This window comes from Leuresthes tenuis, unplaced genomic scaffold, assembly GCF_036924035.1.
Source record: "Leuresthes tenuis unplaced genomic scaffold, fLeuTen1.0.hap1 SCAF_19, whole genome shotgun sequence".
Taxonomy (NCBI): domain Eukaryota; kingdom Metazoa; phylum Chordata; class Actinopteri; order Atheriniformes; family Atherinopsidae; genus Leuresthes; species Leuresthes tenuis.
In genome coordinates, this window is record NW_027325373.1 from 28,492,818 (window position 1) to 28,559,288 (window position 66,471).

The window sequence follows — 66,471 nt, forward strand, 5'->3', positions numbered from 1 at the left end:
AAGACCGATGACTCCACAGATGGGAAATCAGTTTGCAATCTGACAAATTGTTGCATTTTGATATGCATTTAGACAAAAATCATTCATCAGATAAGAAGAATTTCTGCTCGTTTTTCTAAAAGCTAACTGAAGGTTTGTGGCCTTAAGTTAAGTTTTAATTTAGGGAGAAATAATGACCATGTTCATATATTTTTATGCAATCTAAAACAATGGTTATAAAAGATAATAAACGTTCGATAGCTCAGGGTTTTCTGTGAAGAAATTAGTTTAAACTGAAAAAAATATCAACAAGCTTGACACCAAATTAAGAACCGCGCTGAACATTTCAGGCAACAAATTTCAGGAAATTCTGGAGTTCTACCAGATTAAACGAACGTCTCAAATTTATGCTTAGCTTACGTTATTATCTTCTGCTAAAAGTGTGCAGAGTCAGCACAAACCCAGGAGAATAACTTCAGCACATTACACAATAAGTGTGTAGATGTGTCTCCATCATGGTGATCAAAGACAGTCCTGAAAATACTCCCCTGGAAGCCCTGCTTCACGTCTCCATATCAGACTCAGAAAGCCACACAGATCTGTGTAGAAATATATTTTCTCAGAGAAACGCTACACAGTCGTTACAGTCTGTTGTGCTCAGGACAAAAACAGATCAAAGCATCAGAAGTGATCAATAACACAGCTTTTACACGCATTACATGAACTTCACATTCAGTGTCCATAGATGCACTTGCATATAATTTATGTTCAGTCATGCAAAACACTCACAGACGGCAGCTTACACGGACATGCAGGAGGTCACATCTCAAAATGTTCCACGTATAAACAGTTTAAAGTGAAAGAACAGGAAGGATAACGGTTCCCCAAAAATCGGAGAAAAACAAGAACCTAGGATCAAACTGGAAGACAAGAAGGTCCAATGAGAGTAACACATTTAATCTCTGACAGAGAATCCTCTGTGGAAGATCTAAATAAGGAAGCAGCAGGAGGCGTTATAAGAGCAGCTTCACTGTCTCTTTCTGTAAAAGTGGTTAAAATTTACTTCATAGGCCAGTTATCAACTCCTTAAAAATATCTGAGTAACGTTTTACTGCAGGCACGTTTTTAGATCGATGTTCAGCAGCATCAGAGGAGCTCTTTATTGAAAGTTATTAATCTCCTTTGGTCACTTGAATCCTCCATTAAACTCAATAGAAAAAACAGGCCTTTTTGTTATGAGACAAGTATCATCGCTGCTATCAGCTCAGGGGCAGAAATGGACCAAATCTCTGAGAATTTATAATTAAATCATGGCTGAGCTGCCCCAAAGCAAGAAGCTGATGTTGAGCCCTGAAATAAACTCTTTTATTATACAACAACGTAATTTTGATTTCTCAGAAACTGACTTCAGACCTGAAATTATCAGTTCATTGATCAGTTTTTTTTATTTAAATCCAGAAATAAAGGACAGAATATTTTAAAAAAGTGAAATGTATCGTCACAGGCTGCTCACAGTCATCCTCCTGTGCACATATTTATCCACATGAATCAGTTTGTATGACCGGATAAATATAATTGAGCATTAGTTTGAAAGTTATGGCTACAAGGAATCATCTCGTTTCTCTCATAAAGGATGGCCCGGTGTGTCCTCTGCTAAAGGAGATAAATAAGGAAGCATTGGAGCTTCTTTTCTTAGCATCTGGGGAACTTTAAACAGCTCCGATTATGATGCTGCTCAGAAAAGGTTCCTGTTCAATCAGACCCTTAGTTTAGCTCCTGGTTCCTGCAGTGGGAATGAAAAAGGGACAATAATCCAACAGATTGTTATCTGGCAAAGGCAAAGTCCCTACAGTAAAAACACAGCTTCGGAAACACATTTGATCAGGTTTAAGTATGAAATTACTGAGCAAAGTTTAGGGAACATTATTTTCTGTTGACAGATTTAAGAAAATACTAAAGTACACACCTCATACTGTTAGTCCAGGGAGCTGGAAGCAAAAAAAACTGACACCATACAGCTAAACTGGCAGATGATAAATTCCCTTTTTATTAAAGAACTATTATTTTCTAGAAAGCAACTAACAGCTTTTAAAGGGAGTTAAAAGGTTTATTGATTAGTTCATTAATTGTTGGTCAGAAAATCAACTTGAAGCACAAATATTCTCAGTTTTCTAATATGAGAAAAGTTACATATTTGGATGTTTTACTGTTGTTTAGACAAATCAACTTGAATTTGTTCAAATAGTATTTTCAAAATGTTTCTGAATCATGTTTCATTCTTCAAAGGCCACTTTTTTTATTTTACTGCTCCATCTTGTTTTAAGACACAAGCATTTACCTTTTTTTTAGTTCAATATGTGCTCTGCTAAAATGCCAACAGATATTCTTAACACTCCAAAAACACTAAATCTGTTTGTTTTCTTCAAACTTATAGTTCAAGGCCTCAAGTAACAAACATGTTAATCAGTTTTTACAGTTATTCATAACTTGAAAAGATAAATATCAAAGATATCAATCAAAAAAGTAACTGTTAGCCTCAGTCAGACAGCCTGTGATGAACTAAAACAACCTTAATTGGATTTTCTGGGAGTTAAATGTGGAAAATTGTCGAAACAGTTTGATAAAAGACCATTTTTGACCATCAAATGATCAAAATACACACCAAAATAACTTAAATCATACAAATGGATTTTTCAAGTTAAATGAAAAGGTAAATGACGCATTTACAATTAGATGAGGGGCCATTATACTTCAGGATATGAATAAAATAATATCAATAAAACTTTATAAAATGTATAAAGTTGGCTGAAGTTCCCTTTTTACTTTGGTTTGAATTGAAATAGCAAGACTTGACTCCCTGACTGGCTGAATGCCTTTCATCTACCAAAACATAAAGGTCAGATTGTAAACATAGCATGCAGTTAGGGTGGATTTTACCAAGCAGGAAGTGTTATTTACTGAGTGCACACGGTCACTACATGGAATAACCACGACAGTAAAAACATGCAGCTCTGTGTTTAAAAGAATCTGAGACACTGACAAAACATCCAGCTCCAAACAGCACAGAGCTGTCCAGAAAAATACAAAATGTAACCAGGAGATGCAGCAGCAGCACACAGTCATTACATGCAGACTGTTTGAAACAAACAACACACCAACATTCATCACATTCATTATCAACACGGCAGACTTCTGTTTGCTTGGAGAGCCATGAGCAGAAATAAAAGGGATTCAAAAACAGTCCATTTTCAGGTTTAGAAAATAATTCTGTGCGTTTCCTAAATAACATAAAGAATAACTCAACATTTACAGCTCCTCATAATAATCAAAATGTTCAAGGAATATAGTATATAAATAAGAAAGTTTACATTGTTCACAGTTAAATGTTTACAGCTAGCTCTGGTTTGTCCTCCTGCGTTTGTTGGGGCTTTGTCCAGGATCGACTTTCAGCTCATGATACTGCATCTGTCCGCCAACACAAACAGGAAACAGAAAAGATTTAATGCTTCTCAGAAACTTCCATTCCTTCCTTTTCACACAGAACATTTACCTGTACAGAGAAAGGTAGATTTAAGTCACCCAGGTATGTAAAAACCAGACACGTGCATGTGATATGACTGTCGGGATTCAAGGTTTTATTCAAGGTTAAAGACTCAATGCAACAAAACCAAAGGTGCTGGCGAGACAGCAACTCAAACAGAACAAAGGAAAGAACCACAAGAAGGACAACAGTTACAGCAACATCAGTTATTCACTGGGTGACCGGACAGCTGGAAGTACTGGGAGGGTTGAGGTGGGTGACTATCAGGAGACAAGTGTGAATAAGACCAGGGAACAAAACCAAGACGACACAAGACATCTAGGGGTAATGACAAGGAACAGAAATATGACCGAATCAAACACTGATTGCATAAAGCTCAAAGAAAATACCAAACAGGAACACAGAACAGAGATTAAACCAAGGAGCTGAGAAATAACTAAACCAGAGCAAAGTCTAAGAAACCAAAGCACAGGACACCGACTCTCCTTTCTGTGAGCATGTCTGCCCAAAGGGGGCGTTCGGGGCCATTTGGATGGGTGGATGAACTTTCCCTTGATCCCCAAAAGAAAAGGGGCACCTTACTTTTCCAAACGAAGGAAGGTGAAAAAGGGATTCCAACCATCCAGGTGGCAGGCTTGAATAATGGTTTGGTGTGAGGTTGTCTTGACGGAGCTCTAACTCAGCTAACAAGGAGCAATCAGAGGGGAGGAGACATCAGCCGCCATCAGCCACCACCCCCACCTTCAACCTTGTACTTGTGGAAGAATGTTCACCAAGGAGGATTTATTTCTGCTTGGGAATACTGGTGTGTGTGCTCACATCACGTGCGCATGCCTGGTTTTATACGCGTGGATTTAGAGCCTCAGGCTGCTTCAGTACACACAGGACAGGCAAAGACTTTGAACGTGTGTCTTTAGTCTTTCTGTGTGTCCCTGTTTCATTCGTTGCTTTCCACTCTAAGACCAGAAAGATACTGACCTTTTAACCTGGCATTCATGTTCAGTAGTCTGAAACTGTTCAAATACTTGACTGAGTACTACATAAGTACTATACCTCTGTAGTACTCAGCTCTTACAAGCAGATTCCACAAGAGGAAACTCCAGCAACCTCCAACTTTACAGAACTTCCAGATTTCAAAGATCTAAATGATTAACATGGAAACAATAAAGGAGGTTAATACTCTAATAATGACTTTTGGTTATATACATGTGATATTCAAAAGACTCATAATGTCCTTGAAATGATAGAGACTATAAGTTCCCTCATGTCACATTGCATTATGGGTAGAAGTGAGTCAAATGTTTGGAAGCTGGAATAGCTCTGGCTGCTATGTTGGCATTATATGACTTCAATTCATGTTAAATATGACAAATGTCTTTGCTCCTCCTGTTTTCTAGGAAAGATGTAAAGACTTCATTTACATCCTTGTTTCCTTTCAATAAGACACTTAAAACATCTGATAATCATTGAGGATTTAGAAACAATGAAAACAGTATTTAGAGCATATCTTAGAAGGAGAAGTTAATTAAAGCAGAGGTCTTCTTACTCCGAGTTCCTTTTAAGATCAAGGCAGAAAAGCCACAGCTCTGTTTTTGAATGGTAGATATTATTCACTTCCCAAAGTTAAAGAGGTTAATTCTCTGGTCACATTTATCCCTACGCTGACCTTACTGATCACCTGCATCTTCGCAACCAAACAGATGCAGGACACATGACGCAGCTAGAAACATGCAGGTGTGTTTCTAGATGAAGACAGAAGATAAAACAAAGGTTTCCTTCTTACGAGTATCTGTTCTCAGGCCAGACCAAACCGGTTCTAGCCTGTACCAGGTAGTTTTAAACTATCCCCAAACTAGTTTTTCACCATTGTTTTGGGCCAAAACCTACTGCATTTTTTAACTTTACATTAACCCACTCAGTGTCGTACATTTTCATAACACGTGTGAGTTAGTTAAAAGCAGTATTTTACTTCATAATAACAATGACACGAGTAACTTACTTCAGAAGGTTGTGGAGTACACACTATCTATTTACTTCAGAGTAATACAGAGTACACACTATAACGAGATATCTAGTGATCTCTTCTACAACCGTCGACCTGCTGCAATGAGGACTTTCAGCCTTGAAGCTCAACTGCTGGACCAGAAACATGACACACTTCACATGCTATTTCCATTCATCTGAAGTTTCGAGGCATGCATTCCTTTCAGCATAACCAAGTTACTCACCACTTTAACATCAGACGGCACTCTGGACAGGAAGTCAAGAAGCTCGTTGTTGTCGATCATGTACGGATCACGAAGCTTCTTAGTGAACTTATTGATACCTGCAAAACAAAAGGTCAGAGTTCAACTATGACACGCTTCATGCTAAGTCTGCAACAGACCTCATATGGTGTATCTATCCGTCTATCTCCAACCACTATTCCAAAAAAGTAGGGACACTGTGTAAAATGTAAATACAAACAGAATGCAGTGATTTACAAATCTCTTAAACTAATAGCTTATCTACAACAAAACATATAAAACATATCAAATGTTGTAGATGAGACATTTTACTATTACATGAAAAATATCAGCTTATCTTAATTCTGATGGTAAATAAATATTAGGACAGCTCCACGTTTCCCACTGTGTAGCATCCCTCTTCTTTTAACAACATCTGTAAACATCTGGACCATTAGGAGAGGAATGTTGTGTCATTCCTGTCTGATGGAGGATTCTAACTGCTCAGCAGTCCTGGGTCTTCTTTGTTGTATTTGAAATGTTTTCAGGTGGTGAAAGGTCTGGACTGCAGGCAGGTCAGTCCAGCAGCCGGACTCTTCTGCTACGAAGCCATGCTGTTGGAGTAGATGCAGGATGTGGTTCAACTTTGTCCTGCTGAAATATGCAAGGCCTTCCCTGAAGAAGATGTCGTCTGGATGGGAGCAGATGTTGCTCTGAAACCTGTATATACCTTTCAGCATTGATGGAGCCTTGATGGCACAGTCAGCTGTGTTAACAGATAGTGATTTCTGGAGGTATTTCTTAGCCCATGCAGTGATTTCCAGGACAGAATCAGGTCTGTTTTTAATGCATGAAATGTCTCACTGTCAACATCTGATATATCTAATGTTCTACGGAATAAAATGGTTTATGGTATTTGTAAATTACTGTCCTCCATTTTTATTTACATTTTGCACAGCATCCTGACTTTTTTAGATATTTTTTTGGATCCATTTATCTGTGAGTCTTTGTCGCCATCTTGTGGTGTGAAATCAGGACTCACCCCACGCAAGCACCAGGTATCGCAGAGGTATGAGGTAGAGAAGAAGTGTGGCCAAACATAAGGCAGTGACCGCCAGCCAGCTTAGAAAAGGCACTGTCCAGTTAAAGGTGCTGCAGCACAAACACAGAAGAGAAACACATTCAAAATACTGAGGACAGAGGACATGTTAGGACACGTGTCCACTCTTAGTGTCCTACTTCATTAAAATGGAGGATAAAGATCAGTTTCTCTATTGAGCAAATTAAAGCAAAACTAGCACCAGAATTAAACTTTGGCCTTTTTGTGAATGTACGCAAGTCATACATTCCTTTTAAAAGCATAATCATGATGGAAGCGCCATTTGTGAGATCAAGCATATATGTTTTTGGGGTGCAATTTCCTTTTCAATGGGACATTATAGGCACTCTCAAGTGTTGCGTCAAACTCGCTACTTTTAAAACACTCGGAGGCTCGACACAACACAAAACTTTCCCCGTATGTATGTATGTATGTATGACCTGGGTCTCTACATGCGAACCCAAACGTAGGTGACATTTTTGGTAGGTAACATTAAAATAAAGGTTTTAAACAACTCACTTCTCGCTGTCGGAGTTTCTGCTCTCCGCCATCTTTGTAGTCCAAAACAGTCGCTTGCCGAATGGACGGACTCTTCCGGCTTTTTGATTTTAGTATTGTTTCTTATATGAATCTCAATTGTCAAATACAAGGATAATATTGTTTTTCACTAATGACAAACCAATTATTTGAATAGATAATGCTATGAAAGGCTAAGTTGTCATGCGTTTCATTGCAATAACAACTTCATGGGCTTTCCTCCATCGGAGTCCATTCATTCAATCTCCAAGAGCAGTTAAAGTTTATTAACTCCAGTCTAGTTTTGATGCTTTCAGAACTTAATGCCACTCAAACAGGGTTTAATTATTAAGAAAACTGCTTTAATCTGTGATATGGTGATGATTTCAGGCAGCTGATTCTTCAGGTTCTCTGCCTGTCAACAACTGCCTGTTAAATAAAGTGGAAAGAGAGTGGGACATCAAAACTGGTGCCTGATCATGATACCCACTTCTTTATCCTCTCTCCAAACGACGCCACCTCATCCAAAGCATTCTGCACACTGATGAACACGTCCTGGATGGCGTACAGTTTATCCATGAAGCCTTTGTGCTCAGAGTCCTGACGGAAGCAAGAAGGAATGTCACATCAGTGGGAAGGTTTGTGTCAGATCAACGTCATCTCTGGATTTCAGAAACCTGTCCTAATAAACCCATATCATGAAAAATCATCTGGTCCTCACCAAGAAGAGAACAGACTACCTGTACAGTGCATGTTGTGGTAGCAGGTAGATATTACACATTTTTACTGAGGGTGGATGGGATCCTTCATGATACAGCTGGCTTTCCTGTAAAGTTGGTCAATGCATGTCTCATTTATGGGCGGTAATGTGGTTCCAACCACCCTTTTCCTCTCATAACCACATCCTGTCCTTTGCTGTGCAGCTAACAAACCACATGTTGTAGCAATGGGACAGGAGGCTGCAGATGGTGGTCGGGTTAAAGTTGATAGCAGGTGTTTCTTGTTTCTTGATTCAGCTTCGTGAGAAAGTATAGTCTCTGCTGAGCTTTTCCCACCTGATGTGAGCTGTGTGAGAACAGGTGAGATCAAAGATATAAACCTCATGTTTAAACCTACTGATCTTCACTGATGCAAAAGGCTGAGAGCTCCATCTGCTTTGATTCCTGAATTATATTATAGTTTCTTTGATTTTAGTGATGGTTGCTATGGGAACACTGTTTTACCACATGATGGATTTGAGTTATCAGTCCTACGATTAAAGTATCATCTGCTAATTTTATAATGGTGTCAGGCGTGCTCTTTAAATTAGTTCAATCCAGCCTCAGAGTAGAAGCAACACGTGACATTATTTATGGCACAAATACTGAAACAAAACACAGAAGCGGTGTGTGAAAAACTAAGAGAACCCCATGAACCAACAGCTTGTAGCAGCACCTTCAGCAGCAGTGAGTTAAAAACTAAGTGAACCCCTGATCTAGCTGAACCTAGCTGCAGTGATGGTTTCCTGTGGGACGTTCTCAGTCTCTCTCATGGTTCTGGAGGAATCTCGGCCACTCTTCTGTCCAGCGGTGCTTCAGCTCATTGAGGTTTGCAGCATTGGTTTCTGCACAGCTCTCTTAAGGTCCCACCACAGCATTTCAGTCAGGCTGAGGTCTGGACTCTGACTGGACCATTGCAACACCTTGATTCTGTTCTTTTTCACACATTCTGCTGTAGATCTGCTGCTGTGTTTGGGATCTTTGTCCTGCTGATGAGCCAGTTTCAGCCCAGCTTTAGCTGTGGGACAGATGGCCTCACATTTGACTCTAGAATACTTTGGTATCCAGAGGAGTTCATGGTGGACTCAATGACTGCAAGGTGCCCAGGTCCTGTGGCTGCAGAACCAGCCCAGATCATCAGCCCTCCACCACCGTGCTTGACAGCTGGTATGAGGTGTTTGTGCTGATATGCTGTGTTTGGTTTCCTCCAAACGTGCTGCTGTGCATTAGGACCAAACATCTCCACTTTGCTCTGGTCTGTCCAAAGGACATTGTTCCAGAAGTCTTGAGCTTTGTTCAGATGCAGCTTTGCAAACCTAAGCTGTGCTGCCATGTTCTTTTTAGAGAGAAGAGGCTTTCTCCTGCAGCCCTTCCAAACAAGCCATCCTTGTTCAGCCTTTTTCTAACTGTGCTGTCATGACCTTTAACCTTTAACATGCTAACTGAGGCCTGTAGAGTCTGAGATGTAGCTCTGGGCTTTTTCACCTTGGGGTGACCTTTAACCTTTAGCATGCTAACTGAGGCCTGTAGAGTCTGAGATGTAGCTCTGGGCTTCTTCACCTTGGGGTGACCTTTAACCTTTAACATGCTAACTGAGGCCTGTAGAGTCTGAGATGTAGCTCTGGGCGTTTTCACCTTGGGGTGACCTTTAACCTTTAACATGCTAACTGAGGCCTGTAGAGTCTGAGATGTAGCTCTGGGCTTCTTCACCTTGGGGTGAACTTGCTGGGACGTCCACTCCTGGGAAGATTGACAGCTGTCCTGAATGTTTTCCACTTGTGAATAATCTTTCTCTCTGTAGAATGATGGACTCCAGATAGTTTGGAAATGGCCTTATAACCCTTCCCAGACTGATGGGCAGCAACAGCTGCTTCTCTGAGATCATTGCTGATGTCTTTCCTCCTTGGCATCGTGTTAACACACACCTGAAAACTGACAGAACTTCTGCTTTTATAGAGCTGCTCACACTGACTGATGATCAGTTAATCAGAGCATTGATCAGCAGCTCCTGGCTGCTACTTACCTTCTTAATTCCTGTGGAAGCAGTAAGGGTTCACTTAGTTTTTCACAGACTACTTCTGTGTTTTGTCTCAGTTTTTATTCCATAAATAATGACAGTATAATATGTCATGTGTTCACCTGAGGTTGTTTTTAATTCAGGGGCGTCCCTGTCTATCTTCAAGAAGCTCCTGAAAACCCAGCTCTTCATAGAGCACCTCCTATCCCAGCACTTACCTTGTACTTACCTACCCCCTCTATCTCTGCACTTTACCTTTCTGCACTTCCTTCTATGTCTGCACCCTATCTCTACTCTGTCCCCTCCGACAGAGTCGGACTATTGGGTTTCTTCTATGTAGTTTATTGTTAGCTTTTTATATAGCTGTTATATCTTCATTTGTAAGTCGTTTTGGATAAAAGCGTCTGATAAATACAGAAACAGAAACAGAAACATACTTAATTTGAAGACTTGGTGTGGATCAGATGATTTTTATAACGTTCTGATATGTAAAACTTTAAAACCGAAAGAGGGTGAACCTTCTCTTTTCTGTTTCCTGCAGCAATACCTTTTCTTCCTTTTCATCTTCTTCATCCTCCCATTCAAACGTGGCCTCCATGGACTGAAGTAGAGAAGAAAACAATGACCATGAAACTCTCTGAAAAACACATTCACACAAATAAAAAGTCTTATTTTCTCACCATGTCGTCCATTTCTCTGCTCGAAGAGAAGAAATAGTTCCACACCAAGAGCAACAACAAGGCCAGCGGCAGCATGTAGAGCTCAAAGTTCCACACCACCACCACAAACAGCTGACAAGAGCAGAACCGTCACAACAGGCACTAAAACACAACAATGTGTGTGTGTTTGTGAGATTTTCATACCACAAAAGAGATGATGCTCCTCTGCGCCGACTCCCACTCAAAGCAGCTGTTGATGTAAGTGCCATAACTGAAGAGGACCATGATGCAACGCTTCACCCGGTTAAAGTTCTGCTGCAGCAGCTGAGAGACACAAAGTTCTGCAATGTTCTTACTGTCCACGACAAATCAGTGTGTGAATGTATGTCAAAGGGTTGTTCATTTACAACAAACACACACATGCCTGTCAAGTTTTTATCATCTTCTGACCAGGCTTCCCGATCAATCATCACTCCCTGAATAAGATTATGTTCCATTAAGCTGTTAAGATGATGCTTTCATTCAAAGCAACTTTTAAGGATTTTCAATCTATTTAAGTGACAGAGTACAAGCAGAGCAGTGCCGTCTGTATAGAGTAAAGCAGATGTGAAAGTAAGTCTGAGTTAAGGGCTGAACATGGATCTCTGTTTAACCATCTGTAGGGGTTCGCTGTACATGCTGGGAGATAACCATGGTCTGTACCGGTCAGATATGATCCGATTTCTCTAATGTGGCAAAGAGACAGATGCCGCATGGTCAGAGGAGGAGAACTGGTCATCAGAACTGGTCACTGAGGTTTCCTACAGTTTTTTGGGCAGATATTTGAAGAGTTGACCTTTATGTTGATAATGTTTTGGATGCAATGACCAAAAGCTCTGTCTTACAAAAGTTTAGTTTAAGGTTGTGTTCCTTCAGTCATATGAAATCATGGGGTCATTGGGTGAGAATGATGTCTCTTCTGCAAAGCACTGATACAAGAAGACAAGTGGATGCAAGTGGGTGACCAGGCTGAAGAAGGTGTGGTGATGTTTGTTCTTAACACGACACTTTAAGGCCTGAGATCCCCAAGAGCTGAAGGTTTAACATTTTCTTTTTTCTTAAGAAATAAAAAGTTTGACCCTCAGGATTTAGGAGCCCGTTTTAAACACTGACTGAGGTCAGAATGAGCTAAAAAAAAACAATCATGTTTGAAAACTGCCTATTCAATAACCTTAGATATAGTAGAGGAGGTTTCTGCAACAGAGGTAAAGAATGAAAAGCTGAAAAAAACAGATTCCACTTCTGTTGTACTGACTGTTGTTAAGTAGAAAAAGGTGCTTATAAAAGTCTACGTGTTTAACAGGTTAAAGCAGCCATGGATGATAAAAACAAACCTGCTTAGAGACTTTTGGTTCTTCCTCAATGTATTTCTGTTCTGCAGGGACCACAGTCCTTAAAGCAGCTTTAACCTGAAAATAAACACAAAGAGGACAGAGGACGTCACAACTGTGGACTGTTTGTTCTGAAGATAAGCACATCCATCACTCTGTAATATTTCATGCTCTCATCCATCATGAGCACAAAGTCCCAGAAGAACAAGGTGTTCTGCAGCTGATGCAAACATCATGGAGTCATCAGGGTTTGACGGGGCTGCTTTCAGCACAGTGTCACACTCACCGTGTTGTAGATAACTTCAATCTCAAGGTAGATGGCTCCTTTGGTCGGGCCTGTCAGCTCCTTGTTCTTCAGCAGGTACGCCCTCTGCTCGCCGTTACGCACCTGGCAGACAGGAAGGTTTGATTTATTCATTTTAAGGATATTGTGTCAACTTGAGAAAAAAGGGCAGAATATGTCTCACTTAACAAAGCAAACTCATGTAAGCTGTACTTTCATGTTTGTGTTGGGTCATATATAATTCTAAAGAAAGTGGTAACTGGGGCTAAATTTTATGGGTCATTTGTAAAGTGACAGATGACATTGTGATGACGACATCTTTGTCCAGTTTTCAGTGAATCTCATGTCTTACTCAGAGCACAGAGGCCTTCTCTTTCATTCTGTGGAGTTATGGGGTGTTAATAACCACTTAAAACAGGACTGGATACTTTCTAAAATCCTTTTTATAAAAATGAACAATCTGATCTATTTCATTCTGCTTTCCAATTATTCCCTCCTTCCCAATTTGTCAAACCTTCCACATCAATTGACCCTTCTCTAAGCCCCTCCCACAATCGTCTTTGGTCCAATCCTACGTTAGCAACCGTAACTATGCACAATAGGCCAGTCAAGCTTTCTGTAGAAAGCAATATGCCGAAGCGGTGTGAATACGGGACATGCAAGTCCTTCCCCAGCCCAAGACGCAACAAGAAAGATGCCGGGAGTGGATAAAGCAGTGTGGAAAACAACACAAACAGCGGAAACCCTCCAAAATCAATACGAGCGCCTACGTTTGTATACCTCTGGTCAACTTCTGCAGCGTGTGGATACTTCCGGTTTTCAAAATAAAACCTGGCTATTAAATGTATTAAGCGTTTTTTTTTTTTTTTTTTTTTTAAAAAGAGAAAGTAAGAGTTTTGTCTCATTAAACAAGTATGACCCTGCACTGATTTTGAGCCAATATGTCACATAACCTGGAAGGAATGCTCATATTTACATGATGAAATGTATTAAGAATGAATAAGAAACATATGACAAGTGTTAAAATGCTATAAAAAGAGGTGTGTCTCATACAGCAAGGGTGTTTCTACTGTCCTACATTCATTTTGAGCCAATAGGTCACATGGCCTGGAAATTATTATAGCTATAATGCTCATATTTACATTATGAAATGTATTAAAAATTCATATAAAATATGAGAAGTGATAAAATGCTATAAAAAGAGGTGTGTCTCATACAGCAAGTGTAGATCTACTGTCCTTCGCTGATTCTGAGTCAATAGGTCACATGACCTGGAAGCTGTTGAGCTTCAATGCTCATATTTACATTGTGAAATGTAAAAAAAAATATATATATAAAAGTACTCTAGTACCAGGGGCACAAGCTGAGCCTCAGAAAAGACGGGATAAGGACACATTGGGCCGAGTGGGCCAAAGGCCCCTTCTCCCGTCCGATGAACTCTTTTGCAGACAACGAAACTACCTTCCGCCCGATATCAGAAGGCGAGTATTTGGAGAACAGAACTGTGGCTGGAAAGCACGGAGTTTCTCAAAACCTGAAATCAAGCAGCCGCGTGATGGCGGTCCTGCCCGGCATAAAGCCTAGGGCGCCCCCGTTCAGCCAGCTGGCCACAGCAGCGTCCAGCCCTGTGGAGGGGCTACCTGCTTGATCCTGCCAGTAGCACATGCTTGTCTCAAAGATTAAGCCATGCAAGTCTAAGTACACACGGCCGGTCCAGTGAAACTGCGAATGGCTCATTACATCAGTTTAGTGATGTGTCGTACGCGAACGATTCGTTCGATATTAACTAATCTTTTATATGACTCGGGAGTAACGAGTAGTCTCAGTGAGTGATTTGTTCATTTTCACGCAGCACCCTTCCTCCCCATATGACAGGCGGCTGCTGCATAAACTCAGTCAGCATGACAGGAAACAGAAATGATTAATTAATTTCCATGCAGTACCCTCTGTCGCCACATGGCAGGCGGCAGCTGCATAAGCTCAGTCAGCAGGACAGGAAACAGTTTTGATTCGTTCACGAGTCAACTCCTCGGGTTATGGCTCCTCGCACAGGAAACAGTTTTGATTCGTTCACGAGTCAACTCCTCGGGTTACGGCTCCTCGCACAGGAAACAGTTTTGATTCGTTCACGACTCAACTGCTGGCGGCGAAAAACACTGTGAGATCGGGATGTAGCCTAGCGACAGGATGTCAATAAATGATGTGGAAAGGAAGCTCAAAGAAGGTCTTTACAGCACAAAGACAAAGCAAGGCAAGTGTGATATTTGGAGAAGTTTCTCAATTGTCCGTGAATCTCTTTATTAATAGCCTATAAAATGACGTGTTTTCTCCTGCAGGTGTATTTTGTCAGCTCAGCTGAAGCAAACTATGTTTCCTTCAGTGTTAAGTGTTTAGAACTGTGGCCATTTTGTGCAACGACCACAGTAGGGCTACAGCGCCACCTGCTGGAAAAATGAACGAAATGATTCGTTCAAAGATTCATTCAATTTACTGTTTGAGAGTAAATGATCCGATTCAGCCAAAAGAGTCGAACTTCCCAACACTACATCAGTTATGGATCCTTTGATCGCTCTACCGTTAACTGTGGCAACTCCAGAGCTAATACATGCAAACGAGCGCTGACCTCTTCGCTACTGAGGGAATCCTTGTTAGTTTCTCTTCCTCCGCTTAGTAATATGCATAAATTCAGCGGGTCGTCTCGTCTGATCTGAGGTCGAAGTCGAATGGGGCCTCCCCGCTTCCGGAGAGGCAGAGGGAGGTTTGGCGTGGTTCCCACCACCACTTCAGATGAGGTGGGCCGAGGCTCACGGAGCTCTGGGTTGAGGTAGGATTCCCCAGCACGGTGGGGGGCGATGCCTGGAGAGAGCGTCCCCACGTCGAGGAGAACGCTGATGTGTGGAGTGGTTTTAGCGTCTCCATCCTGTACAACTGTGGAGTTATTGATCTTTGTTTACAGCGTCTCCTCCTGTGTCCCTGCGCATATAGATCAATGTTATCCGTCCCGCTCACAGGACGGCTTATTTTTGTACAAATCGGGGTTTTGGTTCTTGTCGCTCATAGTCTCTGCTATTACGATGGGACAGAGGCATCATTTGTGTTGACAACGTTTGGCTTCAGACTTATTGGTCCCGGAAGTCCGAATCTGTGAATATCTTCCCAACTTTACTTAAGTACAGAACGATAGTGAAAGCTAACATAACATTTAATTAGAATTTAAAGAATATATATCGAGATACCCTGCTGTACAAGAACATTGTTGTTCTTGTATGTGCTGGTATTTTATTCGAAGTGTCAACACATGTGGTGCCTGGCGCTTATATTGAGAGCGGTGTACTTTTCCCTCTATTTTGAGTTCCTCTTCATTTGAACTTCACCAACATTTAGTCTGGTGAATGTATCTTTTAAACGCATATTGGAGACCTTTTTGTCTGCTTCTCTGTGACACCTTTGAAGAATTTTGACAGAAATTTTCAGATAATTCTTGAGGAATATACCGGCAAAAACTCTCGAGGAGGGAAAGCTTGACTGGCATAGCAACAGTAACCAAGGGAGGCGGGGCTTAGCAAAGGCTCAATTGGGCCTTATGTTTCGGTCCAATGGTCTTCGTGCTTCCTTTCTCACCCAACCAATCAGTAACTTTCCTCAATTAAACAGTTCTTTTTATCATCTTGAATCCAGGGTCTTTCCTATCAGCTTAGATGAAGCACAGGAGGCTAACTGCCAAACATTATTCCACTTCTTTGCACAACAAGCTTTCATTACGATTATTTGTCTCAACCTTTAATTTTATCTGTCCTTACTGAACTCACATTTAACAGAGGAATGGCCACTTTTCCCAGAAAGTCAGCGCTTCTGTCTCTGTCCTCGTCAAACACCGTCACCTCCAGCAACGAGTGGATGTCTTTCACATTACTGAAGAGAGAAAACATGAGGTAAGTGGTGCCCAACACAGCTGCAGCCTCTTCACTCTCTAAATGCTTCAGGCAAACCTTTCTGTCTTTTAACATCTATGCCGCATCTCAGATCATATCATGATGAGGAGCCTTTAAGAGCCACTCCATGAACAAAATCTGAGTGAGTCACCAGAAACAAGGTCAAACTGTCACCTTATTCTCTAACAGAGGATTTACTGCAGAACTGTTCCATGCATTTTACAGCATTCATTACAAAATAATAGGCTGTTCAATTTGTAATATATTATCTTAGAAAACCACAGGAAGACCAAACTGGGAGCTCGTACAGCATCGATCTGCACTCTGCTCTTTATTTAGAGGAGGAAAACCTAAAAGTTTGCTGAATCAATACTGCAGTATGAAGGCAGAACACAGGAGCTTTGATTACAACACACACAGAGTGCCCACGTCACACCTGTACTGTGCTCCCTGTTCACCGGAGGATTGATTTTAACATGTTGCTGTTTGATGTTAAAATGCTTTATTCTTCAAAATTTTTATATAATTCTTAATATGATGGAAAATAACATAAGAACAGCTTAATTACCGGTTACTGTAGCTGTAGGAAAAGTAGAATATTTACCTCTGAAATATAGTGGAGTCGAAGCAGAATGTGTCCTGTAACTAAAATATTCAACTGAAGCTGAATTGTATGTTATTACAGAACTTAAATGAATGTTTTTCCCTTTCACTTAATTTTATACGACTGAATAAAAGGAAAGCTTTATTCTAGAAGACAAAATTTGTATTTTCATTTGTATTTATTCATTTGTTGAGTATAAATCTATTCATTTTCTCCATTTAAACGACTTATCCTTTTTCTTGGTTTTGTTTCTCCAGTTTTTTTTCTTTGTTGCCTTTCTAATCTTTCGGGTGTTTTTGCTGTTTCTATCCTGCTTTTGCCATTTATAAAAAGTAAAATACAATCATCTGGTGCTGAACCTGCATCCACATCTAAGTCTCTTCCTCATACGTACACTCAACATGAGAAACGAATGCCTGAACACAAGAGTGTTGTGTTGTGGCCTACAGTCGCAAGACTATACAGTTAAAGAAATGATATAAAACAGAGATAAATACAAATGAAATATGCAGGAAAAGGATGCACTAAATAAGTTAATGTTCTGTTTTTATTGAATTAACTTTTTATTGAATTCTTTACTTTGTCATTTCTTTCTTAAAATGATTCTTTCGCAGATTTCTTCTTTTTTTGCGACATGCTCATAATTTCATATGCACGCAGCTTTGGTGTCTCATTATTTACCTGCACTTCACTTTCACTAAGCTTTAATATTCATTCTTGTCCTTCTTCTGTGTTCTGAAATCTGAACATTAAACTGTACTTTTGTTTTCCCGACCTAAAACAACCTAAGAGTGAGCATGTCTGAACAGGTGAGTCAGGTGACACTTTACAGCCACTCAGTCAGGTGAATGGAAGACTAAAGTACGAGGAAGCTGTTAAATTGTGTTAAAGCAACACAATTTCTCAAAGAGAAAATCCCAGACATGTCGACTCACAAGGTGAAGACTTTGTTCCACTCTGGACTGAGGTTCTTGTGAACAGTATGTGTCTGCAGTCTGTCGTTATTCAACTCCAGAACACAGAAAGGGTCACTTTTACCTGAGAGAATGACAGGTTAGTGTGAGTGGAAGCTTCACAGATGATTCACAATGAAACACAACAAGTTTACAGTACATAACAAGGCTACGATTAGCAAGAGAAGGCAAGAAATCTGATATTATTACCAGTTACGTCTGCAGCCATGAGTCCTTCCGCTCTCAGCACCTTTACCTGCAAGATGCCGATGTCTTTCAGGTTAAAGAATGACTTCCTCACTCCCTGTCGCACAGAAATCAACACATTAATGGATGTAGTCTTAAAAGCTTGTAGATATTCCATCTGAATCAACGTTACAGCGCTACTTACATAACGTTTGAGGATCTCCCTGCGCTCTTGCGGGTCGTCCAGCGGTGTGACGGACAGATCAGCGATGGAGACGGCGGTTGAGGCGGTCAGTGTGACCAGCAACACCACGAGGCCCCGGCACTCCTCCAGCGGCAGCTCCAGGTGATGAGTCTGCTCCTTCGCCAGAGTGGAGAGGTCCAACTGACAGCTGAAGGATCATAGGGAGGTCAGTTCGCATTTAAAAGGGATCAAAATCAAGCATTTAGTCCACATAATTCTGGAACAACTCGCAATTTACCAAGAAAATGTGTTTTAGGAATATTTTACTGGAATAACAAAGAAATTAAACTTCTTTACTCTTTTTCATAAATACACAACAATATGAAATATACTATGTTGAAGCAAAAATATTTCATATAATATAGATCATGTTTCTCCAGTTTTAGCTTCTCTTCATTGGCTCCCTGTTAAATTCAGAATAGAATTTAAGATTCTTCTCCTCACATATAAAGCTCTTAATGACCGAGCTCCATCATATCTTAAAGATCTCATTGTAAGATATTTTCCTAACAGAGCACTTTGCTCCCAAACTGCAGGTTTACTTGTTGTTCCCAGAGTTTCTAAAAGTAGAATGGGAGGTAGAGCCTTCAGTTATCAGGCAGCATCATTATGTGGGGATGTTTTTCTGAGAAAGACTCGTCGGGATAGAGGGTAGGATGGGACCTCAGGCAGGGACAAAGGTTTTCATGTCAACAAGGAGTGACACAGTAGCTCAGCCAGAGTCCAGGCCTAAACAAAGCAGAGAATCTCTGAAGAGTGATGAAAATGTTGCCACTCAAACCGGTGGGGCTTTAAACCAAGGGGAACGGGAGAAGCTTTCGAAGGAAAGGCTGCAGCATGATTGTGAAACTGCTGCTGAGTCGTTTATCTAATTCAAGGGTCTGAACTTCATCAGTCTTACAGTTTTAATAATGTCAAACACCAACTGACCGCCCAATGAAGTCGTCCCTCCTCCCGGTGTCTTTGTCCCACACTGTGATCTCCAGCACGCCCCCCGTCTCTTCGTACAGGTGCAGGTCAAACTGTTCCCTCCACTGAGGACTCAGCGTCTTTGGCACTGTCTACACAAACACACAAGTCTTCATTTAGTGACGCTCGTCTCCAAACAGAAACTCGTCTCCTCAGACAGACGCCGCAGCTCGCGCACCTTGCTCTTGTACTTCTGCGGTCCCAGTCTGAACTTGACGTATGGGTCGCTCAAACCGTTGGGGTCCATGGGTGTGAGGTTCCGACCTTCGATCAGCGCAATGCTGACGATCCCTTGCCAGAGCTGCGACTTCCGATGCACTTCAGAGAGACGCATGGACTGCTGTTGCTGATCCACACACACATTTACACAAGCTCAAATATATCCAACACACACATAAAGCAGGACTCTGTTCTTCATCTGAGGAAATTTCTGCTTCTGAGAGGTTAGTAACAATGTTGCATAAACACTGAACACAATTATACAAGTTAAATGTAAGTTCTGTAAATGGTATCAGGCCAAAAATATATACATAAATATATATATATTCTAAAAAAGGGACGTCAACTCAACCTCTTTTTTGTCCAATTATCAAATCTACTTTTATCCAAAGAAAAGACAGCAACACTTTAGATTAACTCTAATTAATAAGTGCTTCTTATAAAATTCAAAGTGGACTTCTTTGTAACTGAAATGAGAGCAGCAACAACACCTGAGAATAATGTCAATACGAAGCATGTTTGAAGTGAAAATAAGTGGAAACGCTGGCCTGAAAATACAGACACGATGAAGCGAGCAGCCACAGGAAGCTGATGAATGTGTGGGGACAGATAATGGAAAGCTGCGACTTCAAACACAGAACAGACGACATGGATGATGATGATGATGATGATGGTGGTGGTTTACCTTGGTGGATCGTTTCCAGGACCTCCTGAGCAGCATGGTCTGAATATACATTAAAACACATTAAAAACTTCTCCATATTTTAAAGCTATATTTGAAATGAAAAACTACTATTTAAAGCCACTAGAGGAGGCTACAGGACAACAGCACTACTGCAAGTGACGAAGAGGAAGGTTTCTCACGCTCCATAAATAGATTCCAGCTTTGAAATCTGCATTATTTCAGCCTTACGTGTGAGCTTTGAAATAGTCTCTTTCTTCAGTTTTTCTTCTATTTGTTTCTCACACTCTCATTCCTCTTGTCATCCTTTATTTCGTTGTCATCTTCTCTGACCAGAGATTGTGTCTTGGCCGATTATTCATTTCTATCCTGAATAAAACATGAATGAGACAGACTGTCCTCTGATTACCAACAACATCAGTAACTGAACCGAATCTCTGATTCCAACCTCACAAATTGAAACAAATCCAAAAATTCTTAATCTGCAGTGTTTAAATGTTCCTCTCTACTCCCTGAGGCTATTGGCTGAGCAGACTGTTATAAACTGGTTGTGTACTTTTCTAATTTATGTGTGTTTTTGTGCTTTATTAAGTCGCTCCAGGCAAATGAATTTCTGCATTTTCCCAGTGTTATTATACTACAAAGAAAGAGGTTAATATGGTCTATTCAAGCGTACATTCAGCTGTTTTATGCTTATCTCAGCAGTGTAGCGAACTCAAGTGTGGAGTTTAATACAAACTTAAGACTTTAAATGACTCCAACATTCTTTTGTGGGATGGTCAGTGTGGAAATACCAGATGGGGGATTTCTACACCAAGGAAGAGAAACTTACACTAACCTTTGGCCTATGAAAGCATTTTGGGGCAGTTTCTCAGCCCCTCTTTCCACAGACCTGTGCCATAAACTTAGATGGATGCATTAATGACTTAGTGCTAACTAAGCTGAACAAACAACGGACCCTCTTTAGGAGAATATTGGAGAAAACCAGCCAGGACGCTTCCAACCTTATCTGGACAAAGTCAACGAACGGTGACATTTGCCCTGACTCTGATCCATACCAGAGACAGATGCCTCATGGAACTCTTAAAATGGCCTCACTCAGATTCACTTTCAACGTGGAATTGACTGCACATGTCAAAGTACCTGACTCCTCCCTGTCCACGCCACTTCTTAAATAGGCAAATCATATTTAAATGAGCCCTGCACCTGCGATTCCTCTCTCTGCACGATCAGAAAATAAAGAAAAAAGAATGAGTAAGACGGGAAAAAGAATAACTTAATGGAAAGCGAGATGGAGGTGCTACTTTCTGAAGTGGAGGCGCACAAAAATGTGCTCTTTGGCACGCTGTCCTACGACATAAGCAGCAAACGTAAGAGGAGTGGGTGGGAGAGCGTGAGCGAGGCCTTTAATCCTGTGGGGTCTGAGAAGCGCACACAAGCAGAGATGAAAAAGAAGTGGTCCCATATTAAGGAGGATGTGAAGCGTAGACTGGCTGCCCACCGCCGAAGTGTGGCCAAAACAGGCGGGGGAGGCTGTTTGAACAGAGTCGGCACAGCTATGGGTGACACTGCTCTCTCAGGGGTGGTGGGTGTGGGAGTGTGGGTGACTCTGATTACCCCCAAGGTAAATACCTGTATTTGTGTAACTCACAACAAACGTGTTCACACAGTAACCAGAGCAGAAGTGCGCCAGGGAAAAGGTGAGGCTGATTAAGACATTTCACGACGTTGTCCCAGTAGAGTGCCTGTGTAGAAATCCCTCCGTTAGCTCTCCTATAGCTGCAAGTAGCCACATAACAGCAGCTATGAGCTAACAGAGCTATAGCACACGTTCATTCATTCATTCTTCTTAAAGTATTGGTGAAATAAAGACAGATGATGCCTTATTTAGAGGCTGCATCCTCTAAGCCCCGTTCACTCCGTTATATGGATCTCCAGTTATCTAAATATCTTCCGAAGGACGCCGACTTTCACCAAACTGTTCTCGGTGAGTAGATGAACGTATTTCATGCCAGAAATAAGGTCCAGGTTTAAAAATACCGGAGTTCCCCTTTAACAGGACAAAAGCGTGTCAAGTAAGATCCGCCTGTTCTTACATTTCAGACGGTATGCGGTGGGTGTCGAGAGAATTCACTTTTAAAATGATAAATTAATCCAAGCTGTCAGACTTTAACTTCAAATAGCAACAAACCTAGACTATTTGAATGATTCTGGTATCCATCCATCCCCTCCCCTTAGTTCTTTTCAATTCACTAAGTGTTTCTTATATAATCATCCATATTCAAAGCATTTCTCCTGTTGTCTTAAGGTTCATGTCTTTGGTCATATCATTTTAATAAATGGTTCATATATATACATATATAAAATCAACCGGTTTTGTCTATGTTTTCTTTACGTATTTGTAAGTCCAACCAAACAAGAATTAACGAGTAGCAAATTTATGAGACTGGAATTAATTAATTATTGATTAATAATTAATTATTCATTTAACATACCAGAATCTTAAGATTCTGTCTTTTTCCTTCGATTGAAGGTGGTGCCCAAAAACTAGGTTAAATAAGGCTTATTCAGATAGTGAGAACTTTCAGATAAATCCTTGTATCTTCTCACTTCACGCTACATGTGTCACTATAGCAGTGAACTTAGAATGTTTGCCCCATATCTGTGAAATGGTGATTCATCCTGTAAGATAGAACGTTGTACCTTAAATAAAAGACAGATCATCTGTAGGAAAAACCAGCTGCCTTTGGCTCCTCCCAGTGCTTCTTGTTCACATGAATCCACCATGTCTGAGTAAAACCAGCTAATCAGAGCCAATTCTACAGTTGTTCTGAGCTCAAACACAGCAGAGAGGGAAGGAAGGCGCGCACAAGCTAGATTTGATTGATTTTAAAGTGAATGCATCTTTCGTTATGTTGACATATGGTGCTAACATGGATTCTGAGTGATACAATCACAAGTGGACAGCAGTTAGTTCACACCTGGTGTTAAAATGCACCCTGACTGAATATTTGTAACCAAATCTCAGTCTCCTGCTCAGCAGGTCCTCTAATGAACACATTCAGTAACTGAACTACAGACTTTAACATGTTTCAGATTCTCCTGAGTCACATTTATTTTTTTTATTTACAACCTATAACATTTCAGTTACATAACAGATGCTATACAAGAGAGAGAAGAAGAAGGAGAAGAAAATGAACTCAAATTTTGACAGCTCATCAGCTGTATCTGTTGGAAAGCTAAGATTCTTGTGGTTTGCTTGATATAAAACATAAGGATGCGGTGACCAACGAGGTACAATGTCCCAACAATCCAGGTCAGTACAGCTTTTAGCCCAAAAAGCATTATTTTTCCTCAGATTTCTGAATACAAAGTTTGAATAAACTTAAGAAAAATATGCTGGAGGAAATGATGCTGCTTGTGTGAAGAACACATTCTGTTCACACTCAGTGGTTCCACAACATGATGAGATTAACAAAGCATGTCATACCCCGGTACCATAGGTGGCGCTGTACCCATTTCAGCTACCGCTAATAGAGCCACTTCCTGTTGACGTCTTCACCACCAACAGCAACAACAAGCAAGATGAAGCTACGTCCCTCTACATTTCGTTTGTGATGAGCACAACGGCGCATCCAACAACAGTAATATGTCTCCTTTGACTTCCAGGTCACAACGCCGGGAAAAAATCTCGACCATGCGCAGAACGCGAAATCCAATTCACCACGTGCGTCACCGTCTCCAAGCATGTTTATTGTCACCATCAACAGAGTTAACTCGGGGTCTTAATCCGACTGCGAGTAACACAATTTCGGTCCAATTTTTTGTCAGACTGAGGTGTATTAATGAACTTAATAAGTCAGTCTTATTGTAATTTAGCCATTAATCCGATTCTTTACAGTGCCATGTAACCCCACTGAGTGAGAAGATTTATCCACATTCTTACAACGTTCTCAATCCATCCAAAGTGCTTCCACATCTGTATTCATGTCGTCCACGTGTGTTTGGATTAACAAAGATGCATCTTAACATGAAATGTGTTCAGCATGCAGATGTGATCAGTTCCTGCCCTCTGAACGGCTCCTCGCTTTACCTGAACCCAACCCAGAATTAGTAAGTACATTTTATTCATATAAGAACTTTTCAAAAACATATGCCAAAAAGTGCTTCTTAGAAGAGAAAAAAAAGTAATAAAAAATAGTTTATGATCCATTTAAAGTAAAAATGTCCACTTTTCTCTCACATCTTCAGTCAAAAGGAAAAAGAACCTGAAAAGCACCAACAAACCCTGATCAGAGGAGCTCAGAGTCCTGTGGTTCTGATCGGACTGCGGCAGATCTCTGACAGATGAAAGAGCATGGCCATGCAAGGCTCTGAATGTGAGAACAAGAACTCTGAACTGGATTCTGAACCTGACCCCCATCCACTGTAAAGAAACCAGAACTGGCAGCTGCATTCTGGACCATTTGTAAGCGGTTCAGGGAAGTTCTGCCCAGACAATAAAAAGAGGATTACATGTGGACCTTGTGGCTGACTGATTGGAACTGATAACAGAGGTTTTGGCTGGTTAAAAATCTGGTTAATCAAAGATTAACTGAATCTTCCCTATAATCCAAGAAAAACAAACCCAGAAGAGTGACTGAAAGCTCTGGATGTGCAGACAGAAACCAGAAAAACTAACTAAAGAGACTCCATCAGTCTTTTTAAACATGCTGAGAACCAGTCAAACCGTCTAAAAGACTTAAATGGGACCAGACGGATATCACAAATGTGATATAACCAAAAAAGGATCCTTTTTGGGATTGTGGAGGATAGATTTATACCAGAGACAACAAGAGATGCAGCTCAGTTTTCAGCATTGTGGAAATTGCAGGATGAGCGTTTTTCTGATTTAACTGAGTAAAAATTCAGTTATTCTTTAATTCTGTACAGATGTTAAGTTAAAGCTGAGAAACCAGAACAGGTGAGATTCTTATAATTCAAGGTGACCTTTATTTCATTCATAAGAGCCCCTAAAGGATGTTGAGGCCAGAAATAAGAAGAAAACTCTCAGTAACTAACCAAAATCTTACAGAAAAGACTATAAAACTAAAGTGGACGTGGGCAGAGTAGGCAGAGGACCAAGATGCCTGAAAACAATGCAGATTAGAAGTCTGAGAAGGAAAAATCTTGTGAGCAGATAAAGAGGTGAAGCAGGATGAAGCAGGGGAGGGTCGGTCAGCTACAGGAAGTTACTACAATCACTAACACACTCACTTTGCTCACATAAGGTTTCCACTGATATGTCCTAACCACGCCTCGCTGCAGAAAGCAAAAATCCATTTTACTGAGGTGGAAAGTGACTAAATATATCAAATCTGAGGTATTATATTAGAATATTCAAATGAACTTTCTATCACATTTATTTGACAGCTTTATCATTGACTTCCTAATCAATTACTGGCTGAAGATGTGTTTTCTGAGGAACGCAACATCAAAGGTCAAAGGAATAAAAACAGTTTGTCTTAAGCGAAAATTTTCATTCAGGGTTCAGATTCAATATCTTGGAAAATATTTATCAATATATAATATCTGATATCCAAACTAACTTCTCGTTAACTTGAGATTTTTTTATTAAATTGAAGAAAAAAAAGTTTCACAAATGGAATCTGTGACTTAAATAATTTAATTTCTCATTGACAGAAACAAATAGAAAATGTACATTTATGCATGAATAATAAAAGCCAAATTCTAATTAATTCTGGGGTGTTATCTCATTTGAATGTTCTAGTAGATTTTCTTGGTTAAAATCATTGTATATAATCGTTCTGTATGTTTGTTTTAATCATCACATGTGTGAGATTATATTGCTTTTAAACCTGAAATAACATTCTGTGTTAACTGGTTACCAAACCTCATAAGTATATAATATAATCACAGTAAATATGTTTTCTTTAATTCATTTGAAATTTTCCATCCTGTTTATCATTCAGACCTGAGGGACTCCAGCTTTCAAAAACAGATAACTTCCAAGAAGAACAGCTGATTAGTGAATCAACAGAAAATAAACTGTTCGTCCTGTGAGGCAAAATCAATCAAACAATTAAAATCAACAAAGACAATGAAAATAATCATTAACTCCCATGTCTGACTCTCCTTGATGTAATACCACTTTAACTCTGCTATTTTGTGAAGTCAAAGACATAAAGCAAGAAAGAGGGATGAAGACAGAGGGATTAATATAGAGAGTTGAAGATAGAAGGATGAAGATAGAGGGATGAACACTTACTGTTGATTCTCGGTGTTCCTCGATGGGGCTGCTTTTAGGTGTCAGGGTGACAGCCAACTCCAGAGAACCTAGGTCCTGATCTGGGTGCTGAGGGTCCCTCAGCACCAGAGTCACAGGAATCGTTCTGTAACATGAAAATAAGCTGCTGTTAATCATGTGCTTTTAAAGTTGTTTGTATTGTGTATTGTACACAACTACGAGTATTTATACTTTGTATTATCATCTTTCGCATATGAATCTAATTCCTAAAATGTTGGGATGTTGTGTAAAAGGTAAATACAAATCTCATAAACCAATTTTATTCACAACAGAACACAGAAAACATAAAATGTTAAAAGTGAGACATTTTACTATTCCAATAAAAATATTAGCTCATTTTTAATCTGATGGCAGCAACATGTCTGGAAAAAGTTGGGACCTGGGCAACAAAAGGAGGGTGGTTGCAGCCAATCAGGTCAGTTACATGGTTGGGTATAAAAAGAGCACTTTAGAGAGGCAGAGTCTCTCAGAAGTAAAGTTTGACTGAGGTTCAGCAATCTGTAACAAAGTGTGTCTCTAAAATCTATAGCAATGTCAGAATTACTTTCCTCTATGTAAAATGATGAAGACTTTGAATATTCCATCATTCTGTGTTATGTTGTAAATAAAATTGGTTTATGGGATTAATTTACAAATCATAGCATTCTGTGTATTTTCACACTAACATCCTAACTCTTTTGGAATTGAAGTTACATTGCTCACGTTTTTACGATGTATTTGTTTGTTACTTTAAAATGTTAATTTCTTGTGGCTTTTCTGAACTTCCAATTTACTTTAAGAGGACATCTGGGGTACATTGTGTCATTTCCTCCCAGAGTCTTTTCCTTAGCAGCTTTACAGCAGTTTACTGATGTTCCACAAAAAGAATATTAGATTTATCACCTGATGTGTTCTTATTAAGTTGTTTCACTGCAGCTAAATTATGCCCATCGTATTTAAATAACATATATAAGATGTCATGTAAAAGATGACTGTTCTTATGGTCGTGAATCTAAAAAAAGGAAATAAAATGCCACATTTGAAAGATATTGTTAAAAGAGGCTACTCAGATTCACCCTCACGTGTCCATACTTATCAACATGAATCAGTTTTTACAACCGAATGAAAAGAACTAAGTGTTGCTTTCAGTGGGACTGAAATTTAGATCAGTGTATTAGCATGCTAACATTTGAAACTGAAGCTAATGGAAATGTCAAGAGACAAGCTGTAAGGTTGATGTCTTCGTCAAAGATGTTCACCAAAATGAGACACAAAAAATACACATGGAGACATAAAATGACCCCAAAGAGAGTTTGAAAAAGAGATGACACACAGCAACAAAGAGACACAAAACAACTGCAAAGAGACACAACATGACCACAAACAGACATGCAGCAGAGACAAAAGGATCAGAAAGAGACGATAAACAACTACAAAGAGACAAAAAACAACTACAAAGAGACAAAAAACAACTACAAAGAGACAAAAAACAACTACAAAGAAACACAATGTGACCACAAACAGACATGCAGCAGACACAAAAGGTTCAGAAAGAGACGATAAACAACTACAAAGAGACAAAAAACAACTACAAAGAGACACAACATGACCACAAACAGACATGCAGCAGACACAAAAGGTTCAGAAAGAGACGATAAACAACTACAAAGAGACAAAAAACAACTACAAAGAAACATAACATGACCCCAAACAGACATGCAGCAGACCAAAAAGGTTCAGAAAGAGACGATAAACAACTGCAAAGAGACAAAAAACAACTACAAATAGACAAAAAACAACTACAAAGAGACACAACGTGACCACAAAGAGACATGCAGCAGACACAAAAGGTTCAGAAAGAGACGATAAACAACTACAAAGAGACGATAAACAACTACAAAGAGACAAAAAATAACTACAAAGAGACACAACATGACCACAAACAGACATGCAGCAGACACAAAAGGTTCAGAAAGAGACGATAAACAACTGCAAAGAGACAAAAAACAACTACAAATAGACAAAAAACAACTACAAAGAGACACAACGTGACCACAAAGAGACATGCAGCAGACACAAAAGGTTCAGAAAGAGACGATAAACAACTGCAAAGAGACAAAAAATAACTACAAAGAGACACAACATGACCACAAACAGACATGCAGCAGACACAAAAGGTTCAGAAAGAGACAATAAGCAACTGCAAAGAGACAAAAAACAACTACAAAGAGACATAACATGACCACAAACAGACATGCAGCAGACACAAAAGGTTCAGAAAGAGACGATAAACAACTACAAAGAGACGATAAACAACTACAAAGAGACAAAAAATAACTACAAAGAGACACAACATGACCACAAACAGACATGCAGCAGACACAAAAGGTTCAGAAAGAGACGATAAACAACTGCAAAGAGACAAAAAACAACTACAAAGAGACACAACATAACCACAAACAGACATGCAGCAGACACAAAAGGTTCAGAAAGAGACGATAAACAACTACAAAGAGACAAAAAACAACTACAAAGAGACACAACATGACCACAAACAGACATGCAGCAGACACAAAAGGTTCAGAAAGAGACGATAAACAACTACAAAGAGACGATAAACAACTACAAAGAAACAAAAAATAACTACAAAGAGACACAACATGACCACAAACAGACATGCAGCAGACACAAAAGGTTCAGAAAGAGACGATAAACAACTGCAAAGAGACAAAAAACAACTACAAAGAGACACAACATAACCACAAACAGACATGCAGCAGACACAAAAGGTTCAGAAAGAGACGATAAACAACTACAAAGAGACAAAAAACAACTACAAAGAGACACAACATGACCACAAACAGACATGCAGCAGACACAAAAGGTTCAGAAAGAGACGATAAACAACTGCAAAGAGACAATAAACAACTACAAAGAGACAAAAAACAACTACGAATAGACACAACATGACCACAAAGAGACATGCAGTAGACACAAAAGGTTCAGAAAGAGACAAAAAACAACTACAAAGAGACAAAAAACAACTACAAAGAGACACAACGTGACCACAAAGAGACATGCAGCAGACACAAAAGGTTCAGAAAGAGACAATAAGCAACTGCAAAGAGACACAATGTGACCACAAACAGACATGCAGCAGACACAAAAGGTTCAGAAAGAGACGATAAACAACTACAAAGAGACAAAAAACAACTACAAATAGACAAAAAACAACTACAAAGAGACACAATGTGACCACAAAGAGACATGCAGCAGACACAAAAGGTTCAGAAAAAGACGATAAACAACTACAAAGAGACAAAAAACAACTACAAAGAGACAAAAAACAACTACAATGAGACACAATGTGACCACAAACAGACATGCAGCAGACACAAAAGGTTCAGAAAAAGACGATAAACAACTACAAAGAGACAAAAAACAACTACAAAGAGACACAATGTGACCACAAACAGACATGCAGCAGACACAAAAGGTTCAGAAAGAGACGATAAACAACTGCAAAGAGACAATAAACAACTACAAAGAGACAAAAAACAACTACAAAGAGACACAACATGACCACAAACAGACATGCAGTAGACACAAAAGGTTCAGAAAGAGACGATAAACAACTGCAAAGAGACAAAAAACAACTACAAAGAGACAAAAAACAACTACAAAGAGACACAACGTGACCACAAAGAGACATGCAGCAGACACAAAAGGTTCAGAAAGAGACGATAAACAACTACAAAGAGACAAAAAACAACTACAAAGAGACACAATGTGACCACAAACAGACATGCAGCAATGTCAATATCAGCTTTATTTATATAGCACATTTAAAGGCCAATGGCCAGCCAAAGTGCTTTACAAGATAAAATAATCAGCAGCAAGAAACAATACAAGCAAAAGTAGAATAACAAACAAGCAAAAACAGTGAAAGGCAATCAGATAAAAGACCCAATTCAGGTGACTTAACTCAGCCAAAGGCCAGGGTAAACAAGTGGGTCTTAAGGCGTGCTTTAAAAGTAGAGAGGCTTGTCACAGACCACACAGAAAATGGCAAAGGATTCCACAGAGTGGGAGCCGCGACTGTGAAGGCTCGATCTCCTTTAGGAATAATCTAGTAACGTCCAGAACCAACTGGTCAGCTAACTTGAGGGCTCTGGAGGGTTGATGCACATTTATAAGGTTGGATAAGTATTCTGGGGCCTGTCCATACAGAGACTTGAAAACAAATAAAAGATCAATTCTAAAATTCTTAATTCTTAAAATCAATTCTATACCTAACCGGAAGCCAGTGAAGAGAGGAAAGCACCGGCGTTATGTGCCCATGTTTCTTTGTCCCGGTTAGGAGACAGGCTGCTGCATTCTGCACAAGCTGTAGATGGTTAAGTTCTGACTGACCGAAACCGACATACAGGGAGTTGCAATAATCTAAACATATACAAAGATATCAAAACATGCATGACCTTTTCAAGGTAAACCCTTCTTAGATAGTGTTGGACTTTGGCTAGAAGCCAAAGCTGAGAGAAACCAGCCTTAACCACAGGGCTGACCTGCTTCTCCAATTTAAACGCCCCATCAATAATTACACCAAGGTTTCTGGCCTGGGAACCCATGTAAGGTGCTAGTGGGCCAAGGGAGCTGGCAAGGACCTCGACCAGGTCAGGGCGACCAAATAGCACAATCTCCGTTTTGTTTTCATTTAATTTTAAAACGTTTAGGTCCATCCATGTTTTAATGTCCATCATGCAATTAAACACAGCATGAAGAGATTCCTTCGAGGGGGGCTTTAATGGCCAGTACACCTGCACATTATCAGCAAAGCAATGAAAAGGGATACCATGCTTCATAAATATCGACCCCAGGGGTAGCATATATAGGGAGAACAGTAACGGACCTAGAACTGACCCCTGGGGGACCCCGCAGGTCAGTGGGGCGACTGAGGAGGAAAACTGCCCGAATTGCGCAGAAGGATCTATTTGCGAGGTAGGATTCAAACTCTAAAGCAGAGCCTTTAATGCCCACACAGTGCTTGAGGCGTCAAAGGAGAATAGTGTGATCTACTGTGTTGAATGCTGCAGGGAGATCTAATAGCATTAAAAAGGCTCCACTTCCTCTGTGCCTGTCGACATGCGCGTCTGAGTGCATGAGTGGACTCATTCAGCCAAGGCTCAGTCTGAGGCTTAACGCGACTTAAAGTCATAGGCACAATGGAGTCTAGGATCTCAGTGCAGAGGGAATCAAACAACTTCATACAAACATCCACATTGAGGTTGCCAAAGTCATCCAGAGAATATGAGTCTTTCCAGGCAGCAGAAAACTGCAGCAGATACAAAAGCATCAAAAAGAGATGATAAACAACTACAAAGAGACACAAAACAACTGCAAAGACACACAATGTCACCACAAACAGACATGCAGCAGAGACAAAAGGATCAGAAAGAGATGATAAACAACTACAAAGAGACACAAAACAACTGCAAAGAGACACAACGTGACCACAAAGAGACATGCAGCAGACACAAAAGGATCAGAAAGAGACAATAAACAACTACAAAGAGACACAAAACAACTGCAAAGAGACACAACGTGACCACAAAGAGACATGTAGCAGACACAAAAGGTTCAGAAAGAGATGATAAACAACTACAAAGAGACACAAAACAACTGCAAAGAGACACAACGTGACCACAAAGAGACATGTAGCAGACACAAAAGGTTCAGAAAGAGATGATAAACAACTAAAAAGAGACACAAAACAACTGCAAAGAGACACAACGTGACCACAAAGAGACATGTAGCAGACACAAAAGGTTCAGAAAGAGATGATAAACAACTACAAAGAGACACAAAACAACTGCAAAGAGACACAACGTGACCACAAAGAGACATGTAGCAGACACAAAAGGTTCAGAAAGAGATGATAAACAACTACAAAGAGACACAAAACAACTGCAAAGAGACACAACGTGACCACAAAGAGACATGTAGCAGACACAAAAGGTTCAGAAAGAGATGATAAACAACTACAAAGAGACACAAAACAACTGCAAAGAGACACAACGTGACCACAAAGAGACATGCAGCAGACACAAAAGGTTCAGAAAGAGATGATAAACAACCACAAAGAGACACAAAACAACTGCAAAGAGACACAACGTGACCACAAAGAGACATGTAGCAGACACAAAAGGTTCAGAAAGAGATGATAAACAACTACAAAGAGACACAAAACAACTGCAAAGAGACACAACATGACCACAAAGAGACATGTAGCAGACACAAAAGGTTCAGAAAGAGATGATAAACAACTAAAAAGAGACACAAAACAACTGCAAAGAGACACAACGTGACCACAAAGAGACATGTAGCAGACACAAAAGGTTCAGAAAGAGATGATAAACAACTAAAAAGAGACACAAAACAACTGCAAAGAGACACAACGTGACCACAAACAGACATGTAGAAGAAATAAAAAAACACAAAAAGAGACAAGAAATTGCAATATAGAGACGTACAACTACCAAAGAACACAAGACAAGCACATTGAGACAAAAAAGCTGCTACGAGAAACACAGAGCTGCAAAGACAGAACAACAGCAAGGAGACTTAAAACAACTACAAACACACTAATGAGTGTCAACAGCATGATGCTGAACATTGTACTTTTACTTGTTTCTATCAAAGCACACAAACATAAAACTAAACAACGGCATGAACATCTAACAGACCTCTGCTGCTCTAGAGACTCCAGGTAAAGAAAAGCAGAACCCATGAAGTCATCTTGAAGGCCAAAGTCATAGTCAAACACCTGCAGGAGAGCAACAGATAATCTCCACTGACTCGTGATGTTCATTAAAAATTCATATGGAAAAGCTTCATGTGTCTGTTCAAATCTTTACCTTCACATACAGAGGCTCACTCAGACTATCCACGATCAAAGTCATCTTCTCATCCCACACCGGGTTGAGGTTTTTGTGAATGATTTTGCTCCTGAATACCTCTTTACCAGCCAGCTTGAACTTGACATAAGGGTCACTGGTGCCTAAAGAGAAAGACCAGGATGTTACAGGATGTTACAGATCCATGAAAGCAAAGAGAGAAAAAAGAGAAAAGTGCTGTGGATAAATGTCACTGCACCTCCTCTGTCTCGGATGGCCAGGTTGTGTCCTCTCTTTAGCTCAATCTCCAGCTTGTACGTATGGCCTGAGGTGGGGATGGCTGTCTCCTCGTGACCCCCTGAGGAGCCCATGCCCTGAAAGCAGAAATGGAAGCTTTAACTACACCAATCCCCACAACATCAGCCACACTTTTAAAGTAAACTCACCGACATCTTTAAGATAAATAGTTTGTTTTTGCTGTTTGAGTGTAGCTCAGCTGCCTCCACACCAAACACTAACACAGACTGAAGCATCTGATTCAGGCTGTCCCTGGGCTGTCCACGAACAGGAAATTACACGAGAGAAGCTACCTCCCCACCAACCACACAGTGGTTGGGCTGATTTTTTTCCATTCTTGTACAATGCTTATTTCCACATCAGCAACATCAGATCTTGCAGTGCAGAATGATTCACAGCAGGCACTGAAGGCCACAAACAGCTTTAATATGTGATATGTTCTACATGTAGAGGATAAATGGTTCACAGAAACATTAGGAAAATGGGCTAAACTCTCATCATCATCATCACATACACATTAAACTTCTGAAAATGTGTAACCATGTCTTCTGGCAGCCAATAAACACAAATGACAGTAACTAATCAGCACAGGCCCAACAGGTCCTGAGCACCTGTTAGAAGTGACTATTAACAGAGAAGATACACAACACAACTCAAATCAAGCTCAAATCAACAAGAGATGACTTTAAAGAGACGTGAAGATGGAAAAACAGACAACTGCAACCAAAACAAGCACAGAACACAAGAACAGCAATTGATACGCACAAAAAGATTACAAAGAGATAAAAGTGATAAAAACAAATTTAGTAAGCACAAATTACACAATGAATAGTAAGTAATATTATCAAGACACAAAAATTACAACTAAGACAGAAGACACTCCAGAGAAATGATTTTTATTGTCTTCACTGACCAACTTCATCGTACTTAGAAAACGTATCAAACATTAGATGTAACATTCTGAAAGCTCAGAGACAGACAGAAAAGTTAATATAATCTACAGTAACAGTGTTCTGGAAGCTTCTCCAACCAGCAGGTTAGCTGCTGACAGGTGAGGGTGTCAGGATTGGGTATAAGAGCAGCTTCCACCAAAGGTTCAGCCTCTCCAACAAGGATGGGTCGTGGCTCACCGCTTTGGGCCAAACTCCATCAGAGAATCATCAATAAGTTCAGGAAATATTCCTCAGAGTCAGACTGGAAAGAACTTTGGTCTTTCAGCATCTACAGAGCAGGATATTGGGAACAGATTCAGGGAGTCTGGGGAAATCTCAGTGTGGAAAGGCCAAGGTCAGAAAGCCCTGTTGGATGAGCTCGGAGCCCTCAGGCAGCACTGCAGGAGAAACCGTCAGGCCACCATGATCCATACAGCCACATGGGCTCAGGAGGAGCTGGGAAAAGCATTTCCACTCAACACAGTCCACGGCTGCATCCAGAAATGTGAGCTGAAGCTGCATCACACCAGGAGGAAGCCATATATCAGCTCTGAGCAGAACCACGGCCCAGTTCTCTGGACTCCAGCTCATCTCAGATGGACAGAAAGACAGTGGACACGTGTTCTGTGGGCAGATGAGTCCACGTTTCAGCTGCTTCTGGGAAAAACTGCTGAGAAAGAGCATCCAGCTGTTCTCAGAGGAAGGTTTAAAGCCAGCGTCTGGGATGGTCTGGGGCTGCAGCAGAGTCCATGGCATGGAGGGCTTCATCTGGGTGAAGGTACCACTGATGCACAGCTGGATGTTGGAGTTCTGGAGAGACAGATGCTGCCATCAAGGTGCCGTCTTTTCCCGGGAGGTCCGTGGTTATTTCAGCAGGACGATGCCAGACCTGATTCTGCAGGACTTCCAGCAGCGTGGCTTTATACACGCAGAGTGTGTGTGTTTGACTGGCCTGCCTGCAGTCCACATCTGTCTCCTGTTGAAAATGTATGGAGCATCGTGAAGAGGAGAATCAGACAACACAACCATGGACTGTTGAGCAGCTGAAATCTTGGATTCAGCAAGAATGGACACAGATTCCTCTGAAAACCTGCAACAATCAGTGTCCTCAGTTCAACCATTAAAAAGTGCCATTAAAAGGAAGCTAATGGAACACAATCGGAAATATGACTTTAGAACAACTTTTACTGAGTGTGTTGCTGCTTCAGATTCTACATTAATTTCTATTTGTGTCTGCTTAATCATGTATTTAAATTCTTACTGCATTTAGAAAACACTGAACAACTCCAAGACGTCAGTGAGGGACTTTGACATGACACAACAACACAAGAGGTGGACCTTTTGTAGCTTCTAAGCCTGATAATCAATTAATCAAAAACTCAATCCTCTGTGAGCTGAATCCTCTTCTTTAACTTTACACAATGTCATTTAATCAACTTAATCTGATTGACAAACATGTGTTTGCACTATCTGTGCTCTTAAACTGAGGGAGTAGCATACTCCCCATGTAAAATAATGCTTAAAAAGGTCTGAGACTGAATCTCTTTTCCCTTTGAGAAACACTGCACGCCACCCGTTCTCCTTTAACCCCGCATTGACTTCCTCTTTTTGTTTAATTTCTATGCAACTGCATGGACAGCCACTACCAACATGTGCAAAGAGATAACGACAAATGTTCTGCACAGCTCAGATGATGCCAATCTGAGGTCAGACAGACGTTACCTAACAGAAACAAGACACCTAAAAGACATCTTGTCAGGGTGGGAAATAGGACTCTGCAGTAAGCTTTGAGCAACGATCATAATCAAACATTCAACTCAGCCCATGGGTTTTTAAATTCAGGAAAGAGCTCTACTGGGAATACTGCATCCTGTCAACACACACACACGCCCACTTACAGGCCTGCTTGGATCAATATTTGTGATAATAAATGAGGACTGCACCATATGGCTGCAGGAAACTGTTCAAAATCTAATTTTCTTGTTCTTGATCCCTTTCATTAGTGTCCTGATTAACGTCATGATCAATAAAACTGTTATACTCTGTTTTATATTTAAAAAAAATATTGTATACTGTTATTTCCAGAAAATCTGAGTCATCTTAGATGACGACAGTGATGCAACATCCCACGTATCACTTCAAAAGCTTCACATCTGCACAGCTCAACTGGCAATCTCATACACACATCATGAAATGCACACCAACTTCCTGAAGTTGATAACTTCTGAAGTGTGCCAAGTTCTGCTCTGGCATTTTGCAAGCTGAGGGAATTCTACTGAGCAGAAAATAAAAAGAAAATAAAAAGATCAGTGAAACATGAGGAGGCTGACTGAGTCTAGAGTAGAAGACAAAATGTTATGTCGTGTCTGTTAAATAAGAAGATAAAGTCCAACCAACAGGCTAACAGTGTGAGAGGATGAGTTGTGCCTGGTCAACTTTAAATATTTGAAAACATTCCCGTTCAGTCATGTGAAAGAGAACATTTCTAAGGTTATAGTTATCATGATACAATAGAAAAGGATCAGGTCTTTGAGGAGTCCTAAAATTAGGTAGCACAACTGCAGATTAACAACATGTGACATTTTATATTGCATCATTATTTATTGAACTGCTTCTGCATTTTATCTCTAATTACATCACTGACAGTCTCTGCAGGCTAACAGCCATGCAGTTCTCCAAGCTAGCAACACATGCATGCCAGAGATGACACTGATTGGTTGAAGGTTATCTTGAGGCGGAAAGGCCCGACAACAACCGATTTTTCAGCAAAGAAGCTGAAATGCCAAAAACCATAATTAGCAAAGAAGCACAAGTGAAAAGCTCAGACAACAGCTGCGCAGGAAATCTTCATCACATTTGTACTTAGTTTCATTCTATAACAAAGCAGATCTTTATCCACTTTGGTTTCTGTTATTTTCAACAGTAGAGCAAAGCTAAAAGACCAACAACAGCACTAACACAACCAAAAGCAGCCCAAAACTTAGATAGTTCCACATATTTATGAGAATGCTCCCGAATGGCAGAAAATCACTAAAATATGTAGAAGTGTGTGCGTCTTAACTAAAATGTCTTGTTGTTGGTCACTTGAGGTTATATTTCAGGTTACTTAGGTTACTTATTTCAAGACCTGGTCAAGACCAAAGGATCTTTAATTATGCCCTGATACCTAAACTGTTAAATGAGTGCACTTTCTTCTTCATGGCAGTATCAGTCTAATGTCTGCATACAGAGCTGGAGTCAGAGCCTGATTAGCTTACCATGAAGATTAGCCTGTTTCTGTCTAAAGACAAACACATTAGTCTATGGTTTTAAGCTAAGGTTATAACAACACTTTATCCATCAGGCTTGTAGGAGTTACTTTCTATTTGTGTACCCATCAAATTACCTGAGCTCTGTATATGTTTGTATTGTTATATAAACTATGAGCTAAGCTAACAGTTCCCACCTCTCTCCAGTCGTCATACTAAGCTTCTAAAACTAAGGGGTCCTGACAGCTTCGAATATTTCCTTTAAGTTGCAAAGATTTTTGCTGTTTTGTCCATAATAAGTAAGAGATTAGCTGACAAAATGTGTGGAAAAACTGTTGGTCACTGTTGTGTAGTTCTGTTTGGCAGATCTCAACTTGAAGCCAGCTTCTGTGACAGTTTCCTGTGCTAACCACCAGACTATAACAATCTGAGGCAGCTCCTGAGGTGTCACTTTACTTCTGATGTTGACAGTTGTTACAGTTTCATGTTGGCAGAGCATCAAAATGTCTTAACTCACACTGTATCCATTTAGCTTGCCAGGTATGACTACGACAACAAAAGAGTGAAGCTGACAAAAACTGCAACAAACCTGACATAAGGCTGAGTCCGGGAGTTTACATTAGAGGAGTTACCTGGGCTGCCAGAGAAAATAAGCTGCTTAGAAAAGATTAACTGCGTGGCAATCAATCAGGAAGCAAAGCATCACTCTGAGAATAGAATCAGATCACATACAATCCAATCAGGTACACCAATATATGCCTATTTAAGCCTGTGTTTATACTCACACCTGTGCATCAGACTTAAGGCTGAATCATTCATTTTCACTGCCGATATTTCAATTAACTAAATATTCCTAAAACTAAATATTGCCTGTTGACAATAAGACCTTAGTGCAGGCTTTAAAAAGTTTTTAAAAAGTGAGGAGTGACAGTCTCAGAGCTGAAAGGGAAGCCTTTAAATACTTTTAACTTCTAGATTATATATATAAAAAAAAAAAACTAAAGCAGCACATTTGAGAAGCATTTTGGCTCAAAATGGCTCCTGCAGCATTTATTTATATAAAACCCCATGACTAGTTACCCTTGATGTGCACGTGATTTGAAATACTTGAAATATAACAGTTGTCTGGCAGCATGTGACTAGAAATTAGAGGAAAACACAGCAGATTATGGAAAGGGAGGCTTGAAAACAAATCATAAAACAAGTTGGAGGGTGAGAAACAGGGCTTACATTTCTCACATCAACGGGAGAGCGCTCGATAACATGAGGACTTGACCTCATGGGCCCACTGACAATAATGTTGTTTCCATTGCAGAGTGTGCTGATCAATACTGTAACTAATAGACTTTGGAGGGTCCACTATCTAACAAACATGAAGTGCTGTTTAGAGAAAGTCAGCTGAAGTCAGAGAAAGACACACCTTCAAACCAATTGCACTTTGCATGTGAGTTCTATTGCTTTTTATTTATTTACTACTTGTCTATTGATTAGTTTAATAGTAAATCCCTAGTAGCTTACTCATATAGCAGTGCTCACTTATATAAAAAGCATCTCATTGGAAGAAAAATTGTACACATTTTAATTGTTTTCCAGGAAATAAATAACTAAATACCATTAGGAATACCAGAAAAGCGGCCATTTTAGAAGTCCTGGAGCAGATATTGGTTTTAGGGGGATGCATAGTGCACAACATATAATGAGGGAACACCTAAACATCAAATTTCATAGACTTTAAAAGGAAGCAGAAGCAGCTGTGCGCGTCCGTTGATTTCTCACTTGAACTTGTAGAAACATCCTTAAACTCTAACTCTAGAAAGTAACATTGCAGACTGATATCATAAGTTGTTGTTTAGCGGAACACGAACTGATCCACTTCCTGCACTGCAGTACATGCTGCTGAAGTTCAGTACTGTGATTTACAGCTGGAAAACTACCCTACTGTACCCTTCCTTAAGAATGGCTTCTTGACAGGCTTCCATGGCTTCCATGGAGACCATTTCTGATGAGGCTTGGGCCAACAGTAGATGGATCAGCTGAAGGTCCAGATGCATCTCTCAGGTCCTGTCAGGTCACAGCTGGATTTTTTCCTCTTTCTTAAGGACATCACTTTCAGATCCTGTTCATCTGCTGGAGATAGTTTTTTAGGCCTGACACTTCTTCTTTTGTCCTCCACTTGTCCAGTTTCCTCAAATGTTTTAAGGACCCACTGCACACCATGCTGAGATATGCCAAGTTTTCAGCTAATAGCTCTTTGGGAATCACCTTGTTGCTGCAGAAATCCTATTTTCTGTCTGACAAACTGTGTTTTCTTTGCTGTTTTTCATAGATGCAGCTAAAGAAATGGGAACAAATGATGTGTCTTTGTGACAGGCTGCTGGTAACAAAGTGCCTAAAGATCCAGTTTAAAATGGCTTCTTTGCTAAGTTGTCTGTTCTGTGTCGACAGGGTACACAGGTCAGCTACATTTAACTAAGACTGACAACTCTGTACTGTGTAGAAAATGATGGATGGAAGGCTTGCTTATCTTTCAATGCTGTAGTTTGGCTTCTTTGCTAAGTTGTCTGTTCTGTGTCGACACAACACTGGTTCACCCCTTGAGTTAGGAGCCTTTTTTGCTTGAATGGTTCATAGGTCAGAGTTAAGTGGCTTCACAAAGAAAAAATACATTCCTCTGAAAATGGTCAGGTACAAGGACTGGACTGAAAATGAGGAAATATGAAGAAATGAGGGCTGGCACAAGACTTTTGCACAGTTCTGTATGCTTTGTTAGTGAAACTGAATGATTTCAAGATGACAGTATACATACTGATATAATGTTTCAGAGATGAGGCTGATGAGATTTAAAGGAGTTTTCCTTGCATAAAATCCCAAGAAAATACCCATTTAATATCATATCAAAGCTGATTTGAGTCAGAGGCTGTTTCCTGTGACTGTTTAGCAACAACAACAGAAAAATGTTGCAACAATCGGACTTCACACATCAACAGCATTGTAGATTCCACTGAGTGGCAATTTCCCCCAATCATCATTTCTCATATCTATTACAACTGACAATGCTCTAAAGATAAACAATTAGCTCATTTTTGGTGTCATTAGGAGACTATAGTTTGAAACACTCAATTTTCAAAATTCTCTTCTTTTAACACATTAAACTTTTGTAAAAAGTATCAGTATCAGCATAGACAAAATCACCCTGGTTTTACTTGGTATCCAATCAAAATGAAAATTAGTGATATCGCACATCACTAGTCTCTATTACCAGACTGTATATGTAGCCACTGAAGTTACTATATTTGAACAAAGGGGTGTAAACGAGGAGCGACAGGTCTACTATCAATTTATTAATATAATTTGACAAAATTATGACTTGTGGGAAAGTTAATACTTAGTTAACATAAGGAGTTTATGCTTTTTGAATTGTGGTTGAATTGTTTTAACATTATCATATAACAGAATTTCAATGTTTACAGTTTTAATAGAGATTCGTGGAGGATGAAAGCTTAATTGTATTACCTATTTTTTGGCATTTGTTTCTGCTCTCCTTATTCGAAGCAACACTAGCGAAGTTTGTGAACCTTGAAACTATGTGCCTCTGACTAGTTCTGAAGAACACTTATTTTTTGATATGCATATAACAAAGTCTGGAACACTCAGGACTGAGATACCGCAGGTCACGACTGTTTTGTTTTACAGTTGCTGAAAGTCTTTGTGCCTTCTTCAACATGACAACAAATTCATGTTTGACTGCACATGTGCAGGGTTCACACGGATTTGTTGTAAAGACAGTTGTTTCACATCCCACGGCTGTAGGGGGAACCGAAGAGTAAAACATTCTCAAGAGTTACTTTAACTGACTGCATCATAAACTCTGCTTAGGAGCCCGTTTCTACTAAATAAACTGTTATGAGCACTGCTTTTTACCTCCTATTTGCGCGTGCACCTCTACAACATGAAGCCAAAAATGTTTTGGAGCCCCCACTGGGTGGCCATTAGCAGTATTGCACTTTGAGGCACCCCTACAGGCGGTTTACCTGTAACTTATATCTTATATATACATTATATGCATGACTTTCAGCAAATACATCATGAGGGTATTTGTTTCAACCACGACTAAAAAAATAGAATACATCATCTCCAATTTGGATTCTTTTGGCTTAAACCAGACAAAAGCAGATAAGCCAAACCTTCTTCAGGCAGCTTGTTGTCTTCATAGACAAACAGTGGTATGAATAGAAACCCAACCAAGCAATACACCCGTTCTGTTCATTGAAGCGTAATCAACAATAAGTATCTGCCATCCTATTTCCAATATGCTCATTCCTATGTAGCTATCTGACCAAACACAAAAGGCTTTGCACATGTGGATCTCTGTCTGGTTCAATGTCTGGGTCATTGTTCAGAGGAGGGAGATGAGTATTGATCGAGTCAGATCTGACTTGCTAAGTGATCTGAAGGAATCCCATAAACAGTAAGGTTGTAAAGCTACTGGACCTTTGAACCATCTTTCACTGATAGATGTTTACATCATTGGGGGGGGGGGGGGGGGGGGGGGGACGACACTAGTTTTCTGGTTGTGTTTTAATAATAAACTGCTTTTTTCAACTGGGATTCAGTTAGTCACTTACTTATGCCTATAACTAACTAAAGAAGTTACGTAAATGTGAAAAACACAGGGCATAATTCTGACTTCTGCACATACACAAAAATCAATAAAATATGCCAACAGGCTTAATGAGCTCACCGACAGCAGCCGTCCACATGAGGAGATGAGGGAAAAAGAGTCATCTCCTGAGGCACAGCGAAGTAATCCTCGGATCGCTAAACGGTGCTGCGCCACCGGCGTCTCGCTTAGTAAAAGATCCAGGGTCGGACAGATCGCAGGCGGATACTACACCCAAGGAGATGCAGTATAAGATGGAGGCAAGAGGCAATATTCTTTTAAAGTTCTACAACTATGTGGGAGAAATTACAAAAGCAGAGACACTAGGGATCTACACACTTAACTCCGGCCTGGCAGAAAAACAACCTTTGAAAGGATGTGTGACAGCTGAGAAGGAGAAGGTGTGGTTAATGACAGAAGCAGTATCAGCAAGTGAGTGGGAGGGACGAAGGTGATGAGCTGAGCTGGTTGGCTGGACTATAATCCTTTCCCAGTGGATTACACCAGATTGAAAGGTGCACCCATTAGGGTATGCTGGCAGACAACAGTACGAAGAGAGTCTTGTCAGGTCACAGACAGATTTAAGACCAGTAAGTACAGACAACGAATATGTTTATGTCTTACAGCTTAAAGACCAAGATTCAGGTCAGACAAGGGCCTCTTCCTAAAAACCACTCACAGGTGGAGGGACACACACTGATTTTCTTGTAACATATACACATGATGGATATAAAAAACGAAGCGATCCAGGGTCAGAAGAGCAGGATGAGTGTTCTCTGTATCTGAGGAGGTACAATCGCTTAAGATGAGATGTTAGTTTTGGAAATGCACCTTCACATTGGTTTGCCAACTGCAAATAAACCTAAAAGATGATACTGAAGTAGAAGGGGGTTAAAGAAAAATGGGTGGATGCAAGCCAAACAGAAGGAGTTGGCCTGCACTATGAAAAGCACAGCTCTGTATTATGAAGTTTAATGAGCTGAACATCTTTCTCCATACAGGTTTGTCCTTTAAAAGGTTGGTGAACTTCTTGGAGGTAAAACGAACGGCATCCTGTTTCTCTGCTCCCTCGTACCAACAATGAAAAAAAGTTCAGGATGAAGAAAGATGAGGACGGTAGAATTAAATAAATGAGATGAGCCTCCAGATAGTGGGACTCAAATTGGCTGAGGTGCTCCACTCTGGCATTGGCCTGAAAGTAACACACCGACGCATTTTCACATCTAAGTAGCAACATGTGAAACTGTTCCAAGATAATATCATTTCCAACCTAGTGTTTCGGCTCATTAAGCTGCCACTTTCCATATCCGGTGCTGTGACTTTTAATCATGTCTCTCTGCTCTTAACTTCTTTGTTACAGCCTGGCTGTGGGGAGTCAAACACTAACGTTTATTTACAAGAGTAACTTTAACGTGTTCAAGTCAGTGTCAGTGGTGTAAGGCATGAATGGATTCAATGGAAATATTGTTTTGAAAAGAATTGGGTCAATGCTTTAACTACCGATTTTCCAGTTGGACCAACACAACCAATAATAAGATGTTCAAATGGCTGAGATGTCGTGGAAAGGAGACAAAGGGGCTGGCTGAAGAACCTGATTTGGCTTGCTTGTCATTTGAAACGTGTGACATGTTTTGATGTAACTGGAAACATCTCTTTTAAGACGAGGCCAAAAGAAATACTTGAGAATGTAAGTCTTATGAACCCCACATGTCCTCGTTGACCAAAGGATGCTCTCTAAACTTACTTGGAACCACAATCTGGCAAACAGGATCACCTATAAAAGGTTTCTCCATGCGGCACCCGTTTTCTAACCAGCCGTTTATTTCTTAGCAGATAACCCTTCACTATACTCTTACCATGCCTTGCCTTGAAACGACTCAGTGAGTGAAGGATCAGCCTGTTGCTCAGCTGCCAAGAGTGAGTCAAGTACATACATAAAAGAAGCCTCACACTCAACTGGGCTCCCGTTTCTTGTACTCATGTATAATGACAATCATTTCATTTCTTGCTTCAAATTCATCCACACGACGCTGTGCATTCTCATCGGGTTCTGCAACCAAGGGACAAGACGTTACCACAGGAGAAAAGAAAAGACCACCGGCCCAAACACGACCACCAGCCAGGTCATTTCCCAACATAACATGAAACCCTTCAATTGGCAGAACCATGTACAGGATCACAGAGCTCAATTCCCTTCACTAGAATATAATCCCCTGTATGAGTTTTGTCAGAAAATGGTAAGATAGAACCTACAATAAAGGAGTGAAAAGCTTCTGCATCCTTTAAGATTTGTACTGGTAGCTTTACATCCCTCCTACCCAGTCACACCAGGCCATCAGACACAAAAGCTTTGAATTCAGACTGCTCCAGACTTCATTCAGCTACAGGTTCCACCTTATCAGAGGAAGAAAAGATTTAACAGGACTGACATTTCTCACAGTTGGAGATAAACACACTTAACCTGTCCAACATCAACCCATTTTTTAAAGACTTGGATTCACAGCTTTCCAGTGTCCTCTGCCTTTACAGTAACGGCATAGCTTCCGTGGATCAAACCAAGTGTGTGACTCATGTCCATCTTACTACAGTGAGGACCAGCTCCTTCCACCCACCAGTTACCAGTTGGTTGAAACTTAACCTATAGCCAGAATCGTCCCTGGACCTACAATCACCACTATGCAGTAACACGTATTCATCACTAATATAGGTGGCAACATGACGAGGAACCAAAGTTTTAAAAGCTGTTCAAAAACAATCAGAACACAGAAGGTCTCCCATTTTTTAATCTCCAGTGAAATGCACCAGCGGTCAAAATGAATGACCAGCTCTCTGGTATACGCCTCAAGCACTAACTCATAAGCCTTTAACACCACAGATTTTACTGTCCCATAAACCTGACTCTCAGCTACACTAAGCACCGAGTACCTTTCAAAATGCATAATGTGCATTAAGTGTCAGATCAACCTCTACCCTCTGCTACTCGTTCAATTCACACAAAACTGGGGAACCAAATGGAAATTAACTATAAACATCAATCATCAAGAAAATGAAGGTCCAGGAGAAAATACAGAAACCTGTTAACGTAGAGTTAAGCTGTGCTCCTAAGGCTCCAGGCTTTTCATTTCAGCCTACAGCTTCGTTACACAACTTCGTAAGACAGCTTCGTTAGACAGCTTCGTTACACAGCTTTGTTAAACAGTTTTGTTACCTAGCTTTGTTAAACAGCTTAGTTACACACCTCCGTTACACACCTTTGTTAAACAGCTTAGTAACACACCTTCGTTACACACCTTTGTTAAACAGCTTAGTTACACACCTTTGTTACACATCTTTGTTAGACAGCTTTGTTAAACAGTTTTGTTACCTAGCTTTGTTAAACAGCTTAGTTACACACCTTCGTTACACACCTTCGTTACACACCTTTGTTAAACAGCTTAGTAACACACCTTCGTTACACACCCTTGTTAAACAGCTTAGTTACACACCTTTGTTACGCACTTTTGTTAAACAGCTTAGTTACACACCTTCGTTACACACCTTTGTTAAACAGCTTAGTTACACACCTTCGTTACACACCTTCGTTACACACCTTTGTTAAACAGCTTAGTTACACACCTTCGTTACACACCTTTGTTAAACAGCTTAGTAACACACCTTCGTTACACACCTTTGTTAAACAGCTTAGTAACACACCTTCGTTACACACCTTTGTTAAACAGCTTAGTTACACACCTTTGTTACGCACTTTTGTTAAACAGCTTAGTTACACACCTTCGTTACACACCTTTGTTAAACAGCTTAGTTACACACCTTCGTTACACACCTTCGTTACACACCTTTGTTAAACAGCTTAGTTACACACCTTCGTTACACACCTTTGTTAAACAGCTTAGTAACACACCTTCGTTACACACCTTTGTTAAACAGCTTAGTAACACACCTTCGTTACACACCTTTGTTAAACAGCTTAGTAACACACCTTCGTTACACACCTTTGTTAAACAGCTTAGTCACACACCCTTGTTAAACAGCTTAGTTACACACCTTCGTTACACACCTTTGTTAAACAGCTTAGTTACACACCTTCGTTACACACCTTTGTTAAACAGCTTAGTAACACACCTTCGTTACACATCTTTGTTAAACAGCTTAGTTACACACCTTTGTTACGCACTTTTGTTAAACAGCTTAGTTACACACCTTCGTTACACACCTTCGTTACACACCTTCGTTACACACCTTCGTTAAACAGCTTAGTTACACACCTTCGTTACACACCTTTGTTAAACAGCTTAGTAACACACCTTCGTTACACACCTTTGTTAAACAGCTTAGTCACACACCTTCGTTACACACCTTCGTTACACAGCTTTATTAAACAGCTTCGTCACACACCTTCGTTACACACCTTTGTTAAACAGCTTAGTCACACACCTTCGTTACACAGCTTTATTAAACAGCTTAGTCACACACCTTCGTTACACACCTTCGTTACACACTTTTGTTAAACAGCTTCGTTACACAGCTTCGTGCCATTGCTGATTTTTCACAGAAATCCAAATAAAATCATCTTAATATGAGCTCAACAGCTGTAAAGATGTCCTGACAAAACACTGCTAACACTGTCTGAAAGGGATGGACATCATTGATTTCACACACACCAGTCATGGTCCTCTGAACAACATTTTCTCTGAGCCAGCCCGAACATTCAATAAGTCACACATGATCAATAGCCAATCACACAGCAGCGCCTTCATAGATAAATGTCTGACAGGCTTCCAGCCGACCGCTCTGTGCAGCTAAGAAACAGTGACATACAGCTAACATTTTCTGTTTCTGGATCTGTTGAACATCATTCAGAAGCTGCAGGAGGCACACATGACAAATGCAGCTCAATGCCGGTAGAGACACGCAGCACCTGACAACTAGGAAGGAAACTAAAGAAAAGAGGTCCGGGAAAACATGCACAATCTGCCCTGTCTCCTCCTTCAAAACTCCAAAAGAGAAATCTAAAATCTAAATTTTCATAGATTCAATGTTAAAAAGATGTCTGACTCAACAATTCATCAGCCTTGACTCAATCAGCTGCACAGACAGACTTAGATACATTACATCTGCTGGATCACAGTTAAACATTTGGGTCGGGCTTGGACCTCCGAGACATCACTGGGAACAAAATCTGAGGAAGAGTCACCGCAGGAGAAGGTTATGTGTTCACCACCAGTTACCATGGTGATTTGGTTAAAAAGAGAGCCGCAGAAAAATCTGAGTTTTAGACTCAACATACTTTGTTATCGCATTAATTTCACTTCTTAGAAAACTCCTGAAGTGAAAAACACAATGACAAAACATGAGAACAATGTTTCATAAAACAAGAAAGAGAACATAAAGCGTAAAGAAGAAACAGAACAAAACATTTAACTGTCTGTTCAGTGTTCTCTGAAATACAGTATGTTGTATTCTGACCTCGGAGACAATACAGTTGAACCTCTCATCTATTTTACCTCATAAAATATGGTTAAATTATCATTTGAAAGGTAAGTTTGTGTGGAAAGTACAGCCTGATGCAGGTGGCAATAAAATAAAAAGATTTCCCTCTGAAAGACACTGACCCACTGTGTTCTCCCCTTTGCAGAGCAGAACTGCATGTGCTTTAGACATAAAACTGATGGTTTCTCCAAAAACAGAACATTTCCTCGTCTCCTGCAGCGTCTGTCGCAGCTTTCGCCTCCTAAAGACTTGATCCTCTGCAGTGAATCCCTCCAATCAGGCCTCTCCAAGCTGCTGCGGTTTCGGCACATTTAGGGTTCTTGATGATTTTTGTTGTTTAGTCTCCACCTGTATCAGTTCAGCTTCAGTGGTCCTGTGGTCACTAGAGCTCGGTCTTACAGACTTTTACACAATGAGTTCCAGTTTATGTTAAAAATCAGTTTGCCAACACTTTAATTTTTCTTTGGGAAAGAGGCACCAAACACAGGGAAGTCATTACTCACCACAGGCCTGGGACCCACCTGCTGCATCTACACCCTCCAGAGACATTTCACTATCGTTCTCTTCTCCACCATCACCCATGAGCTTTCCTGACCACCTTGAAAGCTTGGATTAAAATGGTTCCTCTCACGCCAAACATGGCAAGATCAAGAATTTTATCCTCAAAGAAGCATTGAGTCCCTTTCCCTCCTCAGCGTACTCCACCAACCAATTTTATGTTTTTAACTGAGACATGGCTCAATAAAAAACACAGCTGATGCAGTCCTGATTGAGTCTAGTCCACCTCACTTCAATTTTGTGTCTGAAACACCAGAAAATCAGAGGGGTGGGGGTGTTTGTGCCACATTCGGGATAATATACCCAAAGAAATAAAGAGTTGAAGTCTTTGAAGCGTAGCAGTGTGGCTTGCTGAGTTCTGATGAAATAAAGAGTACAAAAAAAGTGCTAATCTGTTACATTTAAGTCAGTCTTCATATTAAACGAAGTGGGATCCAAGGGGCTCTGTATTCGGCCAATGGAGCTGTAGCAGCTTCGTAAAACAGTATAATTTGAGGATTTTGAGAATAAAGGTGTGCACACACATAGTGAGTTGTAGAAAAATAGGCAGGAAGCAATGCCAACTGGGGTAAATATTTTTGTATTGTATGGGCGCCGTAGCTTACACACGCATTTATAAGTTGAGAAAGGAAATTATTTTCGAGGAAGTATTGGAGTTTAGATCCCACATTTGTTGATAGACATTCATTTATTTTTTTCATCAACTTTAAAATGAATACTAACTGAGAAAAGAAAAAGGTGAACAGTTTTAGAAGCTTGGTTCAAGAGCAAAACTTGATTTATGATCAATGGAGTCTCATAACAGAGCAGTAAAGGGCTACAGCGAACATTTAAAAAAGATTTAGATTGTTAGAATATCCAGAATTTATAGGAATTGTGGTGATTACTCTTATTTTTAATCTTATTTTCTAGAATGGAAATAACTGTACCTTGTTGTCTGTTTCATAAATTTAAGGGGCTGTTCTTGTTTTTCTATGATTACCGAATGCATATGAGAGTCCAAACAGATAAGAGACAGACTGGAGCCGTGATATACCAGTTCAGACCTGCTATATAAGGCCAGTGTGATTTATCCACAGGTTCTTTAAACTCTCTCTCTCACACACACACACACTGATTCTCATTGAGAGAATTTTCTTAACAACTGGGTCCTTCAAACCGGATCTCGACGTTTTTTCCGCCGTCCAGGGTTGGAGCTGAAACCATGCACGGGGGAGTCCAGGACTCCTAATGAAAGACCCCTGCTGAATTGCTGAAATCAAGGGCCACATCAAGGGAACGTCCACTAAAGGGGGGAAAAACCATTCAACTGACATGATGAAGAAGAAAAGAGAAAAAGAAGAAACCTTAGGAGAATACAAATATTAACAAGGAAAGAGATTTTTTCCTGTCTGTTCCAGGTGAACCTGTGGAGGAATCTCTGAAGACAGTAAAACCCGGAGACTGGATGATCATCAAAGTGATAAAGAAAAAGAACTGGTCCAGCCCAAGGGGGGAGATCCATTTCAGGTACTACTTACTACACCCACAGCAGCTAAAGGACTTCCTGGATTCACTTATCACACTGTAAACTAGTAGGACCACGACCTTCAGAAGTAGGGAAAGATTAGTTACCCACCACCGTTCTCTGAGGCAAAAGTCTGACAAAAAAGGGGAGTTCTCTCAACAGGAGGGGGTTCATCTCAACCTCAGTGAAGAAAACAACGACTAATATGAGAACATAGGGTGTGGCTAAAACAAGACAGGAAAAATCGACAGACAAGGGCCGTGGCATCCATTTAGATTAACAGGATTTTGTGGGTTAAGAGGAACCATCTGTGTATTGTTAATCATTACCCTTATCATAGTAGTCCAAATGTTATGGTATGAAGCATGGATTAGCAGAAATAAAGATGATGCAAGACGGAGTATCATCACTGTCCCCTCGACATAACAAGTGCCACACTACTTATAACCTTTATTTAAACTCAGAGATGTAATGAGGAAACAACCTCATTTACAATATAGCTGAGACAGAAAAAACAAAAACATTTGAAGACACGATTAAAACACAACATTTAGAACATACAATAAGCTGAAAAGAAGTGACAAAGATAGACTGCAAAAGCATAGAAGTCTAATTAAAAAGCAGGAGCAGTAGGACAGACTTTTGCCTTGGTCTTTCTTATTGCTACTGTACATTTATTTCTAAGCTGCCTAAAAGCAAGACAATGACCTGGGTCCCTCTTACGCCTAGCTAGCAAGATTTATTTATTTTTTAAATAAAGAAGATAGTTCTGCCGAAAGCCAGGGACTAGATCTGTTCTGAGATCTATATTTTTAAAAGATTTACAAAAATGGTCAAGAGCTAGATCTACATCTGGGATTTTAACAGTGTCATGAATATCACTATTCAACAGCTCATTGAGCCGTTTCAGATTCCGTCTGGATACCAAACGTGGACCTAATGTTTTCATTTTTGCCGTTCCGATTCAGGCTATTGGACAATGATCACCAACACCAAGTTCAAATACTGCGGAGCAAGAGATTTTCTACCTTTGACTTGTTAATATTAAGCCAATCAGGGATGACTTTGAAGGATCTTTTAAGTTCGGTCTTGTAGGATCAGTAATTACATGAGAAAGATTGATTTGTACACACCTTTTTTAAATGATCAGAGGCAGAGTTCATCTAGTTTAAAGTGAAATCGCCACACAGAGATTGAGTTTAGACCACATACACCCAGAACGATATAAAGAAATATAAGCATTTATACATATAGTCCTTGCATACATGTAGAGGTGTGATATTTGGAAATGTGCTCATTGCAGAGTTATGATCAGTTGAGTAATGAAGGTTGAACTATTCTGAGAAAGAGGTTCTGTTCCCAGCATCATGATGGACACTCCTAATATAGAAGGTTTCGCTAACGCATTAGAGTTGTTTTACTATTTTCATATGCATGTGCAATGAAGAATTGCTTGCTGCTGATAAATGCAAAGAAGAGCAGCTTACACATATATTCTCACATATAGGCCGCTGAATGCAATGAAGACCTGCTTATCCAGTAAAGTTCAATGTCAATGTGTAATATTCCATTAGGATTTGCAAAACAGTGAAGTTAAACAATGAATGGGTCCATAGTCGGTATGAGAAGACTACAGGAATATTTACCTGGGTGTACGTTCAAACAGAGATGAGAAAATTGCGATAAATAATTGTTTGTTTGTTTGTATATATATGAATGTAATGTGTATGAACTGTGTTGGGTTGTAGTTATTCCGTAGTGTCTCACTGAAACAACAGACAGGAGAGACCTTGACAACAAAAGCAGTGTTCCACTCATTGGACCAGTTGCTCGAATGTACTCCACACAAACTGGTTGGCTACTCAAGGGATAGGAAATGGAATTCGATTTTCTGAGTCATCCAGAATTAGATGGGAAAAATACATGTTTTAACGGGACCCATAATAATATTAAATACTTAGACAAACGGGAAAAGAAGTGTAGTTTTGTAGGAAATCACAAAATTAATACACAAAATTAGTGAAATCAATTGAAGAATGACTTTCTGACGAGCTGTTTACCACATATGAGCAGCTTTGTGACCAAGCACATTGTAGATCACCGTACTGCCAAAATGATCTAATTTAATGGATTGGTCTCGACATGCAGAACAGCATTTTAAGAACAAAGGGAAAAACAAAAAGGGACAAAGCTTTATGGTGGAAGGTGATGAATAAACAACTGTGTATGTGATGACAGAGAGACCATTTGAAGTTGTTCGCAGCACAGCGACAGCAGTACAGGTTAGAGGATCTCCCACGTATATATATATATATATACATATATCATATATCACACTGTGTCAATGCACCAAAAGAAAAAGAAAACTCCAAACCCAAGAACAAAGAAACGAAGACGCCGGCGGACCAAGAGAGAGGACTGACAAACCAGACACACAAAAGGATGCTCAATATCAAGATCCCAAAAAAAACGGTGCCGCGAACACTTACAGTGCTGGTAAAGATGTTCCTGATGATGCCAGCAAGAACCTACCAGTCGATAAAGAACATTCAGTGTCATCAATCTGCAACATGTGCCAGGAACAACGGTGGCCTCCCCTCCGGAAGGCGATCCAACAAAGACTCGACGACGACACTTGGGTTAGGGTGAAGAGAGCCAGTTGTATCAAGACCAAAACCAAGGTCAGTCCGTAAAAAGACCAAGCCCAAGCGTTACGAGAACCAGAGTTGAAGCAACCCTGGGTAAGTCGGTTCGGCTTCCATGCCAGTGCACAGCATGGAATCTTGACAGACTTCTTTGAGCGCAGTGGAAAGACAACTACGGAAGACTGATAGATTTCTCAAACATCTCCTCTCCAGTCAAGTATGTACTGCTCAGTGATGTTAGGAGAGTGAAAAAGAAAAGGGGACTGCAGTCTTAATAGTCTCTATAAGTGTATATATTATGACCACCAACCTGGGTGGTTAGAGTTGAGCAACAGACTTGAAACCAAAGTTGAAATGATGGTTTTAGTAGTAATTAATGGCAGCTTTGATACAGAGCTGAGACTTTTTGAAGAAATACCACCATTAAACATCTCAACATCATCTCCGCCATCAACCCCTGCATCGAGATGGGGAACAACTGAGGGAATTAATACACCGACAGCAGGTACTACACAGGTTATCACTTCAGTGAGGGCCAAAGCCTCAAATGAGGGGGTGAACATAGAATCCTCTATGATTAAAACGTCTCTGGGTACTGTGACAACAAACACCATTACCTCAAACAGGACTAATGTTTTTGGGTATACCACATTACGATCTACCCAACCACCAAGCTTGGAGGAGAAGAATGTGGTGCCATCAGGTACCATTGGTGAGGACACAGGCAGAAAATCATCTGATCACGAGCAGCAAAAAGACAAAGCCGCTGATAATGTTCAGGAAGAAAATAAGTGATAAAGACAGAGGAGTAGCAAGCAGAGAATGATATCATTGACATGTATCCACTTTTGCATTGTTTTAGATATAATCATGATCCTATCCGGCCGCTTGCTGGCTGAGGATGTATAGGTTTGAAGTTGCAACTTAAACTAGAGAAAACTGTTCCTGCAAAACAGCAGTGATAATGCTGATGAAGTTGAAATGGGATAGCTAACCATGCTAAAAATAATAATAATGATAACAATAAAAATAAAAAGTAAAATTTTAGGCGAAAACTCGTTGCTGAAGTCTTGGTAGAGGGAATTTAAAGGTGAAAAGAAATTACTGTAACGATTTGAAGCTGATTGAAAAAAGACTGGCTGGAAAAATTATAGACGTGTCAGCAAAGAAAAGCTGAAAGGTTAAAAACAACAGCAGAATGAAAATAAGTTAAGTCTTGACATTTTGCTAAAATCATTCTAAACGGGTGAAATGGAATGGATATGCCAGCTTAATTGGAACCTTAAGTTGAATTTACATTACTTGACTATACGGCTTCTAAGAAGAATTTTACATATAAAAGGTGTCTATCACAGAATGCTGTAACCAGATTTAAAGAGTTGATTTCATCATCCTTTTCTTCACTGCCATGTGCAGATATGACAGAGGACAGCTACCTAAACTTTACTCCAGTGGAGCTTGACTCTCTTGTTGACAGCACTTTAGCTTCAATGCATACAACACTGGACAATGATAGTGGAATTGTTTCTGTGCTTGTCCTGTTTGGTCTCAGTGCTGCATTTGATACGATCGATCACAGCATTCTGTTACAGAGACTTGAACATGTTATTGGGATTAAAGGAACTGCATTAGGCTGGTTTAAGTCATATTTATCTGATAGATTCCAGTTTGCTCTTGTAAATGAAGAATCTTCCTCACACACCAGAGTCATGGAGTTCCTCAGGGTTCTGTGCTTGGACCAATTCTTTTTACTTAATACATGCTTCCATTAGGTAACATTATTAGACAGCATGGCATACATTTCCATTGCTATGCTGATGATACTCAGCTGTACTTATCTATGAAACCAGATGAAACCAATAGGTTGGTCAGACTACAAGCCTGTCTTAAAGACATAAAGACCTGGATGACTCAGAACTGTCTGCTTTTAAATTCAGACAAAACTGAAGTTGTTCTCTTTGGACCTGAGCGCTTCAGGGAGAAATTGTCTAGTTATATAGTTACTCTAGATGGTATTTCCTTGGCTTCTAGTTCTACAGTGAGGAACCTTGGAGTTATTTTTGACCAGAATTTATCATTTGACGCACATATAAAACTGGTTTCTAGGACTGCCTTCTTTCACCTTCGTAATATTGCTAAAATCAGGAACATCCTGTCTCAGGGTGATGCAGAGAAACTAGTTCATGCATTTGTTACTTCAAGATTGGACTACTGTAATTCCTTATTATTGGGCTGTCCCACATATTCTCTGAAAAGCCTCCAGCTGATCCAAAATGCTGCAGCCAGAGTTCTGATGAGAACTAACAGGAGAGATCATGTTTCTCCAGTTTTAGCTTCTCTTCATTGGCTCCCTGTTAAATTCAGAATAGAATTTAAGATTCTTCTTCTCACATATAAAGCTCTTAATCATCAAGCTCCATCATATCTTAAAGATCTCATTGTAAGATATTTTCCTAACAGAGCACTTCACTCCCAAACTGCAGGTTTACTTGTTGTTCCCAGAGTTTCTAAAAGTAGAATGGGAGGCAGAGCCTTCAGTTATCAGGCCCCTCTCTTGTGGAATAAGCTGCCAGTAAATGTCCGGGAAGCAGACACCCTTTCCACTTTTAAGATTAGGCTTAAAACTTTCCTTTTTGATAAAGCTTATAGTTAGGGATAAAGGTAATCCTGAAACATCCCATAGTTAAGCTGCTATAGGCTTAGACTGCTGGGGGACCTCATCTGTCACACCTTTCCTCACTTTGCTCTCTTTTTCCCCCTGTTTAATTTCTCAAATATGTACATATGACTTTTTTTTCCCCCTCTTTTCTGTCTTCTCAAACCCCAGCTGGTCGAGGTGGATGGCCACCCTTCCTGAGTCTGGTTCTGCCAGAGATTTCTTCCTGTTAAAAGGGAGTCGTTCCTTTCCACAGTCCCTCAGGCTCAGGACGGGAGATTGGACTGAAGACAAGTTTCGGTGCAATCTGTTAGTTTCCTTAGCTCGGATATTGTTTTTTAATTGGCTCTTTATGAATTAATTGGATTATTTTGAAATTAGTTAATTGGATTTCATTGGAATTGGAATTGGACTATATTATTTAAGTGCCTCGAGATAGAGATTGTTGTAATTTGGTGCTATATAAATAAACTGAATTGAATGAAAAACTGAAATTGGATTGTAAAAGGAGGACATCTGAAGAGCATTTCAACACAGAGATGAACAGTTATCATGAAAAAGGTCAAAGGTTAGCAGCATTCTCGCAATAATTGTGCAGTAGGGTGGACTGCCATTTTTGTTAACCCTACTTAGTTAGATACTGTTGTAATGTGATCAATATCCTTTGCATGAGTGTTAAACCTCTGTTTTCCAGCACGATTACTAAAGAAACTGAAAAATTGTGCCTGTAATGCTAAATGTGTCCTTATTGAAGCCAAAATAATCAAGTAGCCTTTCGGTTCACTACATCCATCATGTAGTTCCTGCTTCGGTGCAGATAAACATGAAGACATCATTCAGGAAGCTGCATTTCTTTCTATTTCCTGACCATTAACACTTCAGATTAATCAATAAATCATTTTAAAAGATATATCTATTTTGCAGTCATTTATTGAGGAATTATTTAGGAGTGGATTCAGTTGTTTTTGCTTATTTTCAACCTATTCCACTTTTAGTTGTAGTTTATACCATTTCCTGGTAACACGCGACTTTTCACCCTTTACACATATTTAGCATCACTCAGCTAAACTGTCCTTTAACAGGTGAGAAAACAGAAACAAACCGTAATCGGAACCAGCTGAAACATCTGTGTTTAGCGGGCAGGACTCACCAGTGGATCGTGTCCGCTCTCCTGCTGTGTTTCCACCGCTGCTGCGGCAGCCGTTGCCTTGTCGCTGTCGCTGCTGGTGGTTGGCGGTTCGGCCAGCCTCTCTAGGCACGCTGACCCCAGCGAGGAGCTCTTGTGGTGGGACTGCACCAGCTGTGCCACCGTGGGTTTATTCGCGCATGTGGACTTGCGCTTAACGGAAGAGAGGAGCTTCTCCCGGCCGGGAGCGGTGCCGCTCCCCGCCGCTTTGCCGCAGAGCGAAGCCTCCTGCGCCTCCACATCCGTCTCAGATGAAAAGAGCAGGTCGGGCTGCGACGAGGAGATCACCCGGCCCAGGACGACGTTTTCCTTCCGCTTCATCTTCCTGAACACCCACATGCCCGGCTCCTTCTTGTTCTCGGGGTCTTGGGCGCCCAGCTTGGGGCTCAGCAGCGGCTTGGCTTTGGCTTGAAACTGTTTCCACATCGTGTTTTGTGAGCAGCTCTCATTCTCGCCCCCTTCGCTCCGCTCCATCCCCGCCTCTGTCCGGAGCTCAGTTGGGTTGTCACACCGCCTGACAGGCTACGGCTCTGGTGGCATTACACCGAGAAAGAGCACGGTCTGAAACACTCAGAGCCACTGGAGGTTTTACAGCCCCTTTCCCACGGAAATATTTAGACCACCAAGCAGCAACAGGGCCGGTCTTAGCTTCCAGGAAGCCCCAACACAATTCCCGTCAGCCTCCCAAAACTCTGACAGCTGCTGCAGTGACAAAAGGGGGGTGTCCCTTGAATTCCCCCCTGAATGAATTATACCATCTTCTTTCGTGGAAAAGAACTATTTACTCATCTATTATAACTGTCATACCTTTGAGATTTTCCATTTTACTTCACACATATAACACCTGTTATCTATGGGAAGCCTTTAGAGCATTTATTCCATATCCTTGATATCAGGCATTAGTTTCCTTTACTAGTTCTGTCTTTGTCAGCACTAGTTGGACATTAAGAAAAAGATTCATGAAGAATGAAGAAAAACTTGTACTAATGACTCCTTAACAGTAATTAGTGGCACTTTAGTAGTTCCAACATGTTGCGCCTTTGCCTGCTGCCTAATTCACAATGCTCCAGATCCTTAAATCTCACGTGGAAGTGGCTTTCTGTTGCTTCTTCGGGCTTAGCCCCGAGAACCATGGCTCGGCCACCAGGCTCAGTAGTAAACATCAGCTGACCGAGTCTAATATTAATTTCTAACCTGATGTTCTCCTCAGAAAGAAGCCATCACCATCATCTGCCATCATCATTAAAAAGAAAACATGCTGTTCGATCATTTCCTGTTTATTTGTGGGCAGTGTTGTGAGAATTGTGTGAACAGAGATGTCCTCATCTCATTGCTGTAAGTGTGTTTTTATCACTGCTGTGGCAGGCGAGGTCACAGGTCCTGCTCGTACATCTTCTGAAGCATCTGCTGCATCTTCCTCAACTGTAGAGGAAAAACCAGAACATCACAGGACGGAGAAAAGGGAATGAGAGCAGGAAGACACCCAACTTACATAATAACACACATTCAGGTTGTCAGTCCACATCAGTATTATGCAACACCTGCTGTGATGCATTATTCAGAGTGTGAGGGGTTTCACAGAGTCAGGAATTCTCCACTCACCTCTTCATCCTTAATTTTGATGAGTTTCTCTGTCTGGACAGCGGCAGGATGGGGACACCTGCTTGTCTGCATTCATCTTACTGTAACAGCAGATACTGACATGACGGATGAGAACAGCAGGGCTTCAGGTTCATCAAAGTGTCTCCACAGGTTATCTTCAGACATGCACACACTACATTTTTCTTAATTGGCTTAATATTTGAAAAAGCTGAACCATTTGGTAATAGCTGAATGTCTTGTGACCCATTTAAAGTTTGAATGGTGTCTCTTGCTGAAAGTATGCAAAAGTAGTTAGGCTGGAAAGAGGAGAAACAGTTTAAATGTGAAATTTGCTTAAAAATTGCAGAAAATTTGAATAAAATTAATATAATAATAAAAATTTTAAAAAAATTTTTAAAAGTATAAAAGTTAGAAACACCAAAAGTGAATGCCATAATCTCCTGAAAGAGCTGAACATTTTGATACCAAAATTGTAGAAATTGGTGAAAGTATGCAGAAGTAGTTAAGCTTCAAAAACGTACGAAAGAACTAAGAATAAAGAAAAATAATACAGGGAAACAGAAAAACAATAGTGAGAATTCTTAATCAGTATTCTCACAATAATAAAGGGAAACAGATGCTATTCACGTCGACACCCGGTTACGCCAATCGGAGGTCACTAAAATTAATGTTGCATCGGTGTGTAATTTTGCCAAAACAATGTCGGACTCCGTAGTTTTCTCTGGACCCCTGCCAAATCTGACCAGTGACGACATGTTTAGCCACATGTCCTCATTCAATCGCTGGTTGTCTAGATGGTGTTCAGCAAACAACGTGGGCTACATAGATAATTGGCAATCTTTCTGGAGAAAACCTGGTCTGATGAGGAGAGACGGCATCCATCCCACTTTGGAAGGAGCGGCTCTCATTTCTAGAAATATGGACGAATTTATTAGTCATCCAAAAACATGACAACCCAGGGTTGAGACCAGGATGCATCGGTCTTTCGTGACAGGATATGTACCTCAGACTTTTAAGGTTGCTGTAATTAAACCTTTACTTAAAAAACCTACTCTTGATTCCGAAGTGTTGGCTAATTATTGACCTATATCCAATCTCCCTTTTTTGTAGAAAATTTTTGTAAAAATAGTTGCAGCTCAACTTTGTGATCATTTACATAGAAATAATCTGTTTGAAGAGTTTCAGTCAGGATTCAGAGTGCATCATAGCACAGAAACAGCACTGGTGAAAGTTACCAATGATCTCCTCTTAGCCTCTGATAACTAGGGAGAAATAAGGTGATTATTAGTAGTTCAAGAGGAGCAAGAAATGTCTCTTTCACCTTCGTAATATTGCCAAAATCAGGAACATCCTGTCTCAGGGTGATGCAGAGAAACTAGTTCATGCATTTGTTACTTCAAGATTGGACTACTGTAATTCCTTATTATTGGGCTGTCCCACATATTCTCTGAAAAGCCTCCAGCTGATCCAAAATGCTGCAGCCAGAGTTCTGATGAGAACTAACAGGAGAGATCATGTTTCTCCAGTTTTAGCTTCTCTTCATTGGCTCCCTGTTAAATTCAGAATAGAATTTAAGATTCTTCTTCTCACATATAAAGCTCTTAATGACCGAGCTCCATCATATCTTAAAGCTCTCATTGTAAGGTATCTTCCTAACAGAGCACTTCGCTCCCAAACTGCAGGTTTACTTGTTGTTCCCAGAGTTTCTAAAAGTAGAATGGGAGGTAGAGCCTTCAGTTATCAGGCCCCTCTCTTGTGGAATAAGCTGCCAGTAAATGTCCGGGAAGCAGACACCCTTTCCACTTTTAAGATTAGGCTTAAAACTTTCCTTTTCGATAAAGCTTTTAGTTAGGGATGGCTCAGGTAATCCTGAAACATCCCATAGTTAAGCTGCTATAGGCTTAGACTGCTGGGGGACCTCATCTGTCACACCTTTCCTCACTTTGCTCTCTTTTTCCCCCTGTTTAATTTCTCAAATGATTTTATGTACATGTGACATTATTGTGGTTATTAACTTGTGTTTCCCTGTTCCAACAGATATCCTTTGAATGGTGTTATGGTGTTTTTCCCCCCTCTTTTCCCTCTTTTCTGTCTTCTCAAACCCCAGCTGGTCAAGGCGGATGGCCACCCTTCCTGAGTCTGGTTCTGCCAGAGGTTTCTTCCTGGTTCTGGTTCTGCCAGAGGTTTCTTCCTGAGTCTGCCAGAGGTTTCTTCCTGGTTCTGGTTCTGCCAGAGGTTTCTTCCTGAGTCTGGTTCTGCCAGAGGTTTCTTCCTGTTAAAAGGGAGTCGTTCCTTTCCACAGTCGCCACAGGCACGCTCAGGACGGGAGATCAGACTGAAGACAAGTTTTGGTGCAATCTGTTGGTTTCCTTAGCTAGGATGTTGTTTTTGAATTGGCTCCATATGAATTAATTGGATTATTTTGAAATTGATTATTTGGATTTCATTGGATAATGATTACAATGAATTCAATTCCATTTGGCTCGAATTGGACTATATTATTTAGGTGCCTTGAGATGACATTTGTTGTAATTTGGCGCTATATAAATAAACTGAATTTAATTTAATTGAACAGGAAATAGTGATATGCTTAATCAGTATTCTCACAATTAGAAAGAGCTGTTCCTGTAAAACAGCAGTGAGAGTGTTGAAGAGTTGAATGGGGATAGCTGATCAAGCTATAAAAGCTGAAAAATCCGAGCAGAGAGCAACAACAGTTTCAGAATTGTGCTTATCGACCTCTTTGTGGAGGACATCAGATGGGCAGTCTTGGTTGTAGTTGACTGTCTATGCAAGCAAAGCTTTGTCCTATTCGCTGAGAGAATCGGTCTTCTGCTTTACTGTGATCCTGTTCAGGAGCTCAGCAAAAGTCTGATCATCTTTCTGACACATGATCTCTGTCAGGTTAACCATCTGAAAGTTCTCCTTCCAAAGATCAAGCACATGCTCCTCATACACAGTGGTTTGGCTAGTAGGTGGTAGCTAGTAAAAGTCTCACACTGCGAGTACTGAAATCCCCCCAAACGGTTTCTTGTTTCCTCTGATCTGCTGAAATCTCCAGTGAACATATGCAAACAGTTCTTTTGACACCATGGAGATTTCGTCAATAATTAAAATCTCTGCATTTGAGAGGACTGCTCTCATTTCATCCAGTGAGTTTCCAAGACCCTGGTATGGTGCAGTTTCAGAATTGAGTGCAGTGTCTTACCAGAGATGTTAAAAGCTGCGGTTCCACTAAAAGCTAACAGGAGCACTGCAGGTTGGGACATGTCTGCCTGGTCCCTGAATCTGGGGAGCTGGCGCAGAACCTTTGTGGCCTCCTCATGTATGCATTTGATAACATGCGATTTTCCACATCCAGCGCCTCCAGAAACAAAATAAAATAACTGTTCAGGACTGTGCCCCCAGACGAATCTGAAGTCTTGAACAGTGTAAAAAATGGATGACTGCATCTTGTTGAAGCTTTGGTACATCTTTCTAATGAAATCGGTGCTCAGTCTTGGTAACTCAATGGCTGGAATGGTTGCGTCGCTCTCCACTTGATAGTCGGGAATGGTTTCTCTCTGATTCTCATCATTCAGTGGTTCCCTCTGGGCAACACACTCCAAACGATCTCCCTCAACCACTGATGCAAAAGAGTTCCAGGCCTTATGAAGAGGGCCTTGCTCCTTAAAGGGGACATATTATGCAAAAATCACTTTTCCAGCTCTTCTACACCAATATATTTGAATTATGGGTGCGTACAACATTTTATAAAGGCACTTGTGTCTTGGGGGGTGGACTCAGAGGATAAGCTCCCTCCAGAGATTCCCTCTGCCACTGGTCTTCCAATATTCTGACTAGGGCCAGCTCCTCTGCCTCCCTTAGAGGTTGCAGTGCTGGGCCACCACCTGTTTTACAGGCATCTGCCTTCTTTCTGTTGGTTTAGTAGAAGTCTGTGTTAGTTTAAATAGGCTTCATTATTTAACAGAACATGATAAAGATTTATGTGTGTGAAAACAGCATTATGTTGGGATAAAATAGCTGCACAGTCAAATAGCCACTTAATATTTACTTTACAGTGTAAAACATGACCAAATGAGGTTCCTCCATGCCAAGGTCTTAACTGTTTGAACAATGTTTTTATATTTCATCTTAAGCTGCTGCCCAGTGCGCTTCTCCCCTGCGGGATTGCACCTAAATTAAATAAATGAATAGGATACCATTCAAGCAGTTTCCTCCTGTAATATTATTGTGATTGCAAGGAACATGATTTAAACTTATGCACTGACCCGAGCAGCAATGTTCTCCCATGCCGTCTCCCTCTCTTTTGCAGCTGCAGCGTGTTGCACTTCTTTCTAAAGCATGTTGAAACTCGCCGTATGAGCGCATTAAGAACAATTCGAGGTTGGTGAAAAACATAGCCGTCCTCTTCCCCGTGGTGACTCGTTGAATCAGGGCTCCATTGATGCTGGCTTTTTATAGTTGTGATGCACATGCTTAACTCCAGGTGAAACTATTCAGAGTTGACTAAACTAACTCAACTCAGTGTTTCTGGAACCAGTGCTTTAAAAGAAACAGACACAAACTAGTAACTAGTCATACCTCCAGCATAATTGCAGTTCCACCTGGGAGAGGCAAAGAAAGAAAGAAAGAAAGAAAGAAAGAAAGAAAGAAAGAAAGAAAGAAAGAAAGAAAGAAAGAAAGAAAGAAGAGAAACAATGTAGACATATTTGAAAATTTATCAGAAACTTATTTGCCTTTCAAAAAGCCTGAGATGTATTTTTTAAAGGAGCTGGAGCTAGACAGAAAACTACAAATAAGAGAAGAATAATGCAAAAAGGACTGGCAGTTGAAGGTACTGCCGTGATTCAGAGGCTTCTAATTAAAAAAGTAAAGTTCTGAAGGCTATGAAAGTCACATTAACTGAAAGAGAGCAAATTGTGATGCTTAATCAGCATTCTCACAATTGAATGTCTTGAAAACTAAATGTACTGTTATTGGCTCTAATCGCGTACTGAGGTCTGAACCCAAACTGATTGTTTCTATGCAAGTCATTGCTATTGAACACGTTAGAGAAACCAAACTATTGGAAGTAACAGTGGATGAAACTTTATCTTGGTCAAGTCATATTAATAATATAGTGTATAAAATGAGTAGGTACATCTCTAACATGAGAAGAAGCACTTATCTGCATAATAAATCAAGTGTTAAATTATCAATTAACTCTTTAGTTCTGTCTCATCTAAATTACTGCTCAACAGTTTGGTGTAACTGTAATAGTCTCCCCACACAACTAAAGGCTGTGATTCGTCATGAAAATGGTGAACAACACTGAAATTATGAGTTGAACAATACTATGAAATTATGAAATCACGGATGCTTAAGGTGACATAAAATGGAGTATCATGTTAAAACAATACTTTGAATGATTTAATGTAATTCTGCTTTAATTATTTTAATACATTTATGTTGAAAGACTTTATGTAATTTTTCATATACTTCAGTCCAAGTGTCGTACTATTGTCTGGAAGGACAGATGTTTTTGCAGTATCATTTAGATGTATGAGAGCAGATTTGGACCAGTTAATTTTAAAACCTGACATATCACCAAACTCCTCACAGATGATCAAAAGGTGTGGTACCGACTGAGCAAGATTTTCCAAGAAAACTAGAACATCGTCCGCATATAGCGACAGCTGGTGTTGGGTGTTATAAACAGAGATGGGGGAGATCAAATCGGATTGACGAATTGCTTGAGCTAGTGGCTCCAAGGAGAGCACAAATAGTGCAGGGCTTAGCGGACAGCCCTGGCGTGACGACCTAGAGACTGAGAAGAGGGAGGAGTACATTTGACCAGTAAGTACCTGTGCTGAGGGGTTTGAGTATAGTTTTAATCATACCGATAAAAAAGTTACCGAAACCTATTGCATCTAAAACAGACCATAAATACGACTCATCAGTCAAAGGCTTTCATAGCGTCAAGTGAAAGTACAGACATGGGTATTTTATTATCTGTTGCAGCGTCAATGATGTGAAGTAGGCGTCTAACATTCTGTGCAGCAAACCGGGACTTTATGAAGCCTGTTTGATCAGGATTGACTAACGATAGCATGTAGATTTGCAAGGAGATTTACAAAAATTTTTAAGTCAGAATTTAGGTGACTGAGAGGAAGGTAGCTAGAGCAGTCAGTAGGATCCTTATCTGTTTTCAATAGCAAAGAGATGAGGGCCGTGTTAACATCCTTGAGAATCTGCCTTTTTTAATTGAAAAAACAATCATATCCAGAAGAAATGGGCCCAACTGCTCCCAGAAAATAATATAGAATTCAGGAGGGAACCCATCGATGCCTGATTGACCTCTGCATAGCCTTTTATGATTGGCTTATCTAAGTCAGTAGAATCTGTACTTGATAGCTGGGGCAAATGTAATCGACTTAAACAATTATCACATTGATTTTTGTCTAAGGACACTTCTGATTTACATAATTCGGAGTAAAATGTTTGAAATAAACCATTTATCTGTTTAGGGTCAGTGCTAATATTGCCACCTCCTGAATTAATAACTGGGATGTCTGAAAAGTGGTCACTGGTCCTAATTCTCATGTTCTCGTGTTCAAATGTTGTTGATTTCCTCCTTAACTAGTGTATGCTGTAGAGCAACTTGATCTGTAAAATTAGTTTGCAAAATGGAATCCACCGCCTCAAGGTTTTGTAACTGAAGAAATCTGGATTTGCGAGCATTAGAGCTAAATAATATTGTGTTACTCCTAATGAAGCTTTTTATAGCATCCCAAAAGATTCTGGGGTTCTCTACAGAACCAACATTAAAATTAACAAATTCTCTGAATCCTGTAATAAACTGATGAATACATGCTTCGTTTTTTAATAACGAGGTATTAAACCGCCATCTGGCTGCATGTTTAAATAGACGGCCCCGAGTTGCTGAATTGTGATCTGACAGAGCTATCGGGAGTAAAACAGCAGTATTAATACAGTGAAAGAGCTGGGGGGAGGCAAAAAGGAAGTCTATTCCGGAAATGATTAATGTCGGCCAGAGAAAAAAGTGTAGTCTTTGATAGAGGGGTTTATTAATCGCCACATATACACAAGCCCCAAATTACTGGCCCAAGATTTTAGACCCTTTGTGGCCATAACCTGAGGAGGTTGCGCTCGACTTACGAAGAACAGGATCCCACAATGCATTGAAGTCTGCACCTACAATGAAGGAATATTCTGTTAATTCTAACATTTTTGATGTAATTAAATTGTAGAAATTGTAGAATTCAATTCTATTCTAGCAATCACAAGTGTACCCATGTCATCTCCCCAGGATGTTATAATTCGCATTGGAAGATTGCGTCTAACAACAATGGCCACATCTTTAGTTTTCGTGTCAGCAGAGGAGAATGCTACAGTATGAAAGAATCTATTAGCAAGACAACCAGCGTCAGCTTTTAACAAATGCTTCTCCTGCAACAATGCTATGTCAATATTTTTTCTCTTCAACAAAGCGTGCTAACACGTTTGTGAGTATTCAGTCCGCCACAGCTCCACACTCAAATGTTAAGTTCACCCATAATCTAAAGGAAATGTTCTGAATGTGGTCAAAGAGAAGATGTTGCTATAGCCCTCTTTCTGGAATAACTCTGGCACAAGTGCATCCAAAGTAAAGTCCCTCATTACACAACCCAAACCAGATGTGGACACATATAACATGTAAAACAAGTAAAAAATGAGAAAAAGAACATGAACATATAAACATAATGTAAAATGTAAAGTAGGTATGTGATCATATTGGATATGGGGCAGCCAGGGGGAAGCAGCAGTCCAGAATTATAACAATAACATTGATTGTTATAATAGCTTGGGTAAAATAACTTGGTGCTGAGGTATCATACATAACATGTTAAAGTATGAAGGTCTTGTATTTTAGCTTTCAAACCTTCCATATAACCTACAGAATAACATTAGGTACCACCGTGTTGACAAAATACAAATATGACTGAACATAGTGCAAAAATGGGGTTGTTTTGAACTCAGATAGGCCTACTGCCATAATAAAATAAACTAGTAACTCATATTAAACACAGTTATATCAGGCCCATTGGCAGTTTACCAACTGAAGAACATCAGGTGGCTAGTAAAGTGGTGACCTAATGTCAGTCCTCAGCGTCTGGTAACAGCAGGATGTCTGTCCTGTGAAATAGTGTGAAAAAAACAAGGCAACAGCCCACACGTACTGAGTCTTAAATTCGACAGGGAGTCGGTCCGTTAGGCATCAAACGAGGACAGA

The 66,471-nt window shown here is 40.2% G+C and overlaps 1 protein-coding gene across 2 annotated transcripts; it reads right to left on the reverse strand.

Annotated features, from left to right (window-relative positions):
• Positions 1–577: 577 nt before the first annotated feature.
• Positions 578–57,285, reverse strand: LOC140277589 (multiple C2 and transmembrane domain-containing protein 1-like). Of its 2 annotated transcripts, XM_072372700.1 has the most exons (21): positions 56,559–57,285; positions 33,675–33,789; positions 33,437–33,579; positions 33,266–33,345; positions 26,505–26,628; positions 20,240–20,278; positions 19,514–19,681; positions 19,297–19,427; positions 18,328–18,514; positions 18,147–18,240; positions 17,919–18,021; positions 16,257–16,359; positions 12,451–12,552; positions 12,168–12,242; positions 10,999–11,118; positions 10,816–10,926; positions 10,683–10,736; positions 7,851–7,960; positions 6,788–6,897; positions 5,749–5,846; positions 578–3,444 (listed from the first exon to the last, which is right to left on the reverse strand). In XM_072372700.1, exons 1-21 carry the CDS (start codon positions 57,066–57,068, stop codon positions 3,373–3,375), a joined length of 2,649 nt encoding a protein of 882 aa, XP_072228801.1. In that variant the 5' UTR covers positions 57,069–57,285; the 3' UTR covers positions 578–3,372. The 2 variants fall into 2 exon arrangements, with proteins under 2 accessions (XP_072228801.1, XP_072228800.1); XM_072372699.1 differs by lacking the exon at positions 20,240–20,278.
• Between the last annotated feature and the right edge of the window lie 9,186 nt (positions 57,286–66,471).

Coding starts and splice junctions, on each gene's coding strand:
- LOC140277589 (XM_072372700.1), bottom strand. CDS start 57,068: ATGGAGCGGAGCGAAGGGGGCGAGAATGAGAGCTGCTCACAAAACACG. Junction 33,790..56,558: donor AGAGCGGACACGATCCACTG/GTGAGTCCTGCC, acceptor TTCTGCTTTCAG/GGCATGGGCTCCTCAGGGGG. Junction 18,515..19,296: donor AGGGACGACTTCATTGGGCG/GTCAGTTGGTGT, acceptor ATGATCCTTCAG/CTGTCAGTTGGACCTCTCCA.